Here is a 72,089-nt window from a genome sequence, read left to right as displayed (position 1 = left end):
CTTGGGGACAGGGACTATCTTTTGCCTTATTTTGTATCCCAAAGGCTTAGCACAGTTCCTGATATATAGTAGGTATTTAGTTGTTGGTTATTGTCTTTCACTCTCATAGGGGACCAAAATGACAACACTATGTTGGAATCAAGGTACAGTATGTCCTACTGTGGCTGATCAGACCAATACAAGCTCGGAATGCTGTACCACAGGTTGGGCACAAATAGTCCATTATGACCATTTGGGGTGGAGACGTCTCTAATTTGGGCATCTTATGTTTCTTTTGAGCTATTGAAATTCTGCTTTGCTCCTAGAGCGCAGCGTCTTTGATGTGGACACATTAAACCGAGTGGTCCTTTGCCAGTGTATCCCATGTCACACAGCTGATTCCTGAAAAAGTAGGTGTTTAGTAAATATGCCTTGATTGAATTTTCCAGTAGGATCCCTATTTGTCTGACAAGATATATCCAATCTGCTCTATCTAGATCAGGGGCTCTGATGACAGACCCTAAGTCCTAATAATAACAGATGTCTCAATTTCCCTATCTTTGGCTTCCCCAGGTCACTTTTTCATCTTGATGAACTCAAGCCTCTGCTTGTGAATTTCTAATGTGTTGGGCCAGACATGCCTCTGCTGGAAATGACAAGTCCACAATACATCTGCCCACCAAGCAGGGTTTCTTCAAGGGAAATTTTTCTCTGAAATCAGCAAAGGGAATAAAAATGCTTATAGAAACGACTATGTACCAGATACTGTGCTAAGTAAGCACTTTACAGGTATCTCATTTGATCCTTACCAATCAATACAACTATGTCACAGATTCCCTCCTACCTGAAAGACTTAGTTAGACTTTTTTTTCTTTCTTCCTTCCTCTCTCTCTCTCTCTCTCTCTCTCTCTCTCTCTCTCTCTCTCTCTCTCTCTCTCTCTCTCTCTCTCTCTCTTTCTCTCTCTCTTCGCAATGCACTCTGAAGCCCATAGATTGCACAACAATAGGTCCCTGACCAAGCTCCACTTGCTGGTTGGCTTAGCATGATTATCAATAGCAACAGTTTTTCTTTCCCTCCCAGCTCGATTTAGTTATTTTTTTCTTTTGCTCATTAAAGGGGCCATTCCGTGACTACTTCTTAAAGAGACTTACTCATTGAATGGGCATTACCTCACCCTTAGTGAGTACCTGAATAGACCTTAGCCTAAAGGGGCCAAGTTAGGCCAAGGTCTCCCATTGCATCCTGGCTGTCTCCAGTCATTCTGATGAATATCTGGTCACTGGACCCAGATGGCTCAGGAGGAGAAAGTGAGGCTGGTGACCTTGCACAGCCCTCTCTCACTCAAAACAAAGTCAACTGCAAGTCATGTCATCATTTCTCTGATGTCATGGTCTTCTTCGAAAACGAAGGACGAACACAAGTCCTGACTCAAGGCTCAATCTTTTATCCGTTGCCTCTTAAATGAACCTCACCTCCGAAATGGTGACTTTCTCAGCCAAAACTGTGTTCCAGTGGTTGCAACCTGGTGAAAATTTGGAATTCCAAAACTGGCTATTACCATTAAGAGGAACCAGGAGCAAAAAGGTGTCCCCAGGACCTGCACACAGATGGTGCTTAATATCTCCTTGCTGAATGGTTGAATGATGTGCTCTCACTGTTGTCAACTCACATGGAAATGTGTCTATGCAGTGTATGCACATACACCCTGTGCCTTCTTTATCCTGCTAAGAAGCAGCTGGCCACAGCAAGTAGAGAATAGGTTTTATATATATATGTATATATATGTATGTATGTATATATACACACACATATGTATGTATGTATGGTGTATATACATATGTACATATATGCATGAATATGTTTGTACATGTATGCATGCATGTATATGCATATATAGGAGGGGCATATAGGCACATAGGTCACCCCACCTTCTTGGGCACTGGCTTCCAAAATGAGAAGTTGTCAAAAATGTATCAACCTAAGTGGGTAGAAGGAATTTCTTACCTTGGATTTCTCATGCCAATGAAATTATTATCCCTATCTCTTGCAAACAGAATTTAATCCTAACCCTTGCTCATATTTCTGACACTGCAAGTGGAAAACACTCTCCCTTAGTACAGATATTGTACTTATCGAAATCTTTATTTCAGTTCCCACATGTACTGACAAGTCAGGACATGGAGTAAGACTTGGGATTTTATAGATATCTCTGAGAGGATCATGATTTTTTTTCTAATGCTATAGTTCATGAAGTTCCCTTATTAATCAGCAATTGATATTAATTAGCTGGGGGGGGGGGCGAGAAATGGGGAGGTAGATGGTGAAATGGATAGGGCACCAGGCCTAGAGTTAGGAAGACCTGAGCTCAAATCCAGCCTCAGACACTCATTGGCTGTGTGACCCTGGGCAAGTCACTTCACCCTGTTTGCCTCAGTTTCCTCATCTATAAAATGAGCTGGAGAAGGAAATGGCAAACCACTCCAGAATCTTTGCCAAGAAAACCCCAAATGGGGTCATGGTGATTTGGACATGACTGGAAATGACTACACAAAATGTGCTATGTGCTGTGGATATACACTGTAGCAAAAGTCAGTCTCATCTTTCAAGAATTTTGCAGTCTAACAGGAGAGACAGCATACAGATAATTGTGTAGGTATGCAATACCCAGGCAGAGGAGTCCTTTGTACAGCTGAGAAAGTGGGAGATAATCCTGCTTGGGACATGGGGAAAGAAAGAGGTGGAGGAGGGGAGATTTCCATTGCTACACACAGTGAAAAATGGAGACTCAGGTGGGGTGGTTCCCAGCACCTGAAGTAGCCTTTTGCTTGTAGGGTGGGGCTTTGGTACTTGGAAAGAACAGAAATAATAAATAGCCCAGAGCATTTTGGCTCTGGAGCTCCAGAACATTGCCTACTTATGCAGATAGTAGACAAGGGTAAATTGCCAGATTTTTCAACCTCCATGTCTCTGCCCCCCATCCAAAAATGGGGTGAGGAAGGAGGGAAAAGAATAGTGAAATTCTAGAACTAGGTGGTGAGTCACTCCAGACTAATCTTATTTCCTTTTCTGATCAGCAACTAACCTGGGAGGGGTGGGGCAGGAAGAGGGGAGAAGTAATGCTAGGTTTATAATTTACCTGTCTTGACTTTAGTGTAACAAGGAGACTGGCCAGTGAGGATAGGTTATTTAGACTATGCTTACATTCACCATGTGGATGGGTTCCAAAGAGCCTTTGTACTGTTCCCTGACTGAGGTACAATCCAACCTGAGAAACTTTTGGAAGCTGGTTTTGACCAGGATGACTCAGAGTTGTGATGTTGAAAATCCTTCTAATTGGCTCCAGAGATGGAAGGACTGATAACTGAGAAGAGGCAGAGCCAGAACAGAATGCATATACAGAAAGTCCTCTGTCTTCCCCACCTGAGGGTGCACACAGAAGGTTCTGTCTCTTCCCTGCTGGTTTTTGAGGGAGGACTTCCAAGAAGGCTGGTTGAGTTAAGGGCAGGCTGTCCTATCTCCCTTCTGACTGCCATGTGTTTCGCAGTGCAGCACACCTTTGTTGCTAGTATGTTTTTAATTCCCTGAGCTTAGATGAATGAGGATTCTGAGATGAGAGTACCCAGGCAATTGGTGAGATCAAGACATCCATCAAAACCATCTAAGGTTCTACCAATAATCAGAATCCTGAGGCTGGTAGTAGGAACATTCAAGTCTGACAAAGGGGCCAACCCAGCAGTAGGCAATATGCTTAACCTGGGTCAGTACTGGGTGGACTTGTAAGCTGAGATATTAATTCCTGGAAGGAGCTAACCCAGCTGAGAAAAGTAACAAGTCCCTGACACCATTTGCTCTACCTAGCTTGGGATGCCCAGGGAGGAACATCAAGATCCCCCTCTGTCATCATCATCATCATCATCATCATCATCATCATCATCATCATCATCGTTGGCATCGTTGGCATCATCGTTGTTGAAATTTTTTTCAGTCATGTTCAACTCTTCATGACCCCATTTGGGATTTTCTTGGAAAAGATTCTGGAGTGGTTTGCCATTTCCTTCTCTAGTTCATTTTACAGATGAAGAGACTGAGGCCAACAGAATTAAGTGACTTGCCCAGGGTCCCACAGCTAATAAATGCCTGAGGCCAGATTTGAACTCAAGATGAGTCTTTCTGACTCCAGGACCAGCTGTATATCCATTGTGCCACCGGTTGCACACCCTTTAAGTGAGATCCCATTCCTCCCAGGAACAATGTGAGTGTGGGCAAAGAGAGCATGCATTTCCCAGTTTGCTGGGATTATTATTATTTTTCTATTTATGTAATATCCTCCCTCTAATAAGATGTAAAAGCAATTAACATTTTAAAAAATTTTGAGTTTCAATTTCTCTCCTTCCCTCTCTCCCTTCTCCCCTCATTGAGAAAAGAAACAATTTTATAGGGGTTATACATGTGCAGTCATGCAAAACACATTTACATATTAGTCTGTTGTAGGGGAAAAACACAGACAATCCTCCCCCTCCCAAAAAATAATGTTAAAAAAAGTATGCTTAAATCTGCATCAGTTCTTTCTCTAGGAATGGATAGTATTTTTCATCGTAAATCCTTCAGAATTATGTAAGATCACCATATCGCTGGAAATAGCTAAGTTGTTCATAACTGATCATACAATATTTCAGTTACTCTATACAGTGGTCTTCTGGTTCTGCTCACTTCACCTTGAATCGGTTTGTGGAAGTCTTTCCAGTTTTTTCTGAGAGCATCACAACCATATACCACAACTTATTCAGTTATTCCCCAGTTGATGGGCATACCCTCAATTTCCAATTCTTTGCCACCACAAAGAGTTGCTATAAATATTTTTGTACGTGTACGTCCTTTACTCTTTTTTAATCTCTTTGGGATATAGCCCCAGTAGTGGTCAAAGGGCATACGGTTTTATAGCCCTTTGGGCATAGTTCCAAATTGCTGTCCAGAATGGCTGAATCAGTTCACAACACCACCTATAGTGCATTAATTACTCAGTTTTTCCATATCCCTTTCAATATTTGTCATTTTCCTTTTCTGTCATGTTAGTCAATCTGATAGATGTGAGATGGTACCTCAGAGTTGTTTTAATTTGGATCTTTCCAATCAATAGTGATTTAGAACATTTTTTCAAGACTATGGATTTGCTGAAAACTGCCAGTTCATATTCTTTGATTATTTATCAATTAGGGAATGACTTAGAATCTAATAAATTTGACTCAGTTCTCTACATGTTTGAGAAATAAGACCTTTATTAAAGAAACTTGCTATACATTTTTTCACAGTTATGATTAACTGTATATTTCCCTTTATCCTATTTCCCCCTGTTTATCCTACTTTCTCTCTCTCCTTTCACCCTGTCCATCCTTAAAAATATTTGCTTCTGTCTACCACCTCCTCCAATCCATTCTCTCTTCTATCAGTCCCCCTTTTCTTTCATTCCCATTCCCTCCTATTTTCCTGCAGGGTAAGAGATTTCTAAACCAAAATGGTGTGTATGTTAGTCCCTCTCTGAGGCAATTCTGATGAGATTAAAATTCAAATGCTCTCCCCACCTCTTCCATCTTTCCCTAGATTGTAAAATTTATTTTGTGCCTCTATTGTGTCAGATAATTTATCCCATTCTATCTCTTCCTTTCCCCTTTTCCCAATAAAATCCTCTTTCTCATTCCTTAATTTTATTTTTTTAGATATCACCCCATCATATTCAACTCACACCTGCACCCTCTGTCTATGTATATTCCCTTTAATTGCCCCAGTAATGAGAATGTTCTTAGGCATTACAAATATCATTTTCCCATGTAGGAATATAAACCATTTAACTGTATTGATTCCCCTATAATATCTCTTTCCTGTTTACCTTTTTATGCTTCTCTTGTCTTGTATTTACAAGTCAAATTTTTGATTCAGCTTTGATCTTTTCATCAGGAATGCTTGAAAATTTTCTGTTTTATTTTTTTCCCTAAAGGATTATACTCAGTTTTGCTGGATAGAAGATTCTTGGTTGTAATTCTAGCTCTTTTTCCCTCTGGAATATCATATTTCAAACTTTCTAGTACTTTAAGATAGAAAGTGCTAAATTTTGTGTTATCCTGACTGTGGCTCCAAGATATTTGAATTGTTTCTTTCTGACTACATATAATATTTTCTCCTTGATCTGGGAACTCTGAAATTTGGCTATAATATTCCTTGGAGTTTTCATTTTGGAATCTCTTTCAGGAAGTGATTGGTGGATTCTTTGAATTTCTAATTAACTCTCTGGATTTAAGATATTGGGGCAGTTTTCCATGATAATTTCTTGAAATATGATGTCTAGGCTCTTTTCCTAATCATGGCTTTCAGGTAATCCAATAATTTTTAAATTGTCCCTAACCAATCTATTTTCTACATTAGATGTTATTCCAATGAAATATTTCAAAGTTTTAATTTTTCATTCTTTTAATTGTTTTATTGTTTCTTGATGTCTCATGTCTCATGGAGTCATTAGTTTCTGCTTGACCAATTCTAATTTTTAAGGAAATATTCTCTTCAGTGAGCTTTCATACCTTCATTTCCATTTGGTCAATTTTACTTTTTAAGGAATTCAAATTTTTGTTTATCTTTTTTTTATATAGCTAATTCTGCTTTTTAAGGAGTTCTTCTCTTTAGCAAATTTTTGCGTATCATTTCTCATTTGGCCAATTCTACTTTTTAAGGAGTTTTCTTCAGTGGATTTTTGTGCCTCTTTTACCATTTGACTATTCTGTTTTTTAAGGTGTTATTTTAGTCAGTATTTTTTGTGGCTTCTTTACCAAGTTGTTGCTTCTTTTTCATGATTTTCTCGCATCACTCTCATTTCTTTTCCCAATTTTTCCACTGTCTCTTATTTTTTTTCCTAAATCTTTTTTGAGCTCTTTCAAAAACTCTTTTTGGGCCTGAAACCAATTCACATTTTTCTTTGAGGCTTTATTTTCTTCTGAGTTTGTGTTTTGATCTTCTTTGTCACCACAGTAACTTTCTATGGTTAGGTTTTCTTTTGGTTGTTTGCTCATTTTCCAGTCTATTCCTTGACTTTCAACTTTATGTTAAAGTTGGGCTTTGCTTCTGCCGTAGAAGGGGCACTGTTCCAAGTTTCACTTCTTGTGTGTGTACCTGTTTTCAGAGCTAGGTCTAGAAGTCTGTAAGTTTTCCATTCTTCCAAGGTGGGATGATCTAAGGAGAGGTATATTTATTACTTTTCTGATCTGTGCTGTGGTCTGTGAATAACCATAAGCACTCTTCTTTACTCTGAAATTATAACTAGGGTCTCTGATCCCCTGCAGCCACAAGCTCTGATGTGCTAGTGTTCCTCTTCATCCTGAGACTGGGACCCAGGACTGGGACCCATCCACATATGGGCAATGCAGAGTCCTGCCCCCAGTGCCAACAAAGGGACCCCTGTAATCTCTTTCTGATCAGGTTTCTGACCCTCTTACCATCTGTGGGCTGAGATCTTTAATGGCTGCCACTGTTGCTGCTGATTCAGTCACCCCTGAGGTCTGTTGCTGTCTTACTAGAGTGTTGCCTATGCTGGACTGTTACTCTCACACCAGTGAGACAGATCTTTCCTGCCAACTTTCTAAGTTTTCTTGGGCTAGAAAATTATTTATTTATCCATCCTTTGCGGGTTCCACTGCTCCAGAATTCATTTTAAAGCATTATTTAAAGTTGTTTGGAGGAGAATTTGGGAGAATTCAGGTGAGTTCTTGTGTTTTCTCCACCATTTTGACTCAGCCTCCTTGGGATTATTTTAAAGGACTAAAAATTCCCTTTTATAAAAGCTAATTGATATCAACTGGTTGATTGATATTGGAGAGCCCAACAGATGGGGGATTTTGAGTGATAGTACTATCCCAATTCCTTAAGGTTACTTGTATAACCCTGAGTAGTAGTCAGCTGCCTGACTGAGAACTTAACTGGCTGGTCCAGGGCAAGTTGGGGGAGTAAGGCTAGAAGGTATAACATTAGCAAAATATTTGATAAAATATTTCATGCAATTTTTGTGGAGAGGATGAAGAAATGTGAATTAGGCAATGATGTAATTAGTTGTCTTCAGAGCTAGTTGAATGGCCCGATTTAAAGAGTTAATTTAATGGTTCAAGGACAACATAGCAAGAGGTTTCTAGTGGAGTACCCCAGGGATTCCCCATTGCTTTGACAATTAATCATTTAACATTTTATTAAATCAGTGACTTTGATAAATGCTATATTTATCAATTTTGGAGATAACACAAAGCCAAAAGGCATAGCCAACATGCTAGACGATAAACTCAGATACCAAAGGACCTTGATGGCTACAACTTTGGGTTGAATCTAGAGACAAGGACAGTGACTAGACCTGTGATTTCATTGACCTAAGGAACCCCAGATATGGAAACCCTCTCTACCATTTCAGGTTGGCACTATCTCTGGAACTCAAAGCCTTAGAAATTTGCCTTGAAAGGTGAAAGTAGGACCACTAAACTGCATATAAGGATCCCCACAGGCAGCATATTAACTTAGAAAACGACATATTAATATTACTTTCTGTTGCATTTTTATTTATTTTGTTAAATATTTCCCAATCACAATTTAAATTTTATTTTTCTCTGATGGTCCATATTTGACACCTGTAGTCTAATGATTTTCTCCAGGTCACATAGTCACCTTGTGATAAGTTCTCTATTTACTATGCCAGGCTGCCTCTTTGAACCTAGAAAGGCAGAATTCAATAGAAATAAATGCAAAGTCCTATATTTGAGTTCAAAAAATCAACTTCACCAATTCAGGTTTGAGGAGGGATGGTTAGATGGCAGTTTATCTGAAAAAGATCTGGAGGTTTTAATGAGCCACAACCTTCCTATGTGTCTGTAGTGTGATGTGGTAGCCCAAAGTTGTTAAAAGGATCTAGGAGAGCATTAAGGGAAAGTTACAGTTCTACTGTACTCTGCCCAGGTCAGATCACATAGAGAGGTCTCGGTTTCACCTAGACTCGAGCACCACGGTTTAGGAAGGACATTGACAAGCCAGAAAGGGTTTAGAAAAGGTTGGACAGGATAGTGAAGGGTCCTGAGTTCTTGACAAATAAGGATCCATTGAAGAAACCGACCAAGGTAACATTAAGTATATTGTATTACTATCACAATCAATCCCTATTTATCCAACATTCACAGAATAGAATTTTCAAGTACAGACAAAGGGTATACACCAAAGCCAGAGTTCTATAATAAAATGAATATTAGAAAATTTCTTAAAAAGGACTAGTATATCTGATGTGCAGGCTTGCTGAGCCCTTTTCAGGGCTGCTCATACACCCTTGGTGTTATGGCTCCAAGAAGCTGTAGTATGTGCAGCTATAAAACAGTCTTGGCATATGGACTAAGCCAGGTTGAAAGTAACTGACAGACCTCAGACCCATTGGTGTCTATCTGAAGCATGTGAAGACTTCCCCCAGTTGAATGGATAGATGAGAACAATTTGTTCCAACAGCCATGAAGGCGGTTGAAGAAGGCATTGTGGAGCACTAAGAGCTTAGTCAGATATCAGACACCAAGGTCATCCACTGCATCCTGGGCCATCACCAGTCATCCTAACTTTTGTCTTGCCACTGGACTTTGATGACTCAGAAAGAGAGAGTAAAGCTGATGACTGTACAATTCTGCTTCATTTAAATACAATTCAAACACAATTCAAGACATGGCCCCCATGATTTCACTGATCCTTTTTGAAAAGGAAGGACAAACAACAACAACTAGAAAACTGGAGGCAGAGGACATGGATTTTAATAAGAGTCAAACCAGCAAGTGAAGGGACATTTGGAGCTTTTCACTATCTCAGCACATCTTATCACCATATTAATAAAGAAACTCATGGAGTAGCTGAATACCTGTCTTCTTCATTGCTTTAATGGGAATTCTGTTATTAAGCATCATACACAGTCAAGCCTTGTGCCAGAATAGATGATGGAACACTCTTGTGACAGAAACCCAAAAAAGGACTTTTGCTTCAAGGAGGTTACATTCTTTCCAGGAGGCATAATGGGTACACATGTAATTATATAAAGATTTTTGTTACTGTTGCTCAGTCATGTCCAACTCTTTGTGACCCCATGGATGATAGCATGCCGGACCCTTATTTCCTTCACTATCTGTCAAAGTCTGTCCAAATTCACGTTTATTGTTGACACTATCTATCTCATCCTCTGCCATCCCCTTTTCCTTTTGACTTCAATATTTCCCAAAATCAGGGTCTTTTCCAATGAGTCCTGCCTTCTCATTATGTTACAAAAATATTTAAGCTTCAGCTTCAGTATTTCATCTTCCAACCTATAGTCTGAATTAATTTCTTTAAGTACTGATCGTTTTGATCTCCTTGCTGTTCAAAGGACCCTCAAAAGTCTTCTCTAGCACCACAATTCAAAAGTGTTGATTCTGCAGCACTCAGTTTACCTTATCATCCAACTTTCATAGTTGCTACTGGAAATTGCTACTGGGAAAACCATAGCTTTGACCCCATGGACTTTTGTTGGCAAGGTGATGTCTCTGCTTTTTAGTACGCTGTCCAGACTTGCTATAGCTTTCCTTTCAAGGAACAAATGTCTTTTAATTTCATGGTTCCAGTCACTATATGCAGTGATCTCCATGCCCAAGAATATAAAATCTGACACTGCTTCCATTTCTTCTCCTATTTGTTAGAAGTGGTGGGACTAATTTGCCACGATTTTAGTTTTTTGGATATTAACCTTCAAGACACCTTTTACACTCACCTCTTCCACACTCATCAGGAGGATTCTTAATTCCTCTTCATTTTCTGCCATCAGAGTAGTATTGTCTGCATATCTAAGACAACTGATATTTCTCCCAGTAACCTTAATTCTGGCTTTGGATTCATCCAGCCTGGCATTTTGCAACATATACTCTGCATATAAGTTAAATAAATAAGGTGCCAATATACAGTCTTGTCATACTCCTTGTTTTTCAGTTGTTCCATGTTTGGTTCTAACTGTTGCTTCTTGATGCACATATAGATTCATCTGTATGTGGAAAGGTAACTGAACCATGAGAAAAGTAAGATGATCTGGTACTGTCATCTCTTTGAGGACTTGCCACAATTTTTTACGATCCACACAGTTAAGGGATTTAGTGTAGTCAATGAAGCAGAAGTAGATTTTTTCCCTCCTGCAACTCCCTCACTTTCTCCACAGTGAATACTGACAGTTTGGTCTCTAGATCCTCTGCTTGGAAAACAAGTCTGCTCTTTTGGTAATTCCCAGTTCACATATTCCTGAAGCTTAGCTTACAGAATCTTAAACATAACCTTACTGCTATGTGAAATGAGTGTAATTGTTTGGTATTTTGAATATCCCTTGGCATTGCTTTTCTTTAGGGTTGGAACTTAAACTAATCTTTTCCAATCCAGTTGGCCACTGTTGAGCTTTCTAAATTTGCTGGCATATTGAATGTAGCACTTAAACAGCATCATCTTTTAGGATTTTAAATAGCTTAGCTGGAATTCCAATACCTCCACTAGTCTTATTGTTAGCAATGTTTCCAAGAACCCATTTGACTTCATTCTCCAAGGTTCTAGATCAGTAACCAAACCATCGTGGTAATATCAGTGATGTTAAAATCTTTCTCGTGTAGCTCTTGCTATCTCTTCTTAAACTCTTCCACTTCTATTAAGTCCCTACCATTTTTGTCTTTCACCATGCCCATTATTACATGACATCTCTAATTTCTTGAAGAGATCTCTTGTCTTTCCCATTCTATTGTTTTCTTCTATTTCTTTGCATTGTTCATTTAAAAAAACCATGTCTCTGCTATTCCCTGGAATTCTGCATTTGGTTGGGTCTATCTTTCCCTTTCTCCTTTTTCCTTTCCTTCTCTCCTCAGCAGTTTGTAAAGCTTCATCAGACAACCATTTTGCTTTCTTACTCTTCTTTTTCTTTGGAATGTCTTTTGTTGCTACCTCTTGTACAATGTTGAAAACCTTGTTCATAGCTCTTCAGGCATTCTATGTAGCAGATCTAATCCGTTATATCTTTTCATATATCTATCTGTATATGTATATACATATATAAACATATATACATGGACATAGACATATATGTACATATGTGTATCTCTCTTCATTGATATGCCTGTAAAGCACTATATAGATGTTAACCCCCACCAGCATCATTAATAATAATAGTAAGTTGTCCTTTCTCTTCTGAGGCATGCCCTTGCTGGGTATCTCTTTAGACCTGTCTTTCTGGCAACCAGGAAAGCTAGGGCGAGTAATGGTTAGAGTATTGGACCTGAAGTCAGGAAAACCTGCGTTCAAATCCTACCTCAGAAATGTCCTAGCTGTGTGACACCAAATGAGTCATTCACAAACCACAGGGAGAGGGCCTAGGGCTGTGATTTCAGTGACACAGAGAACTTCCAGATGAGGAAACTCCCTTGACCAATGCAGGTTGGCACATTCTCAACAACTTAAAATTGTAGCATTTCCCAGGTCACTCAACTAGTGTGTATCAGAGGTATTACTTGAACTCGTCTTCTGGGCTCCAAGGCTAGTTTTCTATCTGTGTGCAGCTAGAGGCAGAGAACAGAAGGCTGGGCCTGGAGTCAGGAAGGCCTGAGCCCAAATCCAGCCTCAGAAACTTCCTAGCTGTGTGTCCCCAGGCAAGTCACTTAACCTGTCTGCCTCAGTTTTCTCAACTATAAAATGGGGATAATAATAGCATCTGCTTCCCAGGGCTTGTTATGAGGATGAAATGGGATAATATTTGTAAAGTGCTTAGCCCAGTGCCCAACACATATAAATACTAGCTATTATTATTAGGACAAAACATAGGATAATTTTTTGGAATAGACAGTCACAGTTGGAGGGGGGGCAAGAAAAGTTTCTGGTAGATGGTAGCACTTGAAGCAGAAGGGGAAAATCCCATGCCAAGGGATGGAGAAAGAAGATGGAATGTCATGAGGGAGAAATAACAAGAGTGGTTTTAACCCTGATTCAGGTAGACGTTCAATATGGTTAGTAAAGGTGCACTTTACATGGGAGGTGGTCACCGAGCATATGTTCATTAGTGCACATGCCCTTCTTGCTTAATGAGAAAATGGATCAAGGGTACAGACTCTGAGGATGGAATGCTGATTTCATTTACATTTCTGGGAAAAGGTGACATTGTCGTTGATAGCTGGTGAAGGAGAATAGACTATTCTATAGGCTAAGCTTCCAGGACTAATTTAATTAGGGCATGTAGTAAAGCTGGCTCTGTCACTTCTTCAGGAGAGAAGGTCCATGAGTCACTCAGATAGAAAGCCAAAGCTGGGGGTAGACCAATCGCCCTTTCCAAAGGGCGAGAGGGTGGTGGTGGAAATTGTTCCATTACTCACTTGCTATAGAAACCTTTTTTTTCTCCATAATCCTAAGAAAAGAAGTAAGGTATGAATTGTAGGAAGTGGGCCTAAATTACTTAAATTAATTTATTATTAATAATAATAATGCTAATGAAAAGCATTTGCATAGCCCTTCAAAGATTGCAAAGTATTTTATATGTATTATTTCAGCCAATCCTCAAAATAATCCTGGGAGATAGGTGCTATTATGACTCCCATTTTACAAGTGAGGAAACTGAAGCTGAGAAAAGTTAGATGACTCAAACTGGGGTCCCATAGTCAGTAAAAGTCTGAGATAGAATTTGAACTCAGATCTTCCTGACTCCAAGTGTTGAGCTCCAAACCCTATCACCTATCTGTCTTTCAGATGCACAGACACAAGATTGAGAGTTGCAAAGAATCACAGAATGCCACAGTTCTCCCTCTGAGATGGGAACCCAGAGATCATCTAGTCTGACCTGTGTATGAACAAAAATACCTTTGATTTTCTGCCTAAAAAGTAGTCACCCAGCCTTAGCTTAAACACTCCCAGTGAGGGGGAAAGCCACTACTTCTGGAGGCAATCCATGCTCCTTTAGGACGGCTCTAACTTCTAGGAAGCATTTCCTGACTTTAAGGCTCCATCTGCCTTCCCTGAAAGCTCTGCTCATCACTCCTCAAATTCAAATCCCTCTTCCACTCAAGGGGTCTTTCCTTTTTGCCTTATTTAGCATCTGTCCAACCTTTGATCTCATCACTATGGATTCTGAACAAATCATTCCTGCCCAAGGGAGAAAGTTCTTCTCCCTTGGGCAGGATGGGAGATCCATTCTGATCACTAAGGCTGTATGAATTCAGTTACATGGATCGTCTGATCAATGAAAAAAAAAAACTGGTCTTCTTGATCAGTCAAAATCGACAAAAGTCTAGAAGCTCCTCTTAAACACATAGTACATACAGACCTAAAGAGAAATGGGTCCTGACTGTAGAGGAGAGAAGGTTGGCAACAAGGCAGCCCAGTGGATAGAATATGGGACTTGGAGTCAGGAAGACCTGGGTTTGAATTAGGCTTCATATACTTACCATTCTTTAATCATCTGTAAAATGGGGATAATATTAGCACCTACCTCACAGGGTTATTGTGATGATCAGATGAGTTAACGTGTGAAAAGTGCTTTACAAACTTTAAAGCACCATATCGATATTATCATTTATTATCATCATTAATAAATTGTTGTATTCAGTCAATTCAATCATGTCTGATTCTTCATTACCTCATTTAGGGTTTTCTTGGCAAAGATACTGGGGTGGTTTGCCATTTATTTATCTAGCTCATTTTTCACATGAGGAAACTGAGGCAAACTGGGTAAAGTGACATACTCAGGGTCATACAGGTAGTACATGTTTAAGGCCAGATTCGAACTCAGGAAAATGAATCTTCCTGACTCCAGGCCCAACACTTTATCTACTGTGCCATTCAGCTGCCCTTCATTAATAATATCATCATCATTAAGGATAATAAGAATAGCCAAGGTGTTTTTTGTCTTCTGGAGCATGCCTTTGCTGGGTATCTCTGGCAACTAGAAGACAGGTGGAGTCATGGTGAGCACATTGGACCTGGATTCATAAGGCTGTTGTTAAGTCGTTTTCAGTCATATCTGACTTTTCATGACCGTATTTGGGATTTTCTTGGCAAAGATACTGGTTTGCCATTTTCTTCTCCAGGATTCATGAAGACTTGAGTTCAAATCCTGCCTCAGAAACTCATTAGCTGTGTAACCCTGAGCAAGTCACTTGACTTCTCTCTTCCTCATTTATAAAATGAGAATAAAATTGTGGGGAGGATAAAACGAGATAATAATTGTTAAGTGCTTTGCAAATTTTAAAGCTCTATTTACATGCTAACTACTACTAGGAGAACTGAAGAAGATGGAACCTTCCTCAATGATCATCCATGAAGTCCATTCCTACTCTTGGAAAAGGAAGTCAAGATGTTTGATGGAGATGGGATGCATTATCTTTGCATGTGAAGAACAACACATTGTCTGTTCTCCCTCTCTTCTTAGACAATGGGAAATCCTTATACGAAGTCTGTGTTGAATGAATGAGAAGAGATGAAAAAGCATTTGACATTTACTTACTTTGTCCCAGGCAATGGAGATAGAAAGACAAGAAGTCTCTGGTCTCAAGGGGCTTACCTTCTCTTGATGATTTATGCAGCTGTTTATAAACTTTAAAACAATAGATCAGACAGCTATTATTATTAAGTAGAAGCTGGGTGGCACAATGGATAGAAAGCTGGACTTGGAGTCAGGAACACTGAGCTCAAGTCACCAGCTCTGTAACCCTGGGCAGATCTCTTAACTAGAGGCACTCAGTCTTAGTTTCCTTACCTGAAAGATGGGAATAATTATAGCATTGAGTCCACAGAACTGTTGTGATTATCAAATGAGATAACACATAGAAAAATATTTTCAAAACTTTAAAGTTCACTTAAATGCTAAGCTTTTAATAATTGTCTTATAATTAAATATGTTGTTATAATATAGAATGTATCATATCCTACATTATATTTATAATGATGTCAAATTCCACTTTTATAAGATGCTTTTTCTGGTCTCCCTCATTACTAGTATCTTCACTCTGAGATTATCTCCAATGTATCCTGTAAATATCTCTACAGGACAGCTAGGTGGTACAATACATAGCATGATCATCTTCCTGAATTCAAATCTGGCCTCAGATAATTACTATGTGACCCTGGGCAAGTCATTTAACCTTTGTCTCAGTTTCTTCATCTGTAAAATGAGCTAGAGAAGGAAATGGCCAAACTCTCCAGTAGTTTTGCCAAGAAAACCATGAATAGGGTCACAAAGAGTTGGACACAAGTAGAAAAACACTCAACAACAAAAACTTTCTGTGCAGAGCTGTTTGTATGTTGTCTCCCCCATTAAAATGTAAGCTCCTTGTGGGCAGGAACTATGTTTCTGCCTGTGTATACCAAGCTCTTAACAAAGTGTTTGGCACACGATAAGCACTTATTATATGCTTGTTGTGGATGATGACAACAATTAATTATCTTCCTATTATTTCCTCTTCCTAACGAGCCACAGAGCAAAACTTGGTGGTCTGCACAAGAGAAACAAATGAACAGAAGTAAATTCCCTGTTGCTGGGAGAGTTTGCAGCCCAGTAGAATTTACTGGTCACAAGTTTTGATCCCATATTATAATTCTTCTGACACTCAAGTCTCAAATACACTTGACAACTCATCCCTCCACCTTGTAAAAGGAAAAAACCCCAGCCCCGTGCATGTCATGTTGTGCGTCAACCTCCCTAGGATTCATTCATCAGCTGTCTCACTCCCATAGTGATTTCGACCAATGTCTGACCCTTCCTTTAGGTCATGATTTAGCTCAGGAAGTTACTTTTTTCATGCCAGATTTATAAACTTTCCCGTTCTTCTCCTTTGATAAAATATCCACTCTGTCCACTAGGCAATACAACAGTAAATTTATTATCAATCTGTCCTGCTGTCTTGAAGAATGACATCAATGCAAAATGGCTATTTGGGCATCATGGCCAATACAGTCATTTTGGGGGTGGGGGAGAAGGATGATATTTACGAGGTTATGGGGGGATATATAAAGAGTGATACCGGGAGGGAAAGTATCTTCAAGTTCAGCTTCCTCTCCTACAGACACCAAGGAGGACGAGTCCTCCTCTCCCAGTCAGCATGTACAAGCTAATATTCTGCTCCTTATTTTTTGCTGGCTTCTTAAGCCCCTTCTTGTCTCTTCCCATCATGGATTCCAGTGAAATGGTGTATCGGCTGTCAGGTAAGAGGCATTTTCCTTTCCTTAGCTGTGGTATTTCTTAGGTCATAAGAGCAGCAGACAGAGAAACGGTGAAATTTTTGTTATTAAGGCATCTTCTTCCAGCTGAAGTTTCAGCTACAAAAAAAATGTTATTCTAGGTTCTTTAAATGACTTTAAAAATCAATAAGGGAGTGCAATTTCTTCACAGATTCAAGGAATAGGAGGGTATCATGAATGTGTCATCTCATTCTCTTGTTAAGCTTTTTTGCTTTGGCAAAGCAGGAGTAGAAATGAATGAATGAATGAATGAATGGATCAATCAATCATTTATTCCTATGTGCCAGGCACTGTGCTCAGCTCTGGAGATAAAAATGAAAAGATCCCTACACTCTAGGTGCATCCATTCTCCATTTCATTCCGAGAGACCTTAGAGGTCATTTGGCACAGTCCCTTCATTTTACAGATGAGGAAAGTGAGGTCCAAAGAGATTGGAAGGGGAGGCAACAAAGATGTATATAAATATACAAAGACTAAACACTAAGTCATGACTTTCCTGGAGAGCTCTTTACAAACGTTAAAGCGATAGCTCAGTCAATTATTAATATGAGGCAGGTAGGGGGCACAATGGATAGAGAACTGGGTTTGGGCAGGAGGGTTCTAGCAGCTCTCTGAGGGGATGTTATAAGGATGTTTATTGAAGGTATTGCCTGAACTGCAGCTTGAAGGAACAGAGGGATCCTGAGAAGTGGGATCAGGTGCACTAATAATAGCTAACATTTATACAGCACCTACTATGTGCTTTACAAATATTCCATTGGATCTTCACAGTAACCCTTAGAGGCAGGTGCTGTTATAATCCCCATTTTACGGGTGAGGAAATTGAGGGACAGAAGGTAAGCCCAGGATCATGCAGAGAGTAAATATCTGAGCCCGTGGCCCCTTTCACAGAACGTTTTCAAATGCATAAAGTAAAATAGATAGGATTACAAAGGAAGTTAATTATATTAAAATACTACAGATGTGCAAAAAAAAAAAAATGCCACAGACTCCAGGTTAAGAACCCTTGCTTTGTTCCAAGTTTTTTTATTTTGCACGTGAGAAAGGAAATGACTTACCCAGTATCACATAGTAATATAGGCAGGACTAGTAACCAAGATGGGATTTGAACTTATGGTCTCCTACTCCAGATCCAGTCTTTCTCAACCTCAGTTTTTCATCAGTAAAATGGGGTTGATAATAATAGCAACTATCTCAGAGGGGGATTGTAAGGATCAAATGAGATAATATATGTAAAGTTCTATATAAATTCTGTTATTCTTAGTAGTATAATATCATTAATATTAACACCCAGCTTTAATTACAAATAATTACTGCATTAGCTACCAGAATGCATTACTGGTTGACTCATCTGGAGGTTTACCATAATATATTTGTTTTACTTTGAGCTAAAAATTAATTGGCTGAAAATGAAAATATATCTCTGACTACACTTTACTTTTACCTGTGAATTCACATGTCTTATGGAAATAAATTGACACAGAATCATAGAATGGTAGACATGTGAGAGAGCTCAAAAATCTAACCCAGTCTTCTTACAGAAGAGGAAACTGAGGCTCAGAAAAAGAGAAGTGACAGCTTTAATTTAAAATTGAGAGAAAGTTGAGTCATTTTGTGAAACACAGATTTTGTAATTCTTTGTTTCCCTCTCAACCTACGGTTCCCGACAGTCAATATGCAGCTGCCATGCTACTCCCACAGCATCTTTCAGCTTCTAGAGTCATTGATCTTGTGCCTGGCAGTAATTTTAGTGGCTTGAGACAAGCATTAAGTTTATTAAATCTCCACTGTTAAAAGAGGAACAAAGAACATGAGAGTAAATCAAAAGAAAGCCTCCGAATAAAACTCCCATTTTAAACCAAAGATGCTAGATTCTTAGACAATGTGTATCTCATCACAAATTTTAAATAGGTAGAATCTTGTCTTACAGGTAGGTTAAAAAAAAATCACACTAGCATTTTCAAGTGTTCTTCCAAGAGTTCTCATTTATATTATGCCTGACGTTCCAAGAGTAGTCATTGATATTATATGTGATGAAGTTTTTGCAAACGACCACACTTGATTAATCAGTAAGCATTTATGAAGCACCGGTGCCAGACGCTGCTAAGTGCTGGAGATAGAAACACAATAAAAGAACTTACATTCCAATTGGAGAAAGCAACAAAGGCTTTAAATATACAAAGTAAATATAAAGAGAACAAAAACACAAAATATTTGAATACTGATGAAGTGGGGAAAGACTTTATGTCCAAGCTTGAGGGAAGCATTTTTATGGACTGTTTGTAAAACAAGTATCTTAGCCTGTGAACCTCTTCACAGAATGTTTATAAATAAAATAAAACTCATTGGATTACAAGGAAACTATATTGAAAGACTACTGTTGTCAAAATATATATTTTTAAAAAGTTCACAGACTCCAGGTCAAGAACCCTTGATTTGGTCCAAGTACTTTATTTTACACATAAGAAAGCAGACCCAGACTCTCAGATGACATGTATCTCATACTAATAATAGCTAATTTTTAGCGGACTACATTTAAAAAAACCTAACATTTACATAGCACCTACTACATATCAGGTGCTTCACAAATATCCCATTTGATCCTCACAACAACTCTACCAGGTATAGGTGCTATTATTATTCCCATTTTATAGGTGAAGAAACTAAGGCACAGAAAAGTTAAGTGACTTGCTCAGGGTCACATAACTAGTAAGTATCTGAGCCTGCAGATCCCTTCAGAAAAATGTTTTAAAAGGCATAAAACGAAATACATAGGATTACAAAGGAAACATATTGAAATAGTTATAAATATATAGTGATAAACATAAATATCTGTATATATAAAATGTATAAATGCATGAAAAGAAGTACATAGATGACAAAAGAAACATATTGTAAAAAATTATAAAATATTATATATATTTGCACATATAAAAATATTACAAAGGTATAAAATGAAATACATAGGATTACAAAAGAAACATTGAAATACATGTATATAGAACTATGTTATAAACCACTGATTAGCTTCCAAAACTTTCCATATATTCATTACCTTCATTCCTTTCCTAGAAGACACACACACACACACATATACAGAAACAGCAAATATCTAATTTGAAAAACTCCATGTTTGATGACAATTTAGAAAGACAGAATCAGGCTGATATCCATCCCATACTTTTTACTTTTTCTCTCTTTAGCAGATGATGAGGATACAAAACTATCCTTGGAAGACCTGGAAAGAGCTTCCCTCTTGCAAATGCTGCCAGAGATTTTTGGCACAGAAAGAGATAAAGAGTCCAGGAAAATGGGTAAATAAATAAATAGACTTTGTACTGACTAGCAGATTAACGTTATCAGTAGCTAATATGGTCCCTTGAATTTACCAGTTAGTTCCAAGTATTTGATGGGATGAGGTGAGTTTTAGAAGAAGGCTTAGCGAGTCACCAGAATTCCTCTGCTTGAATTGATGGCTCTCAATGCCATACTCAGCTCTGTCCCTGACCCTGACCACTGGACCCTGCTCTGATTCATCTGTAAGCATCACTTTTGTCTTTCTACCTTACATCTTCCTTTCATTTTCTTCATTCTAAAAGATTTTTTTAAATGAAAGATAAGGGAATTTGATGGTTATGATTTAAAAAACAACTTGGTGGTCAAATGGAAGTTGTGAAGAAAGACATGATAGAAAAGAAATTATGGGTTTCACATAAAATATTTACATTTTGCTGTTAGTTGATGGGGCAGCTAGGTGATGAAATGGATAAAGCGCTGGGCTTGGAATCAGGAAGACTCATCTTCATGAATTCAAATCTGGTCTCAGACATTTACTAGCTGGGTGACCCTGAGCAAGTCACTTAACCTTGTTTGCCTCAGTTTCCTCATCTGTAAGATGAGTTAGCAAAAGAAATGGCAAATTACTCTAGAATATTTGCCAAGAATATCCCAAATGAGGTCACAAAGAGTTGGATATCACTGAACAATTAGTGGGGGGAAATATAATATTATTAAAATCTGAAAAAATTCAACTTCAAAGAAATATAGACCATCAGAGCTCTCAGCTGGGAGGTCATGTATCTAACCCCTTCATATGACAGATGGGACAAGTAAGGCCCAGAGACAAGAAATGAGTTGGCCAAAACTATGTAGACTAGACCCCAAAAGGGTCCAATTTCCCTAAATCCTACTTCAATTATTTCTTTCCTTTCCAAAATTAAATGTTTTGATTTTTTCTTTTACATTGCTTTCTTACTTCTCTCCTTCCTTCCCACATGGACTCTCACTTTGGAGTTCTGATGCCACATATAAGCATGGACTTTGTATATTAATTAGAAATAGGAAAAACAAGACTAATCTTGAGTTTCTCCCTCTAAACACTGACTCAAGATGAATAAATGTTCAGAATCTTTGGGAGGGGCAGAATCTTCGAAAATTTGGGGTCATTTTAATAACAGAAATATTTTATGGGAGAATGAATAATTAAATTTCTTTTAACACAAAGATCTTTGTGGTCGCTGCTTACTAAGGAAGATAATATTAATAATAAAAATAGCTGGCATTTATGTAGAGATTTAAAGTTTGTGAAATACTTTGCATATATTTCTTTTTATCCTCACAACAACTGCTGGGAGATAGAGATGATGATGATGATGATGGTGATGATGGTGATGATGATGATGATGATGATGATGATGGTGATGAGGCCAGTTTTGGAGGTGCTTTATAATAGTTAGCATGTCTTTAGCACTTTAAGATTTGCAAAGTGTTTTGCAAATAATTATCTCACTTGATCCTTATGATAACCCTCGGTAGGAGAAACTAATACTGACTCGACTTTACAGTTGAAGAAACTGTGTCTGGCAGAGGTTAAATGACTTGTTTAGGGTCATGTCACCAGTAAATGTCGAAGGCAAGATCTGCATTCAGGGATTTGTGACCACAAGTCTGTTGAGCTCTCTACTAAGCCACTTAGCTTAGAATATAAAAAAGTAACAAGAGTGACAAGAAGAGTGATGTAAGGCAAGGGGTAAAGACTCAGGACCCAGTAATGAATAATTCATTTACCTTGTCCCTCTTCCATGTTTTGAGTTTTGCCATTGTCTGTACTCTTACAAGAGCTCAATAAGAAAGAAGCTTAAGCTATCTACTGCCATCTGAGGACTCATCTCCTAAATACGTTGTTTTTCAGATCTCAGTGCTGACATTTTTGATCCAAGAGAAAATGTGAAAAAGGTAAGTGGTTCTGTTTGAGAAATTCTCCCTCAACAAACATTTATTAAGCACCTACTATGTGCTGGACAGTGTGCTAAGTGCTGGGGTGGGTGGGTACAAACAAAGATAAAAGATAGTCCCTGCCCTCAAGGAGTTCACAATCTAATAGGTAAGACAACATGTAAATAATCAGTGTATACAAGATATGTCATTGTTCGGTCGTGGCTGATTCCCTGTGACCCTATTTGGGGTTTTCTTGGCAAAGATACTGGAGTGGTTTGCCATTTCCTTCTCCAGCTCATTTTACAGGTAAGGAAACTGAGGTAAACAGGAAGAAGTGATTTGCTCAAGGTCACACAGCTAGTGTCTGAGGTTGGATTTGAACTCACGAAGATGAGTCTTCCTGACTCCAGGGCTGGGGCTCTGTCTACTGCCTCACTTTGCATGACTTGCCTAAATTGAGCAGTAGCAGGTAACAAATAGGATGGAGGGTTCATAATAAGAGGATCACGAAGCTAAATTGGAGAATTAGAGGTACTGGGTCCTTGAATTCTGAGGGATATGATTCATCAAAGAGGCAAAACTCTTGGAAAATCTTCTAAAAACAGTGACTCAGTGGGATGTTAAATATGGCCACTGGGGATATGCACATAGTGCTTATGTTGTCTTCAATTCAATAAACAACAGAAAGAGAAAAAGTCAAGAGAATGGTCCCTGAAATGAACCAAGGAAGGAAGTAACTTCTGAGCAAGATTAGGCTTGAGATTAATAGAGATTAATGTCTGCTTAGAAAAAGAAATTAGGGATGAGATTTAAATGAAGTGTATGGATTCATGAAGAGCACAGGATGGATATTGGAACTGAGGGGCCATCCCCTGAGGTAGGTAAATTTAGGACAAGTAAAAGGAAGAATTACTTTACACAGTGGGTGGAAAATCAGGGAACTTGTTAACCCTAGGGGCAGCTAGCTGGTGATCTGAGTTCAAATCTGGCCTCAGACATTCAGTAGCTGTGTGATCCTGGTCTCTGTTTGCCTCAGTTTCCTCATTTGTAAAATAGGGATAAGAATCGCCCCTACCTTCCAGGACTGTTGTAAGGATCAAATGAGATAACAATTGTAAAGTGCTTAGCACAGTGCTTGGCACATAGTAAGTGATATATAAATGTCAGCTATTATAGCTGTTATTACCTTGGCAGATCATACAGGCTAAAACAGAAATTGATTTAAGAAGAGTTTAATCATAGAGAGATCCATATCTTAACAGTCAAGTTAAAGAGACTGATGCATAGCTAAACTTTTGAAATTGGCATCAGGTGAGCAACTACATGATTCTCCTACCCACCCCGATGCCACAAGCCATTCTTTGGCACCATCAGTTTGATAACAATTCAATTGATGTAATCCCAAATAGAAATGTAGGAATAAAGGCAGCACTAAGATATGGTACATTGTCCCTTCAAACTCAACACATTTAAAAATAGATAAAGGGATTATTTCAAATATTTTAAAAAATAAATGTACTACATACCATTCCAAGTCATTAGTAGTGGTATCACTCGGGTGTAATTCCAAATTGTTTCCCAGAATGACTGGATCAATTCATGGCCAACCAACAATGAGTATCATTAATTAAACATTTACGAAGCACCTACTATATAGTAGGTACTAGATTAAGAGTTAGGGATGCAAAGAAAGGCAGAAGACAGTCCCTGCTTTCAAAGAGCTCACAGTTTAAAGGACAACTGGATGCAGACCAGTGCTGTATAGGATAAATAGGAAATGATCAATGGAGGGAAGGAATTCACATTAATGGGATAGGGAAAGGCTTGCTAAAAAAGGTGGCATTTTAGCTGGGATTTGAAGGAAGCCAAGGATTGAAATGCCCCATTTTTCTTGTAGTCCTTCCATTATTTTTAGGGTCATCTCTGCCAATCTGATGGGTGTGAGGTAGAATCTGGGAGTTGCTTTAATTTACATTTTTCTAAGTATTAGTGATTTGAAACTTTTTTTTTTTTTTTTGCATATGGCTATGCATAGCTTGGATTTCTTCTTTTGAAAAACTGCCCATTCATATTTTTTGGTCATTTATCAATTGGGAAATGACTCTTAATCTTACTTCTAAAGAAACTGCACATTGAACAATTAATTGAAAATCTAGGTTGGTTTTTCCTTTGGTCCAAGATTTCTTTTTGTTGTTCTTGTTCTTTAAAGTATAGGCTATTTTACTATGTTCAGTTTTGATAGTACTCGGCAGCTTCATCAGCCTCTAACTGGGTTTTTGAAGAAAACATTCTCTGAGATAGATGTGAGGCGTCTGAGTAGTTTCCAAACCTATTATGTATATTATTTCTTTACCTGAACTATAATTTTTTAAAAAATTTTTTAAATTTATTTTTAGTTTTCAACATTCATTTCCACAATATTTTGAGTTCCAAATTTTCTCCCCATCTCTCCCTTCCCTCCTCCCCAAGACACTGTGCATTGTGATTACCCCTTCCCCCAATCTGCCCTCCCTTCTATCACACCCCTCCCTTCCCTTATCCCCATCTTCTCTCTTTTCTTGGAGGGCAAGATTTCTATACCCCATTACCTGTATTTCTTATTTTCCAGTTGCATGCAAAAACAATTCTCAACATTCATTCCTAAAACTTTGAGTTCCAACTTCTTTCCCTTTCTCCCTCCCCACCCATCCCCACTGAGAAGGCACGCAATGCAATATAGGCTATACATATGTAGTTATGCAAAAGACTTCCATAACAGTCCTGTTGTGAAAGACTCACTATATTTCCCTCCATCCTATCTTGCCCACCATTTATTCTATTCTCTTTTGACCTTGTCCCTCCCTAAAAGTGTTTCCTTCTAATTACTCCCTCCTCCCATTTGCCCTCCATCCTATCATCCTCCCCTATGCCCCACTTATTCCCTTCTCCCCTACTTTCCTGTAGTGTAAGATAGATTTTCACATCATATTGAATGTGCATGTTATTCTCTCCTTAAGCAAAATGTGATGAGAGCAAGCTTCACTTTTTCCCTTTCACCTCCTCCCTTTCCCCCTCCATTGAAAAAGCTTTTTCTTGTCTCTTTTATGAGAGATAATTTACCCCATTCCATTTCTCCTCCCAATATATTCCTCTCTCACCCCTTAACTTTATTTTTTAGTTATCATCCCTTCCTATTCAACTCACCCTGTGCTCTCTGTCCATATGCGTGTGTGTGTGTGTGTGTGTGTGTGTGTGTATATATACATATACATACATACATACATATATGTGTGTGTGTGTGTGCATAAAATCCCCCCAAATATCCAAATATTGAGAAAAGTTTCAAGATTATTATCTTTTCATGTAGGCATGTAAACAGTTCAACTTTAATAAGTCCCTTATGATTTCTCTTTCCTGTTTATCTTTTAATGCTTCTCTTGATTCTTGTGTTTAAGTAAAATTTTCTATTCAGCTCTGGTCTTTTCATCAAGAATACTTCAAAGTGCCCTATTTCATTGAATGACCATTTTTTCCCCTTAAGTATTATAATAAGTTTTGCTGTGTAGGTGATTCTTGGTTTTAATCCTAGTTCCTTTGACTTCTGGAATATCATATTCCAAGCCCTTTAATCCCTTAATGTAGAAGCTGTTAAATCTTGTGTTATCCTGATTGAATTTCCACAATACTCAAATTGTTTCTTTCTGGCTGCTTGCAATATTTTCTCCTTCATCTGGGAACTCTGGAATTTGGCTACAGTATTCCTAGAAGCTTTTCTTTTCAGATCTCTTTCAAGAGGTGGTCAGTGGATTCTTTCAATATTTATTTTACCCTCTGGTTCTAGAGTATCAGGGCAATTTTCTTGCTGATTTCATGAAAGATGATGTCTAGGCTCTTTTTTTGATCATGGCTTTCAGGTAGTCTCGTAATTTTTAAATTGTCTCTCCTGGGTCTATTTTCCAGGTCAGTTGTTTTTCCAATGAGATATTTCACATTGTCTACTATTTTTTCATTCTTTTGGTTTTGTTTTGTAATTTCTTGGTTTCTCATAAAGTCATTAGCTTCCAACTGCTCCATTCTAATTTTTAATGAATTATTTTCTTCAGTAAGCTTTTGAACCTCTTTTTCCATTTGGCTAATTCTGCTTTTTAAAGCATTCATTTCCTCGATGACTTTTTGGACCTCTTTTGCCATTTGGGTTAGTCTGTTTTTAAAGGTATTAGTTTCTTCAGTATTTTTTTGGTCTCCTTTAGCAAGTTGTTGACTTGGTTTTCATGATTATCTTGTATCACTCTCATTTCTCTTCCCAATTTATCCTCCACCTCTCTTACTTGATTTTCAAAATCCTTTTTGAGCTCTTCCATGGCCTGAGACCATTGCATATTTTTTTTGGAGGTTTTAGATGCAGAAGCTTTGACTTTTAAGTCTTCCTCTGATGGTATGCTTTGTTTTCCCTCATCCAAAAGGATGGAAGAAAATACTTGTTCATTAAGAAAGTAACCTTCTCTAATCTTATTTTTTTCCCCTTTTTGGGCATTTTCCCAGCCTGTTACTTGACTTTTGAGTCCTTTGTCAAGTGGAGGGTATACTTTAGGGACCTGTAAGTTTTCAGTTTCTCCAAGGTTGCATAATCAAGGGAGAAGAGTTTATTCCTCTCCTGGCCTGTGCTCTGGTCTGGAAGCTATCACAAGTTTTTCTGCCCAGGATCTGTGAGTAGAATTCCCTCTCCAGAGCCTCCTCCAGCTCCACCAGGCCAGTGCTCCTCCTCACCCCAGAGCTGTCACTCAGGGCTGAGATCCAGATCAGTTGCTTGATTCCCCCATGGTCTTTAGGCTGAGTGCTCTGTTGCTGCAGCCCTGGGCCCCAGGCTAGGGCCAGACTGTGCTCTCTTTCCAACCAGGTAAAGAGCTTTTTCATTGACCTTTGAAGCTGTCTTTGGTGTTTATGGGTTGAGAAATCTGGGAACCACAGCTGCTACCCATGATTCCATGCCCTGAAGCCTGCTCTGGTCCTGTCTGTGCCATGCAGCGCAGTCAAGGCTAAGTTGCACTCCATGGGCTGCTCTCCGCTCTGAGCCTGATGTGATACACCTTTCCTGTTGGCCTTCCAGGCTCCCTTGGGCTGGAAATCTCTTTCACTCTGTTGTTTTGTGGCTTCTGCTGCTCTAGAATTTGTCTAGTCATTTTTTATAGTTATTTTATGGGCTACAGGGGGAGAGCTACAGCAGGCCTGTCTTTCTACTCCACCATCTTGGCTCTACCCCCTGGTCTATGATTTCTTTTACAACATGACTAATATGGAAATATATTTTGCATGACTACATATGTATAATCTACATAAAATTTCTTGCTTTCTCAATGAGGGGGGTGGGAAGGAACGAATTTGGAACTCAAAATTTTAAAAACAATTGTTGAAAATTATTTTTACACATAGTTGGGGAAAAATAAAATACTAAATAAGTAATTTTTTTAAAAAGAAAATTTGGATTTTAATGGAATTCTATGGGGAAAAGTAGACTTACCTCAATACTAATAACAGCTAACATTTATATAGTGTTTTGAGATTTGCAAAGTGCTTTCCATGGTCTTTACTCATTTAGTCCTCCGAACAACCATGTTGGGTAGTTACTATTATATCCTTATTACACAGAGGTTAAGTGACTTGCTCTGGGTTGAACAGGTAGTAAGTGTCTGGGGCAGGAATCAGTCAGGTCTTCCTGATTCCAAATTTCATGCTGTATCCACTGTAACACCTATTTGCTTACTAATGTACTTTATTTTTTGTTTTATTTCAGGTTTTCTATGGAAAAGATCCCAAAATCTCACTCCTGAGTCATCTTCTGGACAGAACCAGGAAACAATTCAAGAAACGTGGGACCCCTTCTGAATGTTTCTGGAAGTACTGCGTGTAAAATGAGATTTAGTCTTTTTCCCCTATTGTTTTATTATATTTGTAACCCTCTTAGAAAATGTAAATAAAGTTGTTTGAGTTAAAGTGACTTAAAAACCTAAGCAAATCAAATTCATTATTGTTTAAAAATAAATCCTTTATGTTTTGCAAGTAACTATGTGAGCATCTTCTTTAAATACAGTCTACACGTAATTTCCTTTATAAAATACTTGTGTTCCCTTTGTTAAAGTCTTGCTATAACAATGTCTCTCGGAGCCAGCAAATTTCAAGTTCTAATAGGTTTGATCACTGGGTTAGAAAGGCTTAGAGTTTGGGTTTAGCAATGTACTATATATCTCTAATCCAAGGACCAGAGACTCATTTCCAGAAAACTGGCTACAGAAATTTGTTCAGATGGTCTTTTAAGGCTTGGTCTTTTTTTTAATGGAAATAAGTATCTGCTATGATGCTTTCTCCCTTCCTTTCCTCCACCATTTTTCAGTTTTTCAAAAATGAATTTCACTTAAAGGTTGACAGGAACAATTTTGAACATGAAATCAAAACCAAGAAAATGGGGGAGGAGGGGAACCAACAGTCCAATTTTTATAGTTAATAACTCAAGTATATCAATTTGGCTCATTGAAGTCAAAGAATATATTGCCACATTTCCTGTGGATGAGTTAAAGCGAGTTAATTATAAAAATGAACATGTGCTTCCATTAGACAGAATTCAGGAATCTACTCAGGACCCCACAGTCCTTAGATTCTAGCCACAATAGTAGTGGAGATACCTGAACATCTGCCAGCTGAGAGGGTGTACAGTTCTGTTTGTTCACTGTCCTGGCTGAGGTGACCAGAGGGGAGAACATGGGTGGAGGCTTTTCATCTAATGAACAGTATGAGTTGACCCTAAATACTTCAATCAGGCCACAGCACCAGAGGACAGTCCAATTGGGACTATCAGGCACTGTAGAATGATCAATCACAACAGAAAAATCCAGTCTAATCCTTAGGTTGGGGCAGCGAGGTGGCACAGTGGATAGAACACTATAATCAGGAAGACTTATCTTCCTGAGTTCAAATTCAGCTTCAGAGATCTACTAGCTGTGTGACCCTAGGCAAGTCACTTAACCCTGTTTGCCTCAGTTTCCTCATCTGCAAAAACTAAGCTAGTGAAAGAAATGGCAAATCACTCTAGTATCTCTGCCCAGAAAACCCCAAAATAGGGGTCACAGAGAGTTGGACATGACTGCAACTGAATAACAACAAATGGACAGATAAAGTGATAAAGGTGAATAAGACCTTAAAAGCAATCAATCATATTTCTGATCTTTTTGGGGACTATTTTTTCTTGTAAGTTTCTTAGGTTGTTGTTTTGCTATACACTCTTGTGTAGTACAAGGAGACCTGGAACAAGTAGATAATCCTTTTCTCTAGCTAAGATCACTAGGAAATTAGATATTTAATCTAAAAACAGATGGCAGAATAGGTACCACAACCTAAGACAAATATTCAAGGGTGTATATTTAAAAGATATATATATATATATTGTGTGTGTGTATACACACACATACACATATATATACATACACATATATACATATACACACACATATATGGAATACATTTTTACCAAGGATCATAAGAAACTGAAGAGTTAAGATTTTTGCACCATATCAAAGGGTTCTGTCACTCCCCCCAAACTGATAATACTTAATTTTTAAGTCAATAAAGAACTAATTAATGTAAATGTTGTCCTTCTCCAAAAGGCACACAATTTACAGCCATGAAACATTACTAAGCAAACTGAATTGACTAGTCCTGGTTAGGTCTTTTGAACTGCTCCAGGCAGTTACAAGAGAAAAGCTAGTATGAAACAAAAGTGTATCCAAGAAAAATTTAGTTAAATGGTGTTTCCTTATTGGTTAAGGGAAAAGGTAAACAATTGGTTAAATAAGGTTCTGGCTTTAAAATCCCATGATCCTATAAGAGCTAAAGCACAATGATTATAATGAAATAGACACCTTAGCTAAGCAGGCCTCTCAACTCACAGAAAATCATAATGGAAGTCTGCATTTGTTTTCCATTGGAGTTTTTGCTGGGACAAAACTCATTAAAGGTCCACTGTGGACACAGGGCAAAAGATCTGGGCAATCCAGAGATTGGAGAATTCAAGTTCAGGTTCTGAGTGAAGGGAGATTATAGAAATGAAGCTCAGTTTCCCCTTTGGTGTCCAGGTCCCAAGCACCTGAATGCTCTCATTCAGCAGCAATCTATGAAAATAAAACCCCCAGTTATCTCAGGCCCAGGGATCCCCTAGCTCACTTGAGCATTTTGGGTCCCAAAGCCATCTTTACTCTATGGAGGTCTTGTCGCCATTATTAATGGCTTATAGGGCAAGATTGGAGACTGGCCTTACGTTATGAAATGCTGGCCACAGAGGAAAGCAGAAACAATGGTAAGGTGCCAATGAGAGCTGTATCCGGTAAAACTCCATGGGTAAATGGGCTTTTGAAATGGGCAAGAGGCTGGGACATGTAATTCATATTGATTTTGGCAATGATCACCATAAATCTGTTATGGGATGGATGGAGGGGTGATAAATCTTAACATTTTTCTCAAATCTACAGCAATGAAAAATAATTCAAACTCAAGAGCTTGGATGGATACTAGGGGAAATGCTGCCCCAAATCCCCCATAATTACAGGTAACTATATATTTCCCAGGGCTTACACTAATGTCGAAAGCTGCGAAACACTCCTTTCTTCTGTTTGTTATTTTTTATGGGTAGGACAGATTTTATTTCACCCCACAGAAAATGCAGAACACACAAAAGAATCAAAGGATCCCATAAATAGAGACAGAAGCACACAAAGTACTCAAATATCCCTGGAAGGGAACTGAACTTGAGATCGCCATAGAGTCAACCCTTCCCCTCCCACAGAAGTCCTATATAGTTCCCTCCTTGACTTTTTTTAAAGTAAATTTTCATCACATTCATTGTTGAGAGGACTCATCCAATTGTTCAGAGGCTCTCCTAATCACCCCTCTCCAACAATTACACTCAAATTCCCTCTATCACATTTCTTCTACTTAATTTTTTTTTGAATATAAAACCCCCTCACCCCCACAAAAGTTGCTTCAACTTTTGAAAGAATCCACTGATCATCTCCTGAAAGAGATCCCAAAAAGTTGATGTATTCAGACACCATCAGTTCTTTCTCTGGGGATGAATAGCACTTTTCATCCTAAGTCCTTCAGAGTTGTCATGGATCACTGCATTGCTGAGAATAGCTAAGTCATTCACAGCTGATCATCTTATAATACTGCTGTTACTTTTGTACCTAGTACATTTCACTTTGCATCAACCCCTGTGAGAGCATTCTGCTCATCATTTCTTATAGTATAATAGTATTCCATCACAATTACACACGATGACTTATTCAGTCGTTCCCCAGTTGATGGGCATCCCCTCAATTTCTAATTCCTCACCCCCAGAAAAGAGCTGCTATAAATATTTTTGTATATAGAGGCTCTTTTCTTTTTTTTTTAATCTCTTCTGGGATACAGACTTAGTAGTGTTATTACTATGTCAAAGGGTATGCGTAGTTTTATAGCTCTTTCGGCATAGTTCCAAATGGTCTAACCAATTCACAAGTCCAACAACAGTGCATTAATATTTCGTTTTTCCTGCATCCCCTCCAACATTTGTCATTTACCTTTCCTGTCCTATTATCTAATCTAACAGGTATGACAGAGTACCTCAGAATTGCTTTAACTTCCATTTTTCCAATCAATAGTTAGACTATTTTTTCATATGGCACAGATAGTTTTAATAATTTCATCTGAAAACTGATATCTTTTGATCGTTTATCAACTGGGGAATGACTCATTTTTATAAATCTGACACAGTTCTCCATATGTTAAAGAAATGAGGTCTTTATCAGAGAAACTTACTTCAAATTTTTCAGTTACTATTGCTAACTGTATTTCCCTCCATCTTATTCCCCCTACCCCTGTTTATTCCATTCTTTTTCCTTTCACTCTTTCCTTTCAAAAGTATTTTACTTCTGATTATCCCTTTCCCCAATCTACCCTCTCTTCTATCACCACCTTCCCCTTCTATTTGCCTTTAGGGTAAGCTAGATTTCTATACCCCATTGCCTGTGTATCTTATTTCCTAGTTACATGTAAAAACAATTTTAACATTTGTTTTTAAAACTTTGAGTTCCAACTTCTCTCCCTTCTTTCCCCCTCATTAAGAAGGCAAGTAATTTGATACAGATTATACATGTGCAGTCACACAAAATACTTCCATAATAGTTATGTTGTAAAAGACTATATTTCTCTCCATCCTGTCCTGCCCCCCATTTATTCTATTCTCTCCTTTCACCCTGTCCCTTCTTAAAAGTGTTTGCTTTTTATTACCCCTCCCCCAATCTTCCCTCCCTTTTATTATTCCCCTCATCTTTTCCCCCACTACTTTCCCGTAGGGTAAGATAGATTTCCATATCCAATTGAGTGTGTATGTTATTCCCTCCTTAAGCCAATTCCAATGAGAGTAAGGTTCACTCATTCCCTCTCACCTCCCACCTTTCCCTCCAATGTAAAGCCTTTTTCTTGCCTCTTTTATGTGAGATAATTTATTCCATTCTACCTCTTCCTTTCTCCATCTCCCAATACATTCCTCTCTCTCACCACTTAATTTTATTTTTAGATATCATCCCTTTATATTCAACTACCCTAATAATGAGAAAAGTCTCATCAGTTACAAATATCATCTTTCCATGTAGGGATGTGAACAGTTCAATTTTGATAAGTCCCTTATGATTTCTCTTTCCTGTTTACCTTTTCATGCTTCTTTTGAGTCTTACATTTTAAAGTCAAATTTTCTATTTAGCTCTGGTCTTTTCTCAAGAATGCATTAAATTCCTCTATGTCACTGAATGTCAATTGTTTCCCTTCATGGATTACACTCAGTTTTGCTGGATAGATGATTCTTGGTCTTAATCCCAGCTCCTCTGACCTCCAGAATATCATATTTCATGCCCTCTGATCCCTTAATGTAGAAGCTGCTAAATCTTGTGTTATCCTGATTGTAGTTCCACAATACTTGAATTGTTTCTTTCTGGTTGCTTGCAACATTTTCTCCTTAGCCTGGGAACTCTGGAATTTGGCTATAATATTCCTGGGAGTTTTCATTTTGGGATCTCTTTCAGGAGGTGATCAGTGGATTCTTTCCATTTCTATTTTACTCTCTGGTTCTAGAGTATCATGGCAGTTTTCCTTGATAATTTCTTGAAAGATGATGTCTAGGCTCTATTTTTTGATCATGACCTTCAGGTGGTCCAACCATTTTTAGATTATCTCTCCTGGATCCATTTTCCAGGTCAGTTGTTTTTCCAATGAGTTATTTTACACTGTCTCTTATTTTTTCATTCTTTCAGTTTTGTTTTGTAATTTCTTGGTTTCTCATGTAGTCATTAACTTCCTTTTGCTCCATTATAATTTTTAAGGAATTATTTTCTTCAGTGAGCTTTTGGACCTCCTTTTTCATTTGGCAAATTTTACTTTTTAAGGCATTCTTCTCATTCGCTTTGAAACTCTTTTGCCATTTGGTCTAGTCAATTTTTAAGGTGTTATTTTTTCTGTTTTTGTTGTTGTTGTTGAGTCTCCTTTACCAAATCATTGACTCACTTTTCATAATTTTGTCACATCACTCTCATTTTTCGTTCCAATTTTTCCTCTACTTCTCTGACTTAATTTTCAAAATCCTTTCTGAGCTCTTCCATGGCCTGACACCAACTCATATTTTTCTTGGAGGCTTTTGATGTAGGAGCTTTGACTTTATTGTTTTTTTCTGAGTGTATGTTTTGATCTTCCTCATCACCAAAGTAAATTTCTATCATTTGAGTTTTTTTCTGTTGTTTGCTCATTTTCCCAGTCCATTACTTGACTTTTTAACTCTTTACGGTAGGGCTCTATTTCCAGTGTGAAAGGTATACTGTCCCAAACTTAAAGGTTTTTTTGTGAGCTATTTTTCAAAGACACTTCTAGGGACCTGTTTTCAGTTCTTCCAAGGTGGTATAAGGTGGTATGATCTAAGGAGAGGTGTTTACTCTTCTCCTGGCCTGTGCTCTGGTCAGTGAGTAACCACAAGCACTCTTTTGTGCCCTGGAATTGTGAGGAGAGTTCTCTCTCTACTGCTGCCACAAGTTCTACTATGCTGGTGCTCCTCACCCCAGGACCACCACCCAGGACTGCAACCAAGATCCAAGTATGAGCAAAGCTAGAGTCCTGCCTCAGTGCCAGTAAAGAGACCTTTGTAATCTCCTTATGACCAGTTGTTTATCTTACCATCCACAGATGGTAAACATCCACAGCCCACAGGCTGAGAGTTTTGAAGAAGCTACCACCACTGCTGATTCAGTCACTCGCAAGGCCTGCTCCTGGTTTGCTAGGACTGGGGCTGGACTGCACTCCTCTCTCACTCAGTTCTGACAAACCTTTCCTACTGACCTTCTAAGTTGTCTTTGGCATTTGTGGGTTGAGAAGTCTGAAAACTTCCACAAATGCCAGTGATTTGGTCTCCTGAAGCCTGCTACAGGTTTGCTAGAACCCAGCTTGTATTAGCCTGGCTTGAGTTGGACTGAGTTCCTCTTAGCCTGCCGCAACAGATCTTTTCTTCTGACCTTCCAGGTTGTCTTGGACTGGAAATTTGTTTCACTCTTTTTGTGGGTCCTGCTGCTTTAGAATTTGTTTAGAGTCATTTTTTACAGGTATTTGGAGAGGTGTGGGGGGAGAGCTCAGGTGTGTCCCTGCCTTCATTCCACCATCTTGGCTCTGCCCCTCCACCCTTACTGAAATATTCCCTTCTGAGGAGTCCAATGATTTTTTTTTTTTAATATAAATCAGGTGACTATACTCAATGTACTGTTTCTCATAGTTTGGTACCATGGAACTAGATTTCCACCTAAGACACCAAAAGGCTGGACCCTATTCTAGATTCCTCCCTTGGAGTCATAAGTTTGAGTATTTTTCCTTTCCCTAAAGATCTTGACCTTGGGGGGAGCCAGGAGCCATACTAAATAGTAACTCTGTTTAACCCTGAGGGTCTTCCCCTCCCAGTTTGACTTTTTTTTAAATTAATTTAATTTTTAATTAAAGGGGCCATCTCTTGAATAACTACTTAAAAGAGCCTATTCACTGAATGGGTGATAAGACCCTAGCCTAAATGGCCAGGGTCTCACATTGCATCCTGGGCCATTTCCAGTTGTCCTGATGAATATCTGGCCACAGGACCCAGATGGCTCTGAAGGAGAAAGTGAGGCTGGTAATCTTGCACAGCCCTTCCTCACTCAAATCAAAGTCAACTGCAAGTCATGTCATCATCTTGATGTCATGGTCTTCTTCAAGAATGAAGAACACAACAACAACTCAACAAAGCACTTCCCATTCTGAAATTTCACAGTTTTAGTATTCAAACTGGGGTACTATCAGATTGCTGGCCAGATTATGTGAGGTTCTAATAAATATATTAGGTCAAGTTCATAAACCTGACAGGCCATTATGAAGATACCAAAAAGACACAAAGTACCCTTCATAGACTCCTTAAGGTCTAAGCTGTATTTTAAGAAAGGACTAAATACTTGTATAATTTTCAATTTACAGATAATCATACCATATGAATATCAGTGTTTAAAGACATACTCAGTGGCTGTGAAAGAAATTTTCTGAAGTCTTAAAATAGGTTCACTGCTGGTTTTATTTTTACTTTAAAAAAATCCAAGACACCTAGTCAGGATATCCATATACAGTAAAAACAAGTAAATTCACACAAAGCTAATTACAAATCTGGTTGAAAAATTAAAAAAAAAATTCAGATTCAGATTTGCCTTGCGATTTATAACCAAGCATCATCTTAACCCTAGAATCACCTCATGTACATAGCATTCTTTTTTTTTAAAAGAAATCCTCACAACACATCCGAGAAAAACAACTGCTGGAGCAGCAACATTTGTGTAAACATTGAAAGAGACAATACATACTTTTTTTCAGACAAGAATTTCTGTAGGCAAGAATGTAACAATTTCATAAAAACATTGACCACAAACTTTAGATTGGGTGGAGCCCCCTTGGGGGGCAGGCAGTAACCACATCACTACTGAACCAACACGCTGCTCACTTCCAGCAGTAGTAATTTCACAGAGATAAAAAAAAAAATCTAAAAATACTATCTAGCCTAACACTGAAGTTATCAAAATGTGATCATTTATAAATGGCTGTAAATATATATGTATATATATATATATATATATGCTCTTACATCTGATCTTATACTTCTTTCAAAATCTCTCACACTCACACGCACATACGCACACACACACATACACACATCCAGAGCTCTCAGTGAACTGTGTCCTAAGGCAAATAAATTTGCAAATTTAGATAAAAGTGATCCAGGAAGTAACAAAAAGGGAGAGACTCAATATTCTTAGAGCAAGATAACTGCTTTTTGTTTTTTCTTTAAACACAAATCAAATTCTGTGGAATGAGCATTTGACGGTGCTCAAAAATGTGTTTTCATTGCTACCAGGAAATCCCATGGTGATGGCCATTGCCCAGGTTAAATTTTTTTTAATGGGAAAAAATTTATGTAATTTTACAAGTGGAATGTTCTTGTCAGAAACCATCCATTCAGCTCCAGGGCACTGTGGAACACAGAAGTTCTCTTCTAATAATAGGTTTAAATGGCACATGTTTAATTTACTCATGGAAAAAAAAAAGTTAATTTTACCTCACAGTTGCTCACTAAAAATGAAAAACTTCCACGCAGGATTTCGTTCCCCACTAAAGGACAGAGGTTGGCAATATCGATCAATGAGAAAGGTCTCTCCCAGGTGCCATGCTCTCTGTGCTGCTGGAGGCCACACACATTTAAATCAGAGAAGGAATCACTCTATGGAGCAGCAGGGGATAAGCAAGTATGAGAATGAACAGTATCTCAGACAGGAGTCAAAAGTGACCTAGGTATTTTTTCCCTCTCATTTGTGCATCCCTTCGCTTCCACTGTGCTGCCCTCAAACGCCAGGCAGAGGTCAGCCCAGTGGACTCCGGGGCTCAGGGCACCATCTAAAGTCTGGGAATGCTGAAAACCAAGAGGATCTCAAAAATGCTGATGTTCAAATTCCTGCAAGGACAGAAAGGCCTGTCTATGCCTACTAAGGCTTATGAATGTTGACCTGACATTTTTTTACTCCTTACTGAACAAGGCAAAACTGGAGTGCAAACATCTTGCTTAAGCACAAGCTTCTGTGGAAGTATCTGGGTGGGATGGTGGCAGAGCTTGTCCAGTGCCTAACTTGGATTTCCTGAATTTATAGGAACAGCCATCCGAGCCCCCAATTCAGTCAGACGGAAAGGCTCCAATGAAGGTGACGCCTCAGGCTCATGGGAGCTGTCCTTCTTAGGACACCCTACCTGGGAGAGACAGCCTGGTGCTCCTCCATCCCCTGTTGTCATCTAACCTCTTTGGGATCATGGTGGCTGAAATGGGGCCAAATGCAACTGATGGTTTCAAGATACTAGGAATGTGTTTCAAATTTAAGAGTGGAAGATTCCACTTAGGAAAAGTCACTCTATTTGCAAAAATAGAAGTCTTAAAAACCCAGGAAGAAAACTTCTGGACAGCTCTAAGCATTCACTGATGATGGCAAAGTCACTGAAAAGGCAAGACTTTCAGAAGATATGCAAGGCTTCAGAAGAGGGTCAAGTGTTCAAAACATCAAAGTTTTGTGTCTTGAAAAGGCTGTGCAGGTGCATCTTCATGATCAGTCACCCAACTGTCTTCTTCCAGACTCTTCTCATAAGGCAGAGCCCCGACACCCAGCGAGCGTTTGCTGTCACACGTGACACAGCCCTCCAGAAAGGAGAGACAGCAGGGCAGTTAGGTGAGGTTAAGGCCATTCGGGTCGGAATGTTAGAATGGCCATGAGCTGACCCATTCCCCACTAATTTGCTCCATTGTCACTAAGACTATGAACCAATTTAATGTTTATGTAAACAAATGTTACCATTTTATGACTCAGTTTTACTGCCAAAAGGATTTAGAAGAGAAGGGCTTTCAGTGGTTCCAAAGGGTCAGACTGGCCCAACACACATGCACCCATGTTTTGGAAAGCAGAAGGGAATTTCAGTGACTTTCCAACCTCAACCTCTCATGGTAAATTGAACTCCCTCTTCCCACTCACTTTATCTGAAGAGATACCCCAAGCCTGTTCACTTAAAAAGTCCCCCTGAGTAGCCAGGCTGGCACACTTGGATGGGCTGCCCCAACAGAAGAAAGGAAGTCCTTCCGGTTGTGTAAGGCCTCCACCTTCTCCTCCCCACCTCTGGCAGATGGTCTAGAAGGTCCTGCCTCCTTGGTCCCCTGCAAAACTCAGAACCACTTACATGGGTGTCTATTTCTCGAGGGACCGTGTGGCTTTGAATCCAAGGGTGCACTTCTGCCAACTCCTCTTTCTGTCCTTCCGTAAACTGAGGTTGATGCTGTTTCATACTTTCCAGCTTCTCTAGGTCCTCTTTTAATACATCTTCTTTAACCCTTCAAGAAATCCCATCACTTTTAATCTGCATGTTTTTTTGATAGAGAAGGCTAATCTATTCCAATAAGTTAGACAGTTTTAATTTAGGGAAAGTGGGACATATACATTTGGATTAGACCTCAAGGCCATATGTGGTCCTTTAGGTCCTCAAGTGTGGCCTTTTGAATCCAAATTTCACTTCAGTCAAAGGGTCACACCTGAGGACCTAGAAGGCCACAGTATCCCCACCCCTTGACTATACTTTTTAATATGAGTGAAACCCTGATAATCCTTCCAAATCTATTACAATGTAAAGACTGATTCCTTAGCCAGAGAGGGTTATGCTCCAAGGGTCAGGAACTTAATTTCTTCCCTTTCTTCCAAAGTATGTACTTTTTGTACTTTCTAAGAGTTATGATTTAAAATACTTTAAAACCAACAAACACAAATGATGCTATAAAACCGATTTCCTTCCATCCGAGTCTCAAAGAGACAGAAGGTTCTAGGCCGACAGAATTATTTATTGCCTTACCTCTCGGGGACCTGATACGTCATCAGGATGCACTTGGGGGTCTGCTCTATCATGCCCCAGATGGCATCTCTACCTGATTTGTGGGGTGCTTCTTTCTTCTCTGATTTCTGCCCATTCTGGGAGATTTCAGAGGAAGAGTCGCTACTTGCAAAGTATCTGCTGCTATCGCTGCTTCCTACCAAAAAACAAAAAACAAAAATGAAAGCACTTCTCAAGGCCCAATTGGGCTGAGCGGCTCCGGCAGGCTGGCTGAAGGCCTTCTTTGGGGATGGCAGCTGAAGTCATGGGAGTCACTACCCAACAACTTCAGCAGAAAATCTACCTTTGGCTTCCTCTTCTCCCCCTTCCTACCTGTGCCACAACCAGATGTGCCACGGGAGAGCGAGCCGTTGACATCGGAGCTCACAGACCCACTAGCTGATGCTGCAGAATCAGCTCCAGTTGGAGAGTCCTTGTGAAGTAACAGTGTAAACAGTCCCTTGGCCATAGAATCATGGTTATTTTCATTACTGCCTGCCTGATGTGACTAGGAAGAAAAGACACAAGAAGATATACTTAACTTCTGTATTTCCAGCACCATGTGACAGCACCCTTTGATGCTGAATAACTTCATCTAAAAACACAGGATGAACTCTAGAAATGAGAAAGTTTCTTACCATTTCTAGGGATACTGAAGAGGTTTCTTTTAACTGAACTGACCATTTCTTTGTGGTCCCAGTCCCAGTAGCTCACCTTTTGAGGATACTCGCGTGTTTGCAAAGCGCTCATCTGGTCCTCACAATAAGCTTGTGAGGGAAGGAGGCAGTGCCAGGTTTATTGTTCCCACTTTCTATATGAGGAAACTGAGTCTCTGGGAAGTGATGGGACTTGACCAAGGTCATACAGGTATAAGTGGTGAAGATGGGATTTGAACCCAGGTACATCATATGGTATTTTTGCTTTTAATGCCTGGATTACTTTTGTCAGGTGAACTAAAAAATTAGGATGCAAAAAAAGATAGTGCTCTTTTGATTCTGATGAGATTTCCTCAGTTAACATGGATACACACTATAAATACAGTGAGAAGCTAAATCACAGCTCTTACAGCTGGGGACTTCACGTTGCTAGAGCCCCACGGATGCCAACACCCCTCTGCTCTGACTGACCCTGGGCTCTGACCTCCACCATCCTGCTTATGCCTGGCCATCCAAAAAGGAGGTGCGTGCAAGATGGGTGCCTCTGAGAGGTGGCCCTCAGAACCATGGCTCCGGCTGCCACCAGCTGTGCACAACTATTTCTCATTTGTAAAGCCTGTACACAGGAGCAGATCTAATGGTCCTTCCCAGACACTCCCTACAGGTGTGCAGGCACGTGGCAGAGGCACATTCTTATGTCCATTTCAATGTTTGCCAACAGGTTATGTGACCAGAAGACACCTTATCCAAGTTGAGACAGAAAACAGCTGCCCCTCCCACACCACTCCATGCTAAGCTGGCCCATCAGTGGGCTCTATACACAATCAGCAGGGGCCTGAGGGTCCTCTCTGGAAACAGTGACTGTTACTTACATTCTGCACTCCTGTATCTGCCTCCTGTCTCATGGGTGGCAAAGGCTCGGGAGCCCCTGGCATTTCTTCCTGAAGCAGGTTCAGCTGTAGTGGGGAGCTGCTCCTGGAATGACTAAATAAGGGATGCTCCTGATCACTCTGGAGCACCCACTCCTCTTCAGCCGATCTCTGGCTAGAGGCTGGGGATGGCAGCTCTGGAAGGTCCTCCTGCGGCTGCACTGGTGATGAGGAGGGTAGTGGCGCTGGGACTATTTCAGAGCAACCAGGCACACCCCAGAACGGACAGGGGGAAGAGAATGGTTGGCACATCTGGGGACAGGCAGGGGTGTTGTGCAAAATAATGGTCATAAAAGCACCCACATAAGGAGAAGGGAATGTTGGCAGCGGCTGCATCCTGTAGGCAGGGCTTAACTCCGGATGAGGTCCCAGTCCAGGAACGGATGCTGTGCACTGTGCTCTCACAGGGGACATGGGGGGCAGAACAGGAAAGCCAGTGGCCGGGGAGGGGGCCAAAGGAGGGTGCAGCAACCCACATGAGCCAGGAGGGGTCATGTCTGAAGGCAACCAGGGTGGTCTGCCCGGAGATGGTGTTTCCAGCAGAGAAGGCAAATTGTCACAAGAGCCACTGCTGTGAGAGGACACCGGCAGCTTCAGGCGCTTGTGTTTCCCCTTTTTACAGCCAGCTGACGGGGCCTGCTTGGAAGGAGTGTCTCCTAAACAACGATGACAACAAACATGGCAGTGGACACCTGAGAAGTCCATCAGGCTGAGAGAAGCCCACTTCCAGGATGTTTACAAAGAATGTAAGCAACAGGAGAAAGATCAAGAGGAACAGGCACTATGCTGAAAGGCACTGGTGGCTCAAGACTAGGACTGTTGTTTTTAGGGGACCCCCCCATTAAAAAGATACTCAACTCCATCTCATAAAGGGATGGCCAATGGGTGGCCCCTAGAAAAGGAAGCCCGTGCAGTCGTGGTCTGACGTCTCCATGTCTGCCGGCCTTGGGGACCCCCAGCACCCAAAAGCACCTCAGACACAATGTGAGTGAGATCCCATGTAACTAGGGATAGGAAATACATAAAGAATAAGTGCTCCAGTACCTGGGATGAGGGGATATCTCATCTTGCTTCTGCCATCTGGCTGAAGGTAGGAGCAATATGGAGAAGACAGGATCTTTTCCCGAAATCTGTCCACATAGTTCTTCTCCTCCTTCTGTGTGTGAGCAGAGAGCACTGCTTTTGTGAGCCCTACCTGCCTGAAGCCCTCTGGGGCCACAGGCAAAGTCTGAAGGCTCAGGCTTCTCCCCTCGACCTGCTCGTTGCCTGCAGCGACATCATCTCCAGCAGTCACCTCTGCCAAGGGAACGGAAAGGAGCTGCTAGTTTCAATTGAATTCTTTACCAGCCTTGTAACACGTGCATGTCTTCTTTCAGGGGCACAGAATGTAGTACACAAACTACTCTGATATTACCATGAGGAGATAAAACTAGGAAAACCATTTCAAAAAAGTGTTTATTTTTTAAAAATTTCATTTTTTTCAGTGACACTGTTTATGTCCGAGCTCTTTAGCCTGTGAATACTAACTTTACAAGATACACATTTGTTGTGTTTGTCCTTCGTTGCCGAAGAAGACCATGCCATCAGAGAAATGATGACATGACTTGCATTTGAATTGTTTTTTTTCTGACATTTGCACACAATTTGGATGTTGCCAAGACATGTAAATGTGGCAAGATTTTATAATAATATCGGTAAGTTGGGTTAATGATATCCCCTAAATACTAAATGTGCTGTAGGTAAAAATCTCATCTCACATTCCAACCATTTAAACGTTAGCGAAAATGTTACTCAGGTTCAAAAACACTAGCAACAGGAATTCAGAACTGAAACATCAATCCATCTAACCTCTTTGAGGTGACTTAAGACATATGAAGACATTTCAAGGAGCTGGAAAGAGGGCCAGGAGCAAAGCGCAAATGTGTGCGTGGCTGTGGCGGCAGAGGAGACTCGAGGCTGTTGGTGAGCCTGGCTCACTGTGGCCACACAAGGCTCTCTCAGCCTCTCCTAAGTGTGCTTTAAGTGAGCACCATCATGGCACCCATCCCCCTCTGGACAGCGCTGCCAGTGCTGTGGTGAGATGAAAGGGGTCCATGTTTCATTCCACCAGCCTATGTGGGGCACCCTCAGCCACTGGACAATGACTGGGTGTCTCTGGGCAATGCAACCATCTATTCACATCCCTGCCCCTCTCTGCCCTTATCAGATGTTGCCCAGGATGCAGTACACGCATGCTATGCCAGCAGGGCCAGGCACAAGAAAACCAAATCTACAGAGGACTGAGAAATTTCATTTTAGCCATCAGCCTCAATAGCCTCCTCAACCAAACCTTTTTTTTTTCATTTCTCAGACCATCCTCCAACAAAAGTGAAAAGTAAAAAAAGCCAAAAGACATGCAGGACAACTTAGAAAATTGGTCCCCCAAATAAATAATTCTATTGTCGAAGGAAGAGTGACATGTTCATTTGTTCTATACAGGACCACCAACATCCTACCGTCTAAATAAAATGCATTTTATGCTGCTTGGCTAAAGAGTTTGACTTGACCTTTTCTTTAAAGGTCAGTGGCATAAGCAACTCAAACCAGCCCTATCAATACAAGGACCAAAAAACTACAACTAAAATGAATAATCATGCTTCCTAAAAACCCTTAAAAGTCAACGACAGGAAAAGGTCTTTATAATCCAGAGGGCTGTAAGAAGAAAACAAAGGAAGATGGCAGCAAGGCTAGCTTTGTGGTGGGGGTAGCCCCATGGGAGTCCATACCTGATTCTGGGTGGGGGACGTGCACCAGGGTGCTGCGGTAGCTGCATTGGCTTGTGGCAGAGAGTACGCTCATGGCTTTGGGGGAGAGTGCCAGCGTTGTGCCATTGTCCTCAGTCCCTTCGGGTGTGGCCAGGACTGGAATCTGGGGGGTGGCTGGCAAGATCAAGGAAATACTCGTGAATGGAATACCAATCCTCCCCTTTCCTGGGTAACATCTTAATCAAATCAACCTACCAGCTGGTACTGAATGACCATCCTGCCAGGATACAAGAACAAGAAACAGGTCTGACCCTCAAAGAGGAGACCTTCCATAGGCAGTAATGGGGTAAGGGAAGGAAACACATAAAGGCCTCACACAGGAAGTGGTCCTGGAGCTGAGCCTTGATGGAAATGAGAATTTCCAGGATGTGAAGCCTCCCCGATCTGTGTAGTAGTGAGTGGAGAGAAGGAGATGGTGCAGGAGATGTTAGAGAAAGGGCCTGGCAGGGGGAAAGGGACTTGGAAGGATGCTGATGCCACTGACGACAACCACAGGGAAGTCTGCTGAGCTGTTCTGCATGTGCTGACTCTGAGATGCTTCTAAGACATCCTACTTGGGACATGCAGCATGAATTGCTGATGTGGGGCTGGCACTCTGAAGAGAGGTTACAGCTGGGCACAAAGGGAGTTTATCTGAAACATGGGAGCCACTAGGGTCACAAAACAGGGTGTGAGGCAGAAAGAACACTGGGGTATATCTGCAGCTGGAGGGCAAGACATGAATAAGGACTGAGTGAAATCTGGAGATGAGAAAAAATGGTCAGATAGCTAGGAGGAGAATCAAGAGAGATGTCATGAAAAGAGACAGGAGAGGAGCCAGGTAAAGGCCAGTCAATAGTGTTAGAGACAGCAAAGGCCACTGGACCAGCAAATAAGAGATCACTGCTAACTCTGGAAAAAATGCTTTCAGTTGAATGAGGTCAGAAAGTCAACCAATCAATACACATTTAAGGGCCTACTATGTGCCAGGCACTGCACTAAGCACTGAAGATATAAGAAGAGGTAAAAGACAGTCCCACATCTTGAGATCACAACCCAATGGGGGAGACAACAAGTAATCAAACATGTACATACAGGCTATATACAGGACAAACAGGAAGGAAGGAAGGGAAAGAGAGAAAGAGAGGGGGAGGGAGGAAAAGAAATACAGGAAGAAAGAAAGCAAATGAAATCACTTTGGGAAGCCTTGACTCATAATCAATTCCTTTTTCCTCCTTTTTGGTTTCTTATTTTAGGAATGTCTGGGGGTCTTGATTAATATTAACATTCCATGGGACAGGCTTTAGCCAGCCAAATAACCTCCTAAACCAGACACGTGGCCCTGAATTCCAGCAACAAAGACTAGTAAAAGGAAATTTAAAATTCCTATTACAATTCTAAAGGAAGACTGGCCCTTTCTTCCTCCCTCCCTCTCCTCCTCCTTCCTTTCTTTCCTTTCTGATGATCATCTGGCCACCGGACCCAAACGTCCTCCCTCACTGAAATAAAAGTCAACTGCAAATTATGTTATCATTTCGGTAACATCATGGTCCTCTTTGTAAATAAAGAACAAACACAACCTATGAATAGACCAAGCTGCCTGAATGGGGACCCAGCTAGCTGGGTAACTCAGCTCATCCTCTCCTTCTTCCTCCTCTCCAAAGGAAGGTAAATTTTGGTGGTCAGAACCGCCCAGTTAACTTGGGGTTTACTGGCTAGGTTTCTTTATTCCTTTCTCTCTGTCACAAAACCTTAAACCAAGTTCATGCCAAGCTCATAGATTGGACCACAATGGATCCCTGCCCAAACTCGACTTAATAGATGTATTTTTGGGCCCTCCTGGCTCTGAGTGAAATGTCAGCAATAGCTGCTTCTCTTTGGAATAGCAACTCTGAGGGTCTTTCCCTCCTAGCTTGAGTTTTTCTTCTCTTTTTTCTTTCTAAGTAAAGGGACTATCCTTAGATTCATTTCTTAAAGAGGCCTATTCAGTGAATGGGCATTACCTCACTCAAAGTGAGAACCTAATAAGGTCTTAGATTAAAAGGGCCAGGTTCTCCCACTGCATCCTCAACCAGTCCTCAGGAATATCAGGCCACTGGGCCCAGAAGGCTCTGCAGGAGAAACTGAGCCTGGTGACCTTGCACAGCCCTCCCTCACTCAAATCAAAGTCAACTACAAGTCATATCATCTTTTCCTGATGTCAAGATCCTCATCAAAAATGAAAGACAAACACACAATAAAGCACAAACAGGAGGAAGCCACTAGAAAAAGGAGGAGTTGGGAAAAACTTCCTGTAGAAGAGGGGATTCTAGTTGGGACGTAGAGGAAGCCAGAGGCAAAGGAGACAGAGAGAAAATGCCAAAGGCCTAGAGATGGAGTATTCTATTGGTAGAACAGCCAGAAGACCGGTGTCCCAGGATCAAAGAGTACATATAGAAGACTGGAAAGGGTGGGGGTAGTAGGTTATGAAGGGCTTTGAATGTCAAAGAGAGCATTCTTTATTTGAGTCTGGAGGTTACAGGGAGCCAAGGGAGTTTACTGAGTTAGGGGGATGATGGAGTCAGACCTGTGCTTTAGGAAAATCACTGAATGATGACTGAATGGAGAATGGACTGGAGTGGGGAGAGACTTGAGACCGGGAGACACCCCACTCTCCCAGAAGTTGCTGCAATAATCCAGGTGTGAGGTGATGAGGGTCTGTACCAGAGCAGGCATAGTGTCAGGTAATGGGAAGGGGCACAGTCGTGAGATGCTGCAAAGGTGGCCAGCCTTGGCAATAGCCTGAATATTGAAGGTGAGAGTGACGAGCCCAGGATGACTCCTTGGCTGGGAATCTGGAGGACTGATGATGCCCCCTACTGTAATGGGGAAGGGGGGAGGGTGTTGCGGAAACATAGTAAAATCAGTTTTGACACACTGAGTTTAAGATGTCTACTGGATATCCAACTTGATAGGTCTGAAAGGCAGCTGGAAATGCAAGATGGGAGGTCAGCAAAGAGTTTGGGGCAGTACAGGTAGATCTGAGTATAGTTAGCACAAATGATAAGCCAGTGTGAGGGGGTTCAGAAGTGAGTAAAAGAAAAAAAAGTGGATTTACTATACAAAGAACTACAAAGAATCTGCGAGTTCTTCAGTGGAGGAAACTCTTCTTCCTTTCTGATTTAGTAGTTAAATCCTAAGGAAGATCCTAAGCAGTTGCCTGAGGTTCAGGGTCACAAAGCTGGCTAAAGCCTAGTTAGGGTTTAAACTCAGTTCTTCTTGAATCCAAGCCCAGCACTTTATTCATTATGCTGCATTACCTATATAAGAATGTACTATGTACATCGAAATCTTAACTTATATTAGAAAAAAAAACCCCACCAAAAAACCTTCCCCAGCATAAGAGAAGCTATGAGAAATTGGGATTATTTTATGTACAAGGAAACTGAAGAGAATTAATCCTTTAAATCAAGTCACATTTACTGTCACTGGTGCTTCCATTTACCATCTAGTGCCTGGGCACTGACTGGCCTCTGACCGAAGTGCTGGTCTTCAGAGGAGGAGGAGGAGGCTGTATTGGTGCAGGAGATATACTTCCTCTTCAAGGCAGGGATGCTGTAGCTCTCCAGATACCTGCACCAGAAGCAGGTCACACACATCCTCTTACCATGTGCAAGTATAGGTATGCACCACCCACACACATATACAAGCACTGTAATGCTTCCAAATCTAAACCACAGAACCCTGTGGATAAGACACAAACATGCTTTCTGGGCAGATCATCAATCACTGCTCTAAGTTGGATAGCTGTTTCTCCATAACAGTACAGCTAATACTCCTCCCAAGAAGAATGTCTATGAGATACCCACCTTTAAGCACCTTTTCCTAATGTAAAAGAAATACTAAAAGGTGACAGGTAAAGATGACCTAGGATGTGGCAGAGGACTACTGAGTGAGTCCACTGATCAAAAGTACCCTCGTGCACTCCTGTCCAGATAGAAAGTCTGCAACTCTGGAATAAATCGCCCTCTCTCCCAACCACACTTGCCAGTCTCCTTCTGCACTGACTGGCCTCCCATCTACCCCATCTACAAAGGTCTCCCCATCTCTTGCCTTTTTACAAGTCAGAGCAAGGCTCATGTTTTTCACTGTCTTCCCCGACTGGCACTGACCTAATATGGGCTCCAGCCCTTCAGAGAACGGGACAATAATCACTACACAACTAGACATCTCGATATTCTGATATGACCGTCAAATGCTCCTTCACTGTATTCCTTTTATCATTGACCTTGACCAATCACTTTAATTCTGGATAGTTTAGTTTTTCATGCTTGTCTCATCTCCCCAAACTAGATTACAAATCAAGTGGAATCTGTCTTAGGCTACTTTAGATTCCTCTGGCATTTATCGAGGAGTCTTCAAAGTGGATAACCTGATTTATAAACAATAATGAAATTTAAAGCGGAATGCATTTAGAATGTATAAAGCCTACAATGACACTTGCTTTTACTTTTCTTCCACACCTGATAATGCTGTCCACACAATTGATCTGCTGATAGGATGGAGTATGCTGATCTTTTCTTAAGTCATCACAAGAATCGGTGCCCAAACTACTATTTCTCAGCTCCTGAAATGAAGGATGAGAAGACTTCTTGTTGCCTGGAAAAGAAAAGTAAGAAATTTTCAAAGCCTACATTAGTGTACATTGGTCTGGAGGAGGACATGGCTCACAGAACAATCGCATAATCAAGGCAGAAGCCTTTGCTTTGTCCAATGGTCTTGCTGAACTGGATGACAGGAGGCGTCACGTCCTGGCTCAGACAGTGGGAGGGGCTCTGCTGGACTGGCTGACAGTACCCTGAGTTTATCTAGCTCAATGAGGATACTAACAGACCATGGAATGAGGATGACACTATTAAGAAAGAGAAGAGCTAGCTTGAAGTTCGCAAAAAAAAAAAAAAAGGAAGATGTGACAACATCAACTGGGCTCAACAACATATTCCCTTAGGGCAGGGGTAGGGAACCTGTGGCCTCAAGGGCACATGTGGCCCTCTAGGTCCTCAAGTGCAGCCCTTGGACTGAGGGCAAGGAATGTGTCATAACTAATCTTCCCTCACCCCTAGTCTAATGCAGCACTCTGCTAATAATTAGTACTTAAGAAATGTTGGTTGGACCAATAAGAGGAAAGAGAAGCTGAATGTGGCAGGTAAGGAGAAAGTTTATCATGAGAAATACAGGAGTCAGGCCAAGTGGTGACTGCAGAGATGCATCCGGGTGGTGAAGACAAGAGGTGAGAGGTGAGGCTGAGGAAGGGATGCTAACACGTGCACAGTGAGGAAAACTCAGGAACTCAGATCCAGAGAAGAGCTGCAACTGAGAAATGCCTCATTGCCAATGAGGCCTGGGAGATTACAGGGAAGGACCTTGCCTCGTCACCATGGGATGTGGCCAGAGAGCTCATGAGATACTTCTGCTGGACACAGGCTGCCTTAAGAGGCAGTGACAAGAGATACAAAAGACTTTCTGTCCATTGTGATGCCCTTGAGTCTTTTAAGAAACAAAACGAGAAACTCACCACTGAAAACAAACGGTTCAGTATGGAGGGCTGAGCAGCTCATGCAAATATATACCAAGAGAACAGTCCTTCTGGGGGAAGTAGTGACATTACTATGAACTCGTCAGAGAGGCAACACCTCTTAACCATGTTGGTCAGACTCTCTGAAACCCCATTTGGAGCTTTCTCAGCAGAGATACTGGAGTGGTTTGCCATTTCCTTCTCCAGCTCATTATACATATGAAGAAGCTGAGGGAAACAACGTGAAGTCACTTGCCCAGGACCACATAGCTAGTAAAAGAGGAGTCTTCCTGCATCCAGGTCTAGCACTCCATCCACTGCCCCTTTTTGACCATGTCAGATCTTGATAAAGAAAGAGCTACTCTTGCTCTCTGGGCGGTCAGAACCACTTCAAAAGAGGTAATGAGTGTAAAGGGCTTTACCAACCTTTGGGCACCATTTTATGGTAATTCTTGCTATTATTTTAACGGCAGAAAAAAAGAATTGACTCTGTGCTCCTGCAATTTCTAACATAAAAGTTTATGTACCATACAAACAGATACCAAAGTTAATGTTTAGAAAGACAAGAACAACCCAACAGCCAGCGGTTAACCCTTAGGTCAAACAGAGGGTTAAGGGAAGACAAGACCATGAAAATCAGAGAGGACAAACAGCATGCAGAGGGAGCTCCATATTTTAAAGTTTTCTTCTACAGTGCCAGTGAGCTGCAAGAATCATTCAAAAGAGGGGAACCTCCCAGAACTGATCCATGTAGGCAGTATCTACCTTACCTACTATCAACATGATGCATTTCTATGCAAGAGACGGCAGGGCTCCCATGCAAATGACAGTAATAATATAGATTCTTTGTGTGAAAGGAGAGCTTTATTCATTTTTTAAAATTGTATTCTTCACTTATTATCTGAAGCAGGGTCCAAAACTGGGTTTCACAGCTTATAGTGGGTAAATTATCAGAAAAAGTGTCCCAAATGTTCTATGAATTCCTTGGCATTAGTTTAATTACTGGCATTAAGTTAATTAGTTAATTAACTAAGTTAACAAGATTAAGAAGAAATATTATTAAGAAATAGACCACCTGCCCACGGGTCAAGAGGACCTGAGTTCAAATCAAGCCTCAGGTACTTGACACTTACTAGCTGTGTGACTCTGGGCAAGTTACTTAACCCCAATTGCCTCACCAAAAGAAAAAGAAGAGAAAAGAAATAGACAAGAGCTTTTAGCCACTTATTTTAGAAGATTCAGAAGGGCATATGAAAATAATCTGGGAAATGATGCTAACTCACCTCCTTGTTGCTCTGTACCTGATCCTACAAACTGTTGGTTTGATAATTTGGTCCTCGATTCAATATACAGCTGCTGACCCAGGTTTTTGATTCTGTTGACAGTGGCACAGACCTGCTGCAATGTCATCTTAGGAGGGAAAGAGAAACAAAAGTAAAATCCATTAAAATATATGACAGAAGAAAATGTCATAGGGTCACAGCTTGATTTGGGACTAGAAAGTTCTGAGTCCAGCATCCTCATTCTACAAATGAGGAAACTGAGGCAGAGGTGAGGTGCTATGCCCAAGGCCACACCCACACCACTAAGTGTCTGAGGCTGGCTTTGAGCTCATGCCTTCCTGCTCCCAGATCGGACACTGTCTTGCCTGGGCTGCCGTGTCTACAACTCATGACCCCACAAGCACAGGGTCACACTGACCCAAGCCAGTTCTGAACAATCTAGTTGCAAATATTCCCATCTGTGGAAGGTCAAACTGGTACCGTATTGGGTTTTACAGGGACATTTTCAAGTGTAGTTCTGCTCAATGAGGTCACTAGCCACCAGGGGGGTACCACAGGGCATAGAGTGCAGGGCCTGGAGTCAGGAAGACCTGGGTTCCAATTCAGCTTCACACTGGCTGGGTGACCCTGCATAAGTCACTTCTCCTTTGCCTGACTCATTTTCCTCATCTGTAAAAGAGGAGTCATAATAGTCCTCACCTCCCAGAACTGTTTTAAGGATCCAATGAGATAACATTCATAAAGCTCTCCGCACAGACCTGGCAGGTGTTAGGCACTTGATAAATGTTAGCTGTTATTCTGAATTAACCTGGCCATTTCAGTAGGTGCTGGGCTCAGAACTGACAGTTCAGTTCATGGTAATTAAGTGTATAAAAGAAAAATGCACTGAAATAAAGATACTGAACTAAGAAACTTACCGGCTCCTTCTGTATTTCCTCCACACAGTTTCCACTGGACTCGCTAGATGACGCAATGCTAACGTAATGTTCCTGTGACCCATTGCTTCCCAGGCTGCCATAGCCGCTGGACCCACTGACGTGAACTGGCTGTGAGAACAAATGCCTCTGAGCCCCAAGAAGACATGGCCGAGGACCTCCCAGCAAACAGGGCTCCTTTAAGCTTCCCTCCCAAGTTCAGAACACAACATGGGGCACTTCCAACCCTGCTAGCTGGAGGCCAAGACCTGGCCCAGAACACCACGGGGGACCAAAGACAGGACTTCCAAGAGCTCAGGAAGAAGTTACAGCCAAGAATACAACCACCCTTGTCAGCTCTTAGCACACCTTCCGTCTGTCTAAAGCAGAGTTTCAAGTCTTGTTCTCCTCTATGCCCTTGACTCAGCTATGTTACATGCTGGTGTATCTCTTTTAGGGACTGTCCTTTTGACTTGTTAACTGTAAGGACAAGAGAACCTCTAGGCCTCTTCAAGAAAGCCCCTTTCTAACATGACTAATGTGAAAATATGTTTAATGTGAATGTATGTAGAGCCTATATCAGATTGCATGCCATCTTGTGGAGTAGGGAGGGGAGCAGGAAAGGGGAGAAAATTTGGAACTCAAAGCTTGTGAAACTGAATGTTGTAAACTACAAATAAATAAATAAGATTTAAAAAAATTAAAAAAAAAAGAAAGCCTTTCTGTTGAATTGTTCTTAGGGCCATGTTCTAGTCTGCCATCTTGTTTGACGAATGAGCAATCCTTATAAGAGCCTTAAGCTCATGAGACTGCCCAGCCAAACCATTTAAGAGCAGAGAGTTGACCAAGAGGGATTTCTAAACACTGCGGTTGTATAAAACTTTTCATGACACAGGCTCTTGACTCCTCGGACTACTTTGAGAAGTGAACAAATTAGAACATAAAATGAGCAAACTTTCAAGCATCTCAGACAGAATGTACAAAGCTACAAGGAGCTGTAAAGGTGATACAGTCTAATGCCTTTATTTAACAAATAAGGAAACTGGAGCCTCAAGAAGGCGAGAGACCTGTTCAAAGTTACACAAGCGGCAAAGCTGGGATTTGAATACAGGTCAGTCTTTCTGCTTCCAAATCCACAGAAGCCCTAGGACTCTGAGAAAGTCTGAAAATCACTGGGATGGCACAAGGGCTCACATTATATAAATATTGACACCAGAATATTCCTATAGAAATAACTTTGTATTTTAGGAAAGTATAGAAATGATTCTAGAAATAGCCACTTTTAATAATTCATTCCACAGCCTAATTTTACCTTCAACCTCTAGTGGCTAGGGAGAATGTGGAATTCCATATTTCCAATGGATTTTTTTCTCTTGGAATCATTAAGACATACTTAAGTAAAATCCAGAGATTGAATGCATTGGTATGTCTGAGAAAGAGAGAATGAAACCAAATCTCATTCTACAGAGAATGAAAGGTCAACAGCTCAATATCCCCCAATGAGGCTGGAACATCATCAGTTCTCATAAATATAAAGAGGTCACCTGCCGTGACCAAGAACAAGGGTAAGAACTATCTACCCCAACAAAAAGAGTGAGCCACTAAGCTTTTCTGGGACTAACAGAGGAGGGCCACCTCTTTACTGCACGTTTAGGCAAGGTGGGCAGCTCAGTGGCACAGAGGAAGTTGGAGCTGTGATGAACCGTGCATGTCAGTCTGCCTTGGGTCACTATGGGAGCGTCTCGAAGCAGGGGGTGACAAGGCCTTCTGGGGAGGGGCAGGCAGAGCAGCCTCCATGGTGTCTGTACCTGCAGCAGTCACAATGGGGTCACCCTGTGCATGTGGGGAGAGCCTGTCTCAAAACTGGGAGGAGGGTACATTTTTAGATCTTATTTTACCTGTAAGAGAAGTTTGTAAATTTGATCTTGTAATTCTATTATATCTTTATCAATACTGCTCATCTTCTTGATTCTGGCAGCAAAAACATCTTCATTTAATGGGCTCCTGTGAAATGCCAAGTGAAAGATAGTATGTGCCAAGCTGGATGGAAAACTCACTTAAAAATACATATATATGCATTTTATACAACAGATTACTTTAAAAATGACCTATACACTTCTTCCAGAGAGGATTCTGTTGACTTCAAGAAAGAAAATAGAAAACACAAATTCCACATGAGGATATGGCCACAAATACTAAGAGAAGCTGCAGTTTTCTCTCATTTCAGTGACTGACGATGGGAATCTAAGCTGTAAGATCTTACTCCCAAAATTTATTTCCTAAAAATCAGAGTTTTGGCTTCAAAGGACCAGCCTGTGGACCAGACCTTGGTCCTTCTGGAGCAAGTGGTGCACTTCTAAAGGAGTCCAAGGGGCACGAGTTCCTTGGGCTCTCTTAGTAATAACAATAGCCAGCATGTATTTTACAAAGTGCTCATGCTCCAGAAAGGCAGGCCCCTGAATTTCCATTTTACAGACAAGGAAATTTAGACTAACAGAGGCTTAGCGACTTTCTCAGGGACACGCAGCTTGTGAGTAACTGAAGCAGGACTGGAAGATGGGTCTTCCTGCTTCCACAGTCCACACTCTCTGCTGGGCCAATTAACTGCCAATGCTATGAGAAAGGTATGAGAATTGGTTACCTGTTACACAGCTGAAGTACAGATCATGCTTTCATCTCCTCTGAGTCATCCATGTTAAAGTAAATGCTTTAAAATATTTTAAAAATAGAAGTAATGGTTTTACTTCTATTAGAAATTATTAGTCAACTATTCTACAGTTAGTCACTACTCCACCATAATGAAGAAAACTATGGTTCTCAAAGGAGAAAGAACAATCACTTCCTATTTCTAGTTTGGAGCCACAGAAAATTCAAAGAACAAGGACTAGTCCTGAGAACTCAGGAGCAAAATCTCATGGTCCTAGAAGCAGAACGATTCATTTATCAAAAGCAGATTGGAAGCCCAAATGGCCATGAATACTGGAGAGCCCTCAGTGAATGCTATCAGAATCCCCAGGAGGAAAGTTTTGGCCGTGCACACAACTTAGTGAAGAAAACAGTACTCAGAAACTCCAGCATCTTCACCGACTTACGTCCGGACTTTGTGTCGGCCAATGATGAAGGAAACTTTCCGGCTCCACGGGTTCACAAAGCTGGACCAGCTGGAATCCAATATGACATAATCTCCATTCTGAGTGCAAAATCTAACAGGTGAATGTTCAAAGGGAGTTTGGCCTGCATACTTCAAGACTACAAAATGTAGCAAAACGGAAGCATGATTAGTACGACATAAAGACACTTGGCCAGAAAAAGTATTTATGTATCAATTCGGAAGCTGCTGATGTCCTTCTTGGATTTTCTAGTAAAGTGCTTTCAAAAGTATAATGAAAAAGGATTTAAAATCTTTCTCTTATATAAAGTTTATTTATTGCTGCTCTTAAAAAATTCCCTAGTGTTCAATAAACTCTAAAATGTAACTTACCTAGGAAAGAGCTCTCAACTGGATAAGAATTGTTGGGAAAATTATAAAGCCGTCTAGCAGAAATTATGCTTAGTTCAACATCTAGCACCACATACCATACAAATTCAAAATAGGTAGATGACTTAAATATCAAAAATCACAGCATTAAATAATAATTATTAATAATCATATACCTTTGCAAGCTATGGCTAAAGGGTGAATCTGTAACCTAACAAAGGACAGAAAGGATTGCAAAAGATAAGACTGGTAATTTAGATTGTGAAGCTGAAAATAATAATAACAGCTATTCATTTATATAGCGCATTTATATGTGCCAGCTAAACACTTTACAAATATTATCTCATTTGAGCTCACAAAAACTCTGAGAGGTCGGGGCTATTTTTATTTCCATTTTACAGATGAAGAAACTAAGACAGTCACAAGGGTCTCATGCCAGACCTGAACTCAGATCTTCCTGACTCCAGGACCTGCTATGCCACCAAACTGTCTTCCCAGGCCCCGGGGAGAGGAAGGGCAAGTTTTTCTATGGGTAAAATTATTGCAACTAATGTAAGAAAGAAATGACTGGGGGAAAAAAATCTTTCTATCAAATGTGCTAAGGAGCTTCCATCCAAGGTAGAAAAATACATAAAACCAAAAACTATTCCCTCAAAAATAAAAGGTCAAAGGTCTGAAAACAGCCCCATGAAACAATGTTCCATGATTTGTTAATCATAAAGAAACGCACAAATAAAAACAACTCAGAGTAACCGCTCACACTCAGCAAATGAGCAAAGCAGACAAAAGACGGGAGCGTCAGCGCTGGTGTGGCTGTGCAAAGGCAGGCAAACTAAAGCATGGCTGGTGGAACTGCCAACTGCTCTCTCTGTTTGGGAAAACAATGTGGAATGATGTGAAGAAAGCGTTTCATCAGTCCCCGTGTGCTGAGCCAGGGGTTCCACCGCTCACGAGGAGATCGATGCATTCACTGCACTGATCTCTGTAGTTGTCAAGGACAGGGAACAGCTAACCAACCAGGGCGTGAGGGTAAGCTGCACAAACTGTGGTGTATGAATGTAGAGGAAGAATAAAACACAGCACAGCGGATGGCCCTGAGGATGCTTGGGAAGACCTAGAGAAACTGGTGCCAAGTGAAGGAGCAGATCAAGGTAACCACCAGATAGATCACTAGAATGATGTCAATGAGAAGAACCACCACCATGCCACTGACGCTGTGCAGATACATGGAGAGACAGGAGGAGGCTCCCACCACCTCCTTTCCCTCCCAGGGGTCAGAGGTGTGAAGCGCTGCATGCAGCTTCAGTCTTTTTTTATATTGGGGTTAATTTTGTTGAATTTCTTTCTCCTTTGTTATAAAGGATGACTCTCTAGAAAGGGAAGAGGAGGGGATACAATGGGAAAGGAAGATGATATAAAGACAAGAGAGCAATAAACACTTTAAAAATAAGCAGCAGGCTCCAATTGCCGGACAGTTGGAATTCAGTACGTTGCTCATCAGGTTGAAAGCCAAAGTACAATGATCAGAATTCGGAGCTGGGATAATGAAAATAGTAAATGATGTAGAACGTACATGAGAAAGCCTTGGCCCTGTACAGAAACATTCACTTACTTTTTTGGTGCACAGCAAACATCAGAGGACGGTCATCTGGATGCAGGTACATTAAGACGGAGGTTCCAATCAGGTCCTGAGGGAGGTAGCCCAACAAAGGCACAGCTCTGGGATTGACATAAAGCCCACAGAGGAAAAATCCAAAAATGATAAGTTTTGTGAAATCTAAGATTTGTAAACCTTTCCAACAAAATCTAATTTCCAGTATTTCCCCCACGAAGGTAATCTCCAGTAGCAAAATTAGCACACAAAGCTCTAGGACAATGACCAAGATCTGGGACTCTAAGGGAACCTGAGGAAGGTTTTGTAAAAGCTAACTGTACAGAGGTTTCCTCTAGCTATAAAATGAGAATGAGTTTACAACACAACCAGTTTCTGCAGTTACACTGTTCCTGCCCCACCCAGCAGATCCCACTGCCATGTGAAGAAGGTATCTTGTTATTCCTGTGATGGGGGCTATGTTATATGGTAAACAAACAAAGCCCAAGTCTTGGATCCAGTTTCAGCTTCTCCTTCAGATGTGAAGGCCTCTTCAGGTCCATCATACTCACCCACCATCCTGACTGAGTGGTTGTAAGGTGCGGTCCAAATGGGACAAGCTGGAGCCTCATCCAAATACCCTGCTTTGAGCTAATCTCTCTTCCTTACCAGACTTGGTTTTCTCATTTGCAAAGGAGGTAATGTCTGCTCTGCCTACCTGATGTGGCTACTGTCTAGATCAAGTAAGACATACAGGGGAGGCTCTTTGTAAAGGGGAAAAGACGAAGCATTTTTAGCTAAGACAGTCACTGGAACAAAATTTTTTAAAATGCTAAGATCTAGTCTATCAGACAAAAGATAGATGTAAGACACAGTAAAGCCATGTGCTCCAACAATGTAAATCTCCATGTAATGAATAGGAAGCCATATTCAGAAATGCATTTCTCACTTCTTACAGAAGTACCCACCTTTCATCCACTTCAAGAAACACACACCCTGGGGTATGGGTTGTTGTAAAGATCCTTTTATTCACGGGAATCCGGGGAGCTAGGAAAGCACACATTTGAGATGCTTAAAATGCCAATAAATTCTCATTAACTACATAGGATGCTATTTTGTGACTTTGTCATCTATCTCAACATTGAGAACACACATACAGAACACAATATCTAATATCAGTGACATAAATTACACCAGCAAATATGATTTTACATGCTGACAATTTTCACTAAGATCCATCGATATTTTAATCTACATGATTTTGAAATGGTGGGGGGGATGGCCAGGTACAGACTCTGTCTTCCATGCACAAAGTATATAAACAGATATAAAAAGCAACTTAAATTCAAATTTTAGATATAAAAAGTACAGTGATATTTAAGAATTGTAGAGATGTGAAAAGGTATCTAAAGATCATTGGAGAAAAAGGAAAAATTTAAAGAAATAAAAAATTTCTAAAAAACAAAGAACAATCTTCTGAAATGCATAATAACAAGAATTTGATAATACTACAAAAAGCTTTTTCCTATATTTGCATTTCCTGAGTTGTGTGAATTAAATTGATAATGTTAAACAATAGATACTTATTATGTGGCTTTAGACATATAGCTTTGTCGCTAAAAAATAACTTATTCTGTAATCAGAGATCTTCTAAGTACTTTAAAAGTTAACAAAACATTCCCCTCCACACATTCTGTGATCTGCCTCTGGGGAATCTCAGCAGGCAACCTGGATACCCTGGTATTCATGCTGGAGTCTTCATTAGATGCCCTGTATGTAATTACTGTCCCCAGATGTAGGCTCCCCCTTAATATAAAATCACTTTGAAAGGGGAAAAAATGTGGGTGTGTGTGCCACATATATACTTGGGCGGTAAGTATGCAAGTATAGGTCATACTAGGTTTTACTGAAGCCAAAATGTAGGGGAGAGAGAGGGAAAAAGTGCGATATGGGAGGGTGAATGTCATGCTATTTTTCTGCTCTTGTACCCAAATGCTATTTCATACACATCCCTCAATCCCCAAACTGTTAGATCATAGTGACCAACATCCTGATGAACTTAACCCTCACAATAGAATATGAGCTCTTGAAGGGCAGACAATGGTTTTTCTTTGGGATCCTCCAAAACTAGCACAAAGCCCAGCACATTGCAGGCCCTTAATTAGTGCCAGATGAAGGATTTCATTTGACAAGAACTCCCCTGTGAAGTACAATTCCCTACCGACATCATTTTGCATGAGGGAACTGAACAATTAAATATCTTCCAGAATGATCCATCCCTCTCCCTCCTCCCATTCCCCAAACAGAGACAGGAGTACAGCTCTGAGTCTAAGTCAAATGCTACTCCTGGATCTTTCTACTACACTGACCCTCAAAGGAAATGACTAAAGATTAGAGGACATGCCACAGAGGTAGGCATGGGCAAGACCTGGGCAGATTCCAGGAAAGTGAGACTGTGGGCTGGCCCAGGCCACTCCTCTTTTCTCTCCAAGAGACTGATTCTAGGGATGAGGGCCTACACTCATGATACAGGCACAGTATACATCACACCACACACATCACACACACACACACACACACACACACACACACACACACACACACACACACACACACACTCTATACCCGCTGCCTAATGGGCTGCTATCTCTACAAGCTGAATGAACAAAGCATTGACTTGCCTTCATAACCAGAGTGGATCTTCTCGACCACAGTGAGGCAGCACGGTTCGGCCTCTGCATCAGCAGAACTGTATACGTTGATCACATAGGGGGTGATCCGGAATGGATAATAATGGGCCTCTTGTTCTCGGTCTTTACCTCCCCTGAGGAAATTTTACATGATTAACTAATTGATGGTGTCATTTAGAATGTTTGGGCAAAATATTCAAACTTTTCTCAGTGACTTCTCTGAACAAGAGAGGTATAGACATGCTTCTTTTCAAAAGCAGAAAAATGTGCTTGTGGCCATGCCCAGATGTGATCTCCTCTGCCATCCCAGAATGTGAACTGCAAAGGATCTTAGACGTCCTCCAGTCCACCCTCCAGATTTGAAAGATCAGGAAACTGAGGAAGCTAGTGCTGAAGGTACTAGTGAAGTGTCTGAGGCTGGAGCGAAGCCTGGTCCTTGGGGCTCCAGGTGCTCTGCCCACTACTCCACACTACCCCTTCTGCCACTCAATCGCTCTATGATGGCGAGACAGGCAGAACCACCATAGATCCCACTACCGTAACAGAACTGCCTCATTTTACCTCTCCTTCTCTTTAGCATCCAAACTACTGCTTTTGCTCCTTCTCACCCCTGGGGCTGCTGCTGTTGCTAAGAACCTACCGTGGGCCTCAGCCTACCTTCAGGATTTCACACACTTGGCACTTTATGCTCACAAGCATTTTGCCACCACATTAAAAAATGAATCCTTAATTGGCCATTGTTTTTCTTCTCCTACTCCCTAATTCCTCTTGCTCTCCAAGGCCAACATCTCGTCTTAAACTTCTTTCTCCATGAATCTCCTCCCCTCACCCACCTCCCAAAGGGAGTCTGTGTGGGAGGGGTCTACCCAAGGCTGCTACACTTACCTGATCCTGCAGAAAAAGGGCTTCACTTGAGAATATTCATATTGGGAGGCTACCAGAAACAAACACAAACAGATTGTAAATGACCCCCTCAAACAGGAATGGCATAAAAGTTCTTCCTTCTCCTCACCCCATCAATGCTATGGTCTTGCTCCTTTACTGTCAGTCAAGAAAACAAAATGACTTTCAGAAAAGTGTGCCCATCCTTCAGATAGATCTGTATGTTACATTGTTCCATATGAGATATGTGATACACACACGCACCCTTCTCCCATAGTGGGGTCTAATCATCTCTTAGAAAAACTTCCATAAAGTATCAACAACTGCACTTAATTAGGCAGTGATGGCTTCACACAGCAGCTTGTACATGAATGATATCGGAGCAGTGTCTGCTGTTCTACTCACTGCACTTCAAGCAAAGGGAAGATCTGGCAGAGATCTAGAGAAATGGAAATCAAGAATTCAAGGAAACAGAGAATTCTGAATAATGAAAGGCAAAAAAGTCAGGCCTTTAGTTTGGAAAGGCAAAGGGGCAGGGAGGGAGATGTGACCAAAACTTTAAAAATTATGAGCACTCCCAATGAGCATATTCAGAGTTAATCACAGATCCCAGAACATTAGAATTTGTAGCCATTCCTTAAAATCAGAATGAGACAGTGGAAGGACAACAAAAGGAAGAACTATGTTACAAGAGTGGCATGGCTAAGGGACATAAAGAGCTTGAAGAATCAGAAGATAAAGAGGTTTCAAGAAGGTCTTTGATCATCAATCCATAAAAAGGTATTCAAGAAAAACCAAGCACATCTGTGATACAACCTCAAACTTTTTCGAGGCAATGTTACAGAGAACAGCTACATAAAATACCATATGGTGCCTCTGAATGACCATTGGTCTGACTTAATGTCAAAGTCCTGTTAAATTAAAAATGGTACATATTTATCGAGTTCAAGTTTATTTATGTAAACATAAATGTGTTTATTATCTACAATCAAGATTAGGAGATCTGAGATCACTGGACCACACTATTATATAAATATCACTAAAAATGAGCATCGATACTCTATTATGATACAGATTGATGAATATGCCAAATTGGCCCCAGAATCACTACAGGATACATAACACAGAACAGAAAACAAATCTTATTTCCCAATACTAGAGCTATAAAGGCACTCCACTACAGAATAAATTTTTCTAAGTAGAGGACTGCTTCAAAATATCACAGAGTTCTACAGCAGAAGGGACCCTTGAGATCCCTCAGCCAAAAGCTTCATTGTACAGATCTGGGGAGGGAGGTATAGCTGATCCCAGTATCACACAGATCATAAGCAATGGAGCCGGGCTTTGAAAGGCAAGTGTGACTCAGACTGGGATTTCAAATCCAAAACTTTAATACAGTCATACTGATAATATCCTAGGGGCTCTTGATTTTTTCCTCTATAAAATTTATACTTTTATGAAATCACGAAAATGACTAAAAGGCGTGGACTTGTTCCCCAAGTCCCCAAATACCCGAATTTGCAGTTATTCCTTCAAACTTGAACAAGGGAATGGAAGTCCAATGAAAGAAGAATGGTTGTACATCAAGGCTGGTGGTAAACATAAGGACCTCACTCCATCAATTCACTTTTTAGGCCAGGAAACAAGGTCAAAGTCTAGAAGTCATGCAGAGTAAAGGAAGAAAATTACACAAACATGCCTAAGGGAAGTACACAGAAGTTCTCCAGAGCAGAGACTCAAGTGGGATGATGATATAAGGCATAGACTTTCAGCCCATCAGAGCCTTAAGGATTAAATTCCATGAGACAAAGGAGTAATAAATGGTAAAGAAAGGAAAAACTGGGGCAGATCACTGAGGAACAGATGTAGAAGAGAAACAGACTTGAGAAAGAACATGAAAATTATAGATTCTTGAATCTTAATTCAAGCACATACAAAGCACCCCTATGAAATGTATCATGCTGGACACCAAGACAAACAAAGAATAACAGTTTCTGTCCTCAAGAAGCTTTTATAATCAACTGCAAGGACACCAGAAAATTACTGATTTTGAAAAGAATGATTAAAACAAGAATGCAGGAAAAGAGTAAAGATTTCACAGGAACACTTTAGAATGATGGGAGGAGCTCAGAAGAAGAAGAGTCTTAGGTTATAAAGAAAAGGACAACTTTCAAACAGTGATCTAATATTAGAAAAAGGAATGGTTGCAAATGTCTATAATTGGAAGAGCAAGTGTCCAACACCATCCACTGGCCCAAGGAAGGCCACAGTATTGCTGAAAAAGAAGGAAACAAGAACTTGGGGAGAAAGAGAAGACAACGAACCCCCCAGGTACTCAGGAAGAGAAACCCTTTACAAACACAACAGGAAAAAACACCTTTTGAGACGACAACGCAAAAGGATTAAGCAATTATTAATATTAAAGGCATGAAAAAAGGCCAAAAGGAACTTTCCAGGTAGGGATTTCTAAAACAAGAAAATGGGTACAGGCTTAAAAAAAATCAGATAGTTCTTAGAAGTTTAGGGACAAGAAAGAAAAGAAAAAGATTTCACATTGTGTTCAATCAGAATTTATGTGGAATTTAAAACCTATTTGAATAGAACTGTAGACAAAACAGCAGAAAAATATTCCAACTGTACTAGCCTAGATGTATGAGGGCCAAAATTTATGTCAGTTATATTTACAACATGTATGCCGCTGTAAGTTCACATTTATGTGTGTGTGCAGGGATATGTATGAATATACACATATACGTATGTATACAAAGCAAAATTAATCTAACAACAATCAGAACAAATTTACTATCAGATTTTTACCACATTTAAAAATTAATTGTTTAAAATACTTGCTCCTTCCAGCACCTCAGGTTCTCATGCCTGGGTATTGCTCGTCTTACTATGTTGCATTTTCTGCTAAATATGTTTAGTTCTAAATGAATTAAAGACAAATAAATTCTTTTTCATTGGAATCAAGAGCCCCACTCTTGTCACCTGTTTGGGTGCTGACATTCCAGAATGGAAGATGGGCCTGGGCCGTGTTTGCATAGAACACCCTCACATCTTGAGGGGCAAGCAGCTCGACAAATGGAGAGGATGCCAGGGAATTCTTCTTGCAGTTTAGAATAAGAGTAGCTTGCTCCGAAACATGTACCAACTTTCCCGACAGAAATGAAAAAACCGCCACAAAGGTATCCTAACAAAGACATTTTAAAAGTACAAACATTTAACCTTTACAAGCAATAGTCATCATAGGGTAATTTTCTTTTACAACTTATGACAAACAGCTAAAAACTTAATTTTAGAAAATTCTAAAACAGCACTATAACATTTGGGTTGCCTGACATCTCACTCCCCATGGCAAACCATCTTTTTTTTGTTTGTATGGACCTATGACTTCAATGGTGCAGGGACTCAATATTCAGACGCTAAAATGCGTATCAGTAACTCGCCCAAAAGCTGCTCTCCTGAAGAGTTCCTTTGGGCAACTGAAAGGGGAAGACTTGCCCATGGTCACAATGTATGTGTCAGAGGCAGGCCAGGTTCCGTCCCAGACCTAAACAAGGGTTGGCTCTCTATCTACCGCATGATACCAGTCAAACAATATATTTAAGTTTTAAAGTAATTTGTCTCTCTTGTGTTCACATCCAGCTCCTATATGTGCTGGGCCAGTCTTCTCTCTACTTACACTTTGACATTTGGCTCAGAGGGCCAAGCAGCTGCTCCTGATGAGCCTCCACATCTGGGCATCTCTGTGCTCTTGTTCTCTTCCCTCCTCACAGAGTTTGGCCGAGATTCCCATCTTTCACTGTTACATCCCTCAGCTGCCTCACATGTGCTTGCCTCCCCAGCCACTATTTATATTCTTAGAACACCCTGTTTAAAGTGCACATATCGGGTACTCCATAAATGCTTGTTGAAGGACCTCTGCTATATTAAGAGGGTAGCATGAAATCCTTACCTTTATTTAAAGCTGAAACTGGGCTATAATTTCAAAACACTATGGCAGTGTTCACTGATTTCCAGAATATCAAACAATGTACAAGGTAAGGGGAAGCTCAAGTTTCTGTTTAATGTGAAGAGATTCTCAATAAAGAAAGAGTCTCATCTGTTGTCTCTGAGTACACAGCAACAGCTATCAACTCAACAGTTCTAGAAATCTAGTTTGTAAAAGCCTGAGGAGTAAGGTAACTAAGACTGACAAAAGAAAACAACAGTAACCATGGCATAAAATCCATCTGTAAAATGAAGACAATGGCACCTGCTTGGAATGATTGTTCTCCATTTCACTTTAGGATGAACTTGGGCATAAATGCTATGGACATATGAACAACACTGTAACCAAAACAAACTGCTCACTGCAAGATGCTCTGTGTGCAAGACTCTCTCTGAGGGCAATGGCAGAAATCCCTCTACCTGGACTTTCTCTCTTTATCTACCTCAGGTTACAATTTTTAAACATAAACAGTTTATTCTACTATAAAAACCTACTTGTAGATTAAGTCCTGGGAGGGCTGCAAAGAGGGATGGGGCAGATTCTGGACCACTTACTGTGTTTTTTGATGTGTGTTCTGAAGCTATGGTAGCCAGCTCCTCGAGGCTGTACTTAGTCACATCTGCTTGGTGTGCTCCATTTGGTCTGAGAATCTCGAAAAACTCATTGTTGGCTGAGAACAACAGAGAAATGTAAGTGGTATGATGAAGACTATGTTTCTACAACTGATTCTTTGAGCTGCATTTTCTTTTTTTAAGAAATTAATGGCTTGTGGTTGTAATGAGACCATCCTATTACATAATAAATTTGCTTTATACAGTGATTTATGTATGAGAAACCTATAAACCCAGTGATAGTATGTATTTAAAACAAATGCAGAAACCGAAACTTTGAGGGTTCCTTCAACAGAAATATTTCCTCATGAAAACTTTCTAGATCATACAAAGAACATGCCACAAACACATTTAGGTAGTAACCCTGCAAATTTCCCAAAAAAGAAAGCTGGCAATGTACATTGCTAAAAGAGAAATTTATCATTTTTTACTGCTGGAATCAGATAGCATACAGTATCTGTAAATATGCAAAACTTACAGTTATACACTAGGGAGTGTACCTTAAGAACGTTCTGAGAAAAAAATTAAGACAGAAAATAAGAAAGCGTGATACTGGCAGCTTATTTTTTATAAGATTACTAATTAACTGCAGTTCTACTTTAAAAGAAGATTTTATACTTGATCAAATATAAATTAAAAATCAATATTTCTAAAATAAAGTATCACTAAAAAAAACCCTCTTCTTTTATCAAACAGAATATTTTATATTAATCATGATCTTACTCATCTAACGTGCTTAATGAAATCAATGCATCTGGCTCATTCTGTATGTTCTGAACCCATGGCAACAACTCTGGTGGAGCTGGGACTTAGGACGAGCTGGCCTAACTATTCCCTTTGACCTTGAGTCAGCTCTACCTTGAACACTGTGCACGCAGCGAAGGGCGTAGTTGAGGGCCTCCAGAGTACTCGGTTTGTGACTTCGCTCAGAGGGGAAATGCCTTTTCATTTCTCGGACCACCATCATGAGTTCTTCAGAAGTCTTGTTTCGATCTTGCTGCTCACTGAAAGACAACAGCAGGCAAAGCCCATCTTTATGAAATGTTTCTTTTCCTTGATGAATGGCGGTTTGTCACTGATGGCTTTCTTTTCCTTTCCCCTTCCTCCTGGCTTCCAGTATTATGCCACGGATCACAGGCCTCCATTTCCTACTATTGACTTTTTATATGTACTCCTCATTAGCTTAATTTTCCCAGATCTTCATATCCCATGAGACCATCTCAGACCCAGGTTTTTCTTTTCCACCAATAAAAATTTGATCTCTTTTACTCCTTCCTCTTGGATGAGGAATGAAAACTGGTCAAAATAAAAGTGAACTCACCTGTTGCTGTTGGCACCAGCTTTGCCTTGCCGTTTGAAGCCTTCTTTCCATATCTCATTGGATTCTTTATCAAGGGAATCTGTCCCACTGGACTCTGGTCCATTAAATTCATTTCCACTGGAGTCATTGCCATCAGACTTACTGCTCTGCATTTCAAGGCCTTTACGATGGATGTTCTTTTCTGGCTTCTAAATACCAATGGCTCTAGGTCAATGTGTTCTCTATTTTGGAATCAGCAATGATGATGATCCAGTTGTCATTTTGGTCCAAGCCATCACCTAACGCAAAATTTTCTGTCACAGTTGATTGGTGAAATGTGACATGAGTAAATTAACTGTTTGCCATTCACTGGGGGAAATTTTTTCTAGACTCACTATTTTCCATAATAAGGAAATTCAATGTCTTAACGTTCTATTAAAGTGTAATGACTTCAATCTGAAAAAGAAAATCAAAGAAAAGTTGAAAAGTAAAACATGCATTTAATACCTGAAACCAAGATGAAAATGTCAGTGGCTCCTCTCAGAGACACAGATAAGCATTCAGCTTTGTAGGATCATGAGATCTTGGAGCCAGTGACATCACAGGGTCAGATCCCAAATACTTAACCTGTCCACATGGAATTACGATGGCGCAACACACACCCTTGAAGGCAAGGCTTATTTTTCTGTTTTGTCTTTGTATCCCCAGCTTCTGGCACAGTGCCACAGCAGGTGCTTAGTGGACAATGGCTTTGTGGGATTGGTAGTGGAACAAGCATGGAATTTGGGGCCAGATATCCTGGGTCCAAACCCTGACTACTAATGGAAGAAGACATTCTGGTACAATGGAAAGAATACTAGATTTTGTCCCAAGACCTGAGTTTGAATCCCAGACTTCTCTTTACTAGCTAGACGACCTTGGGAAAGTGGCTGCATCTCTTGGGGCATTAATTTCCTCATCTATCAAATGGTGAGACTGGACTGAATATTTGTGATTTCAGTAGCGGAGGCAATGCTAGAAGGTATACATCTAGTATTTGGTCAGTGGTCAAGAGAGTTGCCTGGGGGCATTGCCAGGTTAAGTGCCTTGTCAGCAGGTCACACACACCTGTTGTTATTGAGTGGTTTCAGTTCTCTCTGATTCTTGGTGACCCAACTTGGGGTTTTCTCAGCAGAAATATTGGAGTGCTATGCCATTTCCTTCTCCAGCTCGTTTTACAGATAAGGAAACTGAGGCAAAGAGCATTAAGTAACTTGTCCAGGATCACACAGCTAGTAACTGTCTGAGCCAGATTTGAACTCAGGAAGATGAGTGTTCCTGGCTCCAGGGCCGGTGCTTGGCTGCCCCACACACTAGGTGACACACAACTACTGTGTATTATAGGCAGGATTTGAACCCAGATCTTAGAATTATAGGATCAAAGATCTAGAGCTGAAGGGGACCCCCGAAGTCATCTAGTACAAGTCATTCATCTTATGAATGAATAATAACAGTATCTATTAAGTACTTCCTCTATACCAGACATGGTGCTAAATGATGGGATACAAGTGTACCCACAACAGCATGGAAACGGAGACCCACAGAGGTTCAAAGGTCACACAGGGAGTCAGTGTTCCAAGTGTGACTTGAAACGTGGGCACCTAGCTCCAGCAGTTCTCTGTCCCCTACTCCAGGTTGCCAGCGGATAGGACAATCAGGAAAGCCTTCCCATAGGACACTGCTCCCATCCAACCCTCCTCTAAACTCTCCTGTTGCCGCTCAGGCCCTGTGATTCTTCTAGTAACCCAGATTTTCAATGTGGAGTCAAGCTTGTCTTTTCTTTCTCAATTCCCATATCCAATTATCTGCCAACTCTTACTCTATAACATCTCTTGCATCCATCCTCCAGATCATCAAAGTGGCTCAGTGGATAGATTGCTGGCCCTGGAGTCAAGAAGACCTGAGTTCAAATTCAGTCTCAGGCACTTACTAGCTGTGTCACTCTGGACAAGTCACTTTTTGCCTGTTTGCCTTAATCCACTGGAAAAGGAAATGGCAAAATACTCCAATATCTTTGCCAAGAAAACCCCAGGAACAGCACTGGCGTGCTATGGTCCACGGGATCACCAACGGTCAGACGAGACTGAACAGCAACAGAGATCTTGGTTTCAAGATAAGGAAAGTACAGAGCAGTTAAGTGACTGCGATCTGAAACCAGATCTTCCTGTCTCCAAGTCCATTAGGCTCTATCTTTGCTTCTCACAGGACATCCTCTCCTCATCTCCCCCTGTGAAACCTTTCCTGGTCCTCCTCTCCCCATACCTTGCTTCTGAAATCACCTCCCATTTACACTGTCTATGTGGTGTATGTACTTAGTCATGGGGACATGCCTCCCTGCATTAGCCTGGGAGCTTGTGAAATAAAGCCTCAAAGCCTGGCTCCTGGAGGGGAGGAACTGTCTATTGCCTTTCTTTGTATCCCTGGTATACAGCAAGCACTCATTAAATGGCTGGCTTCTGGAGGGCAGGGGCTGTCCACTGCCTTTCTCTGCATCCCTGGCATACAGCAGGCACTCATTAATGCTCAAAGCCTGGCTCCTGGAGGGGAGGAACTGTCTATTGCCTTTCTCTGTATCAATGGTATACAGTAAGCACTCATTAAGTGGCTGGCTTCTGGAGGGCAGGGGCTGTCTGTTGCCTTTCCTTGTATCCCTGGCACACAGCAGGCACTCATTAATGCTCAAAGCCTGGCTCCTGGAGGGAACAGTCTATTGCCTTTCTCTGTATCCCTGGTATACAGCAGGCACTCATTAGTGGCTGACTCCTGGAGAGTAGGGGCTGTCTGTTGCCTTTCTCTGTATCCCTGGTATACAGCAGGCACTCATTAGTGGCTGACTCCTGGAGGGCAGGGGCTGTCTATTGCCTTTCTCTGTATCCCTGGTATACAGCAGGCACTCATTAGTGGCTGACTCCTGGAGGGCAGGGGCTGTCTGTTGCCTTTCTCTGTATCCCTGGTATACAGCAGGCACTCATTAGTGGCTGACTCCTGGAGGGCAGGGGCTGTCTGTTGCCTTTCTCTGTATCCCTGGCACACAGCAGGCACTCATTAACGCTCAAAGCCTGGCTCCTGGAGGGGAGGAGCTGTCCATTGCCTTTCTCTGCATCCCTGGTATACAGCAGGCACTCATTAACGCTCAAAGCCTGGCTCCTGGAGGGGAGGAGCTGTCCATTGCCTTTCCCTGCATCCCTGGTATACAGCAGGCACTCATTAACGCTCAAAGCCTGGCTCCTGGAGGGGAGGAGCTGTCCATTGCCTTTCCCTGCATCCCTGGTATACAGCAGGCACTCATTAGTGGCTGACTCCTGGAGGGGAGGAGCTGTCCATTGCCTTTCTCTGTATCCCTGGTATACAGCAGGCACTCATTAGTGGCTGACTCCTGGAGGGCAGGGGCTGTCTATTGCCTTTCTCTGTATCCCTGGCACACAGCAGGCACTCATTAACGCTCAAAGCCTGGCTCCTGGAGGGGAGGAGCTGTCCATTGCCTTTCCCTGCATCCCTGGTATACAGCAGGCACTCATTAGTGGCTGACTCCTGGAGGGCAGGGGCTGTCTGCTGCCTTTCTCTGTATCCCTGGCACACAGCAGGCACTCATTAACGCTCAAAGCCTGGCTCCTGGAGGGGAGGAGCTGTCCATTGCCTTTCCCTGCATCCCTGGTATACAGCAGGCACTCATTAACGCTCAAAGCCTGGCTCCTGGAGGGGAGGAGCTGTCCATTGCCTTTCCCTGCATCCCTGGTATACAGCAGGCACTCATTAACGCTCAAAGCCTGGCTCCTGGAGGGGAGGAGCTGTCCATTGCCTTTCCCTGCATCCCTGGTATACAGCAGGCACTCATTAACGCTCAAAGCCTGGCTCCTGGAGGGGAGGAGCTGTCCATTGCCTTTCCCTGCATCCCTGGTATACAGCAGGCACTCATTAACGCTCAAAGCCTGGCTCCTGGAGGGGAGGAGCTGTCCATTGCCTTTCCCTGCATCCCTGGTATACAGCAGGCACTCATTAACGCTCAAAGCCTGGCTCCTGGAGGGGAGGAGCTGTCCATTGCCTTTCCCTGCATCCCTGGTATACAGCAGGCACTCATTAACGCTCAAAGCCTGGCTCCTGGAGGGGAGGAGCTGTCCATTGCCTTTCCCTGCATCCCTGGTATACAGCAGGCACTCATCAGCGGCTGACTCCTGGAGGGCAGGGGCTGTCTAGCGCACAAAAGGCGCTTAATAAATGCCGGCTGCGGCTGCCGACGGCCATCGTCGGACCTCCCCAACAGGGGTCCGCAAGTTAAGACGGAAGGCAGTTTCCAGGTACAAAGTGGCCCGAGACGCGGCCAGGTGACGGCCGCGGCCACACCTGGGAAGGCTGGATGCAGAAGCTGCCCGGCCCCCGGGAAGGGCACGACCCGCCCCGCCCCGGGGGGCTCCCCGCCTCGGACCCGGGCAGCCCGCGTCCCCTCCACCCCAAGTTCAAGGGCAACTAGTTTCCCGCCGGGCTCCGGGGGCGGTTACGTAACCCGGCCCCCCTCCCCGCCTCCAGGGGGTTCCCTGCCCCGCTCCCCGCCCGAGGCGCTTTCAGGGGGGAGCGAAGCGCTTGGGGGGGCGTGACCGAACCGCGACCCCGTCTCCTCCGGACCCCGGCCCTCCCGCGGAGACGCTCGCTCACTCACCCGCCCGGCCGTCGCCGTCGCCGTCGCCGCCGCCGCCGCCGCCGCCGCCGCCGCCGATGCTTGGCCCCCGCGCGCCTCCGCCCTCCCTCGGCCCGGCTCTCTCGCGCCGGCCCCGCGCGCAGGTCTCGGGGCCAGCCGCGTGCCGCGGGGCCGCCCCCCCACCACACGAACGCCCGCCTGCAACGTGACAGGGCTCCGCCCCTGCCGCGTTCCATTGGACGCCGCGCCCAGCCCTGGGCGCTTCCATTGGCCAGGAGGAGGAGCCTGCAGTGTGGGGGGGCTCTGGTTACATAACCGGGCCCGAGGCTCCCCAAACCCTATTACATAACCCGCGGGGAGGGGCAGGGCGGGAGGAGCCTCTCGGCCAATCCTGTGAAGCCAGTGGGCGGAGCGTGGGCGGTGGGGTGGGCGAAGGAGGCGCGGTCATGGTACACACGAGTCAGGTATCCTTCGGGCTCACGGGGCTTAGATGGTGATAGGCGGAGGGGCCGTGATAGGGCGGAGCGGCTGTCACTCTTAGGTGGAGGCGGGGCAGGGACAGGTGGAGAGGACTGTGGCCAGTGATGGGAGGAGAGCTGGCCAGGATGCTCTACGCCCGAGAAAACGTGGGGAGGATTTGATTTGCGGGCGGGGCGGCTTTCTTGGACTGCGGCCAGAGGCGCGCGGGCACAGGCGTAGTGGATGGGGCTTGGCTGGCTGGAAGGAAGGGCATGGGGGGCAGTGGCATGGATGAGCCCCTTCCTCTACATATCTCCTTTTATTAAAAAATGCCTTATTTTTTAGTTAACAAACATCATTTACTCTCTTCCTCTCATTGAAAAAGGAAAAAGAAACCTGGCAAAAATATCCGTTTTTGAGCAAAACAAATTCCCACGTTACTGTCCGAATCCAAAAATGTATCCATCACACCTCCCTCTGCCAGGAGATGGGTAACATGGCTCACCCTAAGGTCTCTGGGGTCATCTATTCTTGATGCTGGGGGGGGGGGGGGGGGTTGCAGGCTACCTCATCCCAGGTGTCATATCCTCCTGGGACCTTTTTCCCGATTCTCACCTGTTTATTAGAGTTCCTTCCCTCCTCAATCAACTGTTACTTACTTATATCTGTATTCCCTTCCCTTCCCATTACTAACCATAGGGTCCCAGATCTCCAGCAGGAAGGGATCTCAGATTGAGCCCAACTCCTCCATTAAGCGAGGAAACCAAGACCCAGGAAGAGTAAAAGCCTCGCCCAACATCCCACACACAGATGGCTGGGATTAGAAGTCAGGTTCG

The 72,089-nt window shown here is 41.4% G+C and overlaps 2 protein-coding genes across 2 annotated transcripts; one reads left to right on the top strand and one right to left on the bottom strand.

Annotated features, from left to right (window-relative positions):
- The first annotated feature begins 17,099 nt into the window (after window positions 1-17,099).
- UTS2 (urotensin 2) lies at window positions 17,100-28,446 on the top strand. Its single transcript, XM_072616499.1, has 4 exons — window positions 17,100-17,206; window positions 20,446-20,556; window positions 22,434-22,477; window positions 28,230-28,446. The coding sequence occupies exons 1-4, from the start codon at window positions 17,104-17,106 to the stop codon at window positions 28,344-28,346; spliced, it is 375 nt and encodes a 124-aa protein (XP_072472600.1). The 5' UTR covers window positions 17,100-17,103; the 3' UTR covers window positions 28,347-28,446.
- A 7,625-nt stretch (window positions 28,447-36,071) lies between these two features.
- On the bottom strand, window positions 36,072-70,902 carry PER3 (period circadian regulator 3). Its single transcript, XM_072608748.1, has 22 exons — window positions 70,816-70,902; window positions 66,144-66,578; window positions 65,681-65,826; window positions 64,766-64,881; window positions 63,209-63,410; window positions 60,221-60,269; window positions 59,327-59,469; window positions 57,614-57,692; window positions 56,667-56,773; window positions 54,669-54,825; window positions 53,475-53,580; window positions 51,580-51,708; window positions 50,663-50,789; window positions 48,328-48,463; window positions 47,310-47,437; window positions 43,808-43,960; window positions 42,087-42,338; window positions 40,986-41,698; window positions 39,791-39,965; window positions 39,440-39,614; window positions 38,777-38,927; window positions 36,072-38,243 (listed from the first exon to the last, which is right to left on the bottom strand). Exons 2-22 carry the CDS (start codon window positions 66,293-66,295, stop codon window positions 38,109-38,111), a joined length of 3,531 nt encoding a protein of 1,176 aa, XP_072464849.1. The 5' UTR covers window positions 66,296-66,578; window positions 70,816-70,902; the 3' UTR covers window positions 36,072-38,108.
- Between the last annotated feature and the right edge of the window lie 1,187 nt (window positions 70,903-72,089).

Source organism: Notamacropus eugenii, chromosome 5 (assembly GCF_028372415.1).
Source record: "Notamacropus eugenii isolate mMacEug1 chromosome 5, mMacEug1.pri_v2, whole genome shotgun sequence".
Classification (NCBI taxonomy): domain Eukaryota; kingdom Metazoa; phylum Chordata; class Mammalia; order Diprotodontia; family Macropodidae; genus Notamacropus; species Notamacropus eugenii.
The sequence above is the reverse complement of the archived record's forward strand: the minus strand, read 5'-3'. Positions and strand labels throughout refer to the sequence as shown.

What these genes read in the sequence shown, in the direction of transcription:
- UTS2 (XM_072616499.1), top strand. Translation starts at nt 17,104, where the DNA reads ATGTACAAGCTAATATTCTGCTCCTTATTTTTTGCTGGCTTCTTAAGC. An exon ending in AATGGTGTATCGGCTGTCAG is followed by an intron (nt 17,207 to 20,445) that starts GTAAGAGGCATT and finishes TTCTCTCTTTAG; the next exon opens with CAGATGATGAGGATACAAAA. An exon ending in TAAAGAGTCCAGGAAAATGG is followed by an intron (nt 20,557 to 22,433) that starts GTAAATAAATAA and finishes GTTGTTTTTCAG; the next exon opens with ATCTCAGTGCTGACATTTTT.
- PER3 (XM_072608748.1), bottom strand. Translation starts at nt 66,295, where the DNA reads ATGCAGAGCAGTAAGTCTGATGGCAATGACTCCAGTGGAAATGAATTT. An exon ending in GTTTGCTGTGCACCAAAAAA is followed by an intron (nt 54,826 to 56,666) that starts GTAAGTGAATGT and finishes TACATTTTGTAG; the next exon opens with TCTTGAAGTATGCAGGCCAA. An exon ending in CACATCTGGTTGTGGCACAG is followed by an intron (nt 39,615 to 39,790) that starts GTAGGAAGGGGG and finishes GTTTTTTGGTAG; the next exon opens with GAAGCAGCGATAGCAGCAGA.